This window comes from Staurois parvus, unplaced genomic scaffold, assembly GCF_062004578.1.
Source record: "Staurois parvus isolate SC_StPar_1 unplaced genomic scaffold, SC_StPar_1.0 ptg002421l, whole genome shotgun sequence".
In the NCBI taxonomy this organism is placed as follows: Eukaryota; Metazoa; Chordata; class Amphibia; order Anura; family Ranidae; genus Staurois; species Staurois parvus.
The window spans coordinates 51,060-123,148 of NW_028320217.1; the positions used below are offsets into that span (position 1 = coordinate 51,060).

Sequence of the window (72,089 nt, forward strand, 5' to 3'; positions counted from 1 at the left end):
GTTTGTGGGAAGAGTTTGGGGATGGCCCCTTCCTGTTCCAACATGACTGCGCACCAGTACACAAAGCAAGGTCCATAAAGACATGGAGGAGCGAGTTTGGGGTGGAGGAACTTGACTGTCCTGCACAGAGTCCTGACCTCAACCCCATAGAACACCTTTGGGGCACCATTGCATCCACTGACTCCAACAACAGTGCACTATTCCTCCCACTGATACCAATGATGGGGCACTATTCCTCCCACTGACACCAATGATGGGGCACAATTCCTCCCACTGATACCAATGATGGGGCAGTATTCCTCCCACTGACCATCAATCCTGAGGCGTTGTTAACTCCCACTGACCACTCCGGGCCCCCCTATAGTCTGAAGTACAGTAAACTGGCCCTTTTTTTTTAGGAAGTTTGGAGACCTCAGGTTTAGAACAACAGAGAAAAAAACTTCAATAAACAAAGCAACGAAATTCAAAGTAAACTCAAGCCCATCAGAGTCCTCTGAACATCAAAGTCCCCCTTACTTCAGGGTTTCCATTAGAGTCACTCCTATACTTCACAGTCTGCATCATTGTCTCCTCTTACAAAGGAGTCCTTCCTTACAACAGGGTCCCCATCAGAACCCCTTTTTACATCAGAGACCCCATCAGAGTCTCCGGTTACATCAGGGTCCCCATTAGAGTCCCCCCCTTCATTACTGTCCCCATCAGAGTCCCCATCGGAATCCTTCCTTACATTGGGGCCCTCATAAGAGTCCCCTCTTACATCAGAGTCCTCATCAGAGTCCCCACTTACATCAGGGTCCCCATCAGAGTCCTTCTAACATTAGAGTTCCCTTCACATTAGGGTCCCCATCAGCGTCTCCTATTACATCACAGTCCCCATCAGAGTTCCCTCTTATAACAGAGTCCTTCCTTACATCAGCGTCCCCATCAGCGTCCCTTCTTACATCAGAGTCCCTATCAGAATCCCCTTTTACATCAGGGTTGCCATTAGAGTTCCCCCTTACATCACAATCCCCATCAGACTCCCCATTGGAGACCTTCCTTATTTCAGTGTCCCCATCAGAGTCACCCCTTACATCAGGGTCCCAATCAGAGTCCTTTCTTATATCAGGGTCCTCTGCTGATGAGAAAAGGTATTTAACAGTTTATATTTACTAAAATAATTGCATTTCCATGTTCTGTGTACTGTGGGAGACCAGATATAGTGAATGCAGGGTCCGGGGAGAGCGGATATAGTGAATGCAGGGTCCGGGGAGAGCGGATATAGTGAATGCAGGGTCTGGGGAGAGCGGATATAGTGAATGCGGGGTCCGGGGAGAGCGGATATAGTGAATGCGGGGTCCGGGGAGAGCGGATATAGTGAATGCAGGGTCCGGGGAGACTGGATATAGTGAATGCAGGGTCCGGGGATACCGGATATAGTGAATGCAGGGTCCGGGGAGAGCGGATATAGTGAATGCAGGGTCCGGGGAGACCAGATATAGTGAATGCAGGGTCCGGGGAGACCAGATATAGTGAATGCAGGGTCCGGGGAGACAGATATAGTGAATGCAGGGTCCGGGGAGACCGGATATAGTGAATGCGGGGTCCCGGGAGAGCGGATATAGTGAATGCGGGGTCCGGGGAGAGCGGATATAGTGAATGCAGGGTCCGGGGAGAGCGGATATAGTGAATGCAGGGTCCAGGGAGAGCGGATATAGTGAATGCGGGGTCCGGGGAGAGCGGATATAGTGAATGCGGGGTCCGGGGAGAGCGGATATAGTGAATGCAGGGTCTGGGGAGAGCGGATATAGTGAATGCAGGGTCCGGGGAGACCGGATATAGTGAATGCAGGGTCCGGGGAGACCGGATATAGTGAATGCAGGGTCCGGGGAGAGCGGATATAGTGAATGCAGGGTCCGGGGAGACCGGATATAGTGAATGCAGGGTCCGGGGAGACCAGATATAGTGAATGCAGGGGCCGGGGAGACAGATATAGTGAATGCAGGGTCCGGGGAGACCAGATATAGTGAATGCAGGGTCCGGGGAGAGCGGATATAGTGAATGCGGGGTTCGGGGAGACCAGATATAGTGAATGCAGGGTCCGGGGAGAGCGGATATAGTGAATGCAGGGTCCGGGGAGACCGGATATAGTGAATGCAGGGTCCGGGGAGACCGGATATAGTGAATGCAGGGTCCGGGGAGACCAGATATAGTGAATGCAGGGTCCGGGGAGAGCGGATATAGTGAATGCGGGGTCCAGGGAGAGCGGATATAGTGAATTCGGGGTGCGGGGAGAGCGGATATAGTGAATGCAGGGCCCGGGGAGAGCGGATATAGTGAATGCAGGGTCCGGGGAGACCGGATATAGTGAATGCAGGGTCCGGGGAGACCGGATATAGTGAATGCAGGGTCCGGGGAGAGCGGATATAGTGACTGCAGGGTCCGGGGAGAGCGGATATAGTGAATGCGGGGTTCGGGGAGACCAGATATAGTGAATGCAGGGTCCGGGGAGACCGGATATAGTGAATGCAGGGTCCGGGGAGACCGGATATAGTGAATGCAGGGTCCGGGGAGAGCGGATATAGTGAATGCGTGGTCCGGGGAGACCGGATATAGTGAATGCAGGGTCCGGGGAGACCAGATATAGTGAATGCAGGGTCCGGGGAGAGCGGATATAGTGAATGCGGGGTCCAGGGAGAGCGGATATAGTGAATTCGGGGTGCGGGGAGAGCGGATATAGTGAATGCAGGGCCCGGGGAGAGCGGATATAGTGAATGCAGGGTCCGGGGAGAGCGGATATAGTGAATGCAGGGTCCGGGGAGACCAGATATAGTGAATTCGGGGTGCGGGGAGAGCGGATATAGTGAATTCAGGGCCCGGGGAGAGCGAATATAGTGAATGCGGGGTCCGGGGAGAGCGGATATAGTGAATGCGGGGTCCAGGGAGAGCGGATATAGTGAATGCGGGGTCCGGGGAGAGCGGATATAGTGAATGCGGGGTCCGGGGAGAGTGGATATAGTGAATGCGGGGTCCGGGGAGAGCGGATATAGTGAATGCGGGGTCCGGGGAGACCGGATATAGTGAATGCGGGGTCCGGGGAGACCGGATATAGTGAATGCGGGGTCCGGGGAGAGCGGATATAGTGAATGCGGGGTCCGGGGAGAGCGGATATAGTGAATGCGGGGTCCGGGGAGAGCGGATATAGTGAATGCGGGGTCCGGGGAGAGCGGATATAGTGAATGCGGGGTCCGGGGAGAGCGGATATAGTGAATGCGGGGTCCGGGGAGAGCGGATATAGTGAATGCGGGGTCCGGGGAGAGCGGATATAGTGAATGCGGGGTCCGGGGAGAGCGGATATAGTGAATGCGGGGTCCGGGGAGAGCGGATATAGTGAATGCGGGGTCCGGGGAGAGCGGATATAGTGAATGCGGGGTCCGGGGAGAGCGGATATAGTGAATTCGGGGACAGGGGAGACCGGATATAGTGAATGCGGGGTCCGGGGAGACCGGATATAGTGAATGCGGGGTCCGGGGAGAGCGGATATAGTGAATGCAGGGTCCGGGGAGACCGGATATAGTGAATGCAGGGTCCGGGGAGAGCGGATATAGTGAATGCAGGGTCCGGGGAGAGCGGATATAGGGAATGCAGGGTCCGGGGAGAGCGGATATAGGGAATGCAGAGTCCGGGGAGAGCGGATATAGTGAATGCGGGGTCCGGGGAGAGCTGATATAGTGAATGCAGGGTCCGGGGAGACCGGATATAGTGAATTCGGGGTGCGGGGAGAGCGGATATAGTGAATGCAGTGCCCGGGGAGAGCGGATATAGTGAATGCAGGGTCCGGGGAGAGCGGATATAGTGAATGCAGGGTCCGGGGAGAGCGGATATAGTGAATGCGGGGTCCGGGGAGAGCGGATATAGTGAATGCGGGGTCCGTGGAGACCGGATATAGTGAATTCGGGGCGCGGGGAGAGCGGATATAGTGAATGCAGGGCCCGGGGAGAGCGGATATAGTGAATGCAGGGGCCGGGGAGAGCGGATATAGTGAATGCAGGGTCCGGGGAGAGCGGATATAGTGAATGCGGGGTCCGGGGAGAGCGGATATAGTGAATGCGGGGTCCGGGGAGAGCGGATATAGTGAATGCAGGGTCCGGGGAGAGCGGATATAGTGAATGCAGGGTCCGGGGAGACCGGATATAGTGAATGCAGGGTTCGGGGAGACCAGATATAGTGAATGCAGGGTCCGGGGAGAGCGGATATAGTGAATGCGGGGTCCGGGGAGACCGGATATAGTGAATGCAGGGTCCGGGGAGAGCGGATATAGTGAATGCGGGGTCTGGGGAGACTGGATATAGTGAATGCGGGGTCCGGGGAGACCGGATATAGGGAATGCAGGGTCCAGGGAGACCGGATATAGGGAATGCAGGGTCCGGGGAGAGCGGATATAGTGAATGCAGGGTCCGGGGAGAGCGGATATAGTGAATGCAGGGTCCGGGGAGAGCGGATATAGTGAATGCGGGGTCCAGGGAGAGCGGATATAGTGAATGCGGGGTCCGGGGAGAGCGGATATAGTGAATGCAGGGTCCAGGGAGACCAGATATAGTGAATGCAGGGTCCGGGGAGACCAGATATAGGGAATGCAGGGTCCGGGGAGAGCAGATATAGGGAATGCAGGGTCCAGGGAGAGCGGATATAGTGAATGCAGGGTCCGGGGAGACCAGATATAGGGAATGCAGGGTTCGGGGAGAGCAGATATAGGGAATGCAGGGTCCGGGGAGAGCGGATATAGTGAATGCGTGGTCCGGGGAGACCGGATATAGTGAATGCAGGGTCCGGGGAGAGCGGATATAGTGAATGCGGGGTCCGGGGAGACCAGATATAGGGAATGCAGGGTCCGGGGAGAGCGGATATAGGGAATGCAGGGTCCGGGGAGACCAGATATAGGGAATGCAGGGTCCGGGGAGACAAGATATAGGGAATGCAGGGTCCGGGGAGAGCAGATATAGGGAATGCCGGGTCCGGGGAGAGCGGATATAGTGAATGCGGGGTCCGGGGAGAGCGGATATAGTGAATGCGGGGTCCGGGGAGAGCGGATATAGTGAATGCGGGGTCCGGGGAGAGCGGATATAGTGAATGCAGGGTCCGGGGAGAGCGGATATAGTGAATGCGGGGTCCGGGGAGACCGGATATAGTGAATGCAGGGTCCGGGGAGAGCGGATATAGTGAATGCAGGGTCCGGGGAGAGCGGATATAGTGAATGCAGGGTCCGGGGAGACCGGATATAGGGAATGCAGGGTCCGGGGAGAGCGGATATAGGGAATGCAGGGTCCGGGGAGAGCGGATATAGTGAATGCAGGGTCCGGGGAGAGCGGATATAGTGAATGCAGGGTCCGGGGAGACCAGATATAGGGAATGCAGGGTCCGGGGAGAGCAGATATAGGGAATGCCGGGTCCGGGGAGAGCGGATATAGTGAATGCGGGGTCCGGGGAGAGCGGATATAGTGAATGCGGGGTCCGGGGAGAGCGGATATAGTGAATGCGGGGTCCGGGGAGAGCGGATATAGTGAATGCAGGGTCCGGGGAGAGCGGATATAGTGAATGCGGGGTCCGGGGAGACCGGATATAGTGAATGCAGGGTCCGGGGAGAGCGGATATAGTGAATGCAGGGTCCGGGGAGAGCGGATATAGTGAATGCAGGGTCCGGGGAGACCGGATATAGGGAATGCAGGGTCCGGGGAGAGCGGATATAGGGAATGCAGGGTCCGGGGAGAGCGGATATAGTGAATGCAGGGTCCGGGGAGAGCGGATATAGTGAATGCAGGGTCCGGGGAGACCAGATATAGGGAATGCAGGGTCCAGGGAGAGCGGATATAGGGAATGCAGGGTCCGGGGAGATCGGATATAGTGAATGCAGGGTCCGGGGAGACAAGATATAGTGAATGCAGGGTCCGGGGAGAGCGGAAATAATGAATGCAGGGTCCGGCGAGACCAGATATAGTGAATGCAAGGTCTGGGGAGACCAGATATAATGAATGCAGGGTCCGTGTAGAGCGGATATAGTGAATGCAGGGTCCGGGGAGAGCAGATATAATGAATGCAGGGTCCGTGTAGAGCAGATATAGTGAATGTGGGGTCCGGGGAGAGCGGATATAGTGAATGCAGGGGCCAGGGAGACCAGATATAGTGAATGCAGGGTCCGGGGAGACAAGATATAGGGAATGCAGGGTCCGGGGAGACCAGATATAGGGAATGCAGGGTCTGGGGAGAGCGGATATAGTGAATGCAACACTTTAATGAATGACGTAATGCACATTAGCGCACCTCAAAAATGTACATTGGCCCTTAACGTTTCTGATAAAACTTTAGAGCGCTGTGATTTTATTATGCAGTAACATACGTGGGATGTATAGATCGCCTGTAACCAGCAACCTGTGACTCATTGATGATCCAATGATCAGATATCTGAGTCACTCATCAGTGATGGGGGGTATTAGGCTGTGGAGAGGTCTGAGATGTAATCCGCCTGACGCACAGTATATGGGTCAGTGTGTCTTCGTTAACAAAGAACATGTCACCCCCGTAGTGATGACCTCAATACAGAAGGACACAATAATTGAGAAGCGATTCCTCGCCGGCTCACATTGCTGCAGCTCCTTACACAACTGATGAGATGATATAAGATGACATTGTACTATACAGCTGGATGATTATATAATGGACTGACCAATCACATGGCTGCATCCCACAGGACCATTTTTTTTTCTCTTTTATTAAAGCAGAGCCGTAAGCACCTTTACAAGTTTGCAAGGATACATTCCTGACATGTCATGATATACAGCAACTGTATCCTCTCTCAGAGAAACTCTACTTTCTGAAATCTATCCTTAAGCTTCAGTCCAAGATGTCATCAGTCTATTGCAGGCAGAAGCAATCATTTCCCCAGTCCCCTCCCACCCCCACAGTGACCCCACAGACTGTACATTGTAACTTTGTAGCAAGTCATAAAGTGAGAGGCTGCAGCAGGGGCTGATTTGTGTCAAACATTTGTGAACAAGAACTGCACAGGGACCAGAAATCACATAGTTGTGTCATCTCTGAGCCGGCATCCCAGTCCAGGAAGTGTATGGCAATTCTGGATGATCTGGAAAGATGGCTCTGTACTTCTGGAGAGAAAAGCAGTAGAAGGCATTGTCAGGAATGTACTGTTTTCTCTGTGAGAGGTAATAACTAGAAATAGCATGCCCTGTATACCCCCATACACCCCCTGTATACTCTGATTCATCATCTGTATACCCCCATACACCCCTATATACCCCAATTAGTCCCCTGTATACCCCCATACACCCTCCATTCATCACCTGTATACCCCCATACACCCCCTGTATACTCCGATTCATCATCTGTATACCCCCATACACCCCCTGTATACACCCCCTATATACCCCAATTAGTCCCCTGTATACCCCCATACACCCCCATTCATCACCTGTATACCCCCAAACATCCCCTCTATACCCACATTTATCCCCTGTATACCCCCATACAATCTCCTGTATACCTCCGTACACCCTCTGTATACCCCCATACACCCCCTGTATACTCAGATTCCTCATCTGTATACCCCCATACACCCCAATTAATCCCCTGTATACCCCATACACCCCCCATTCATCACCTGTATACCCCCATACACCCCCCATTCATCACCTGTATACCCCCATACATCCCCTCTATACCCACATTTACCCCCTGTATACTCCCATACAATCCCTTTATACCCCCATACAATCTCCTGTATACCTCCGTACACCCCCTGTATACTCCGATTCCTCATCTGTATACCCCCATACGCCCCCTATATACCCCAATTAATCCCCTGTATACCCCATACACCCCCCATTCATCACCTGTATACCCCCATACACCCCCCATTCATCACATGTATACCCCCATGCATCCCCTCTATACCCACATTCATCCCCTGTGTACTCCCATACAATCCCTTTATACCCCCATACAATCTCCTGTATATCTCTATACACCCTCTGTATACCCCCATACACCCCCCGTACACTCCAATTCATCATCTGTATACCCCTGCACACCACCTGTATGCTCCCCCTATATACCCCAATTAATCCCCTGTATACCCCCATACACTCCCCCATTCATCACCTGTATACCCCCATGCATCCCCTCTATACTCACATTCATCCCTTGTATACTCCCAAACAAACCCTTTATACTTCCATACAATCCCTTTATACTCCCATACAATCTCCTGTATACTTCCGTACACCCCCTGTATACCACCATTTATCCCCTGTATGCCCCCATACCCCCCCCCCCCATTTATCCCCTGGAATTTGCCCCAATCTTTAACTGGCCTTTGCAGCAAGGAGCACATGGAAAGGCAACGCATGTCAAACAACAAAAAAGAAAAATTCAGTCAAGTGAATTGTCTTGTCTTAATCCTTTGCATTTTTTTGTTTTTCAATTTTTTATTTTTATTGTTATTATTATTATTTTGGTGGTTTCAATACAGCTTTATTTTGTTTTTGTGTTTTCATTGGGTGTTCCAATTACACTGCTCAAAAGAATTAGAGGAACACTTTGAAAATTGATCAGATCTCAATGGGGAAGAATCTCCTGCCGGTTCTCTATACTGACATGGACGGGGTAATGTGTTCGGAATGTAAGGATGTCCCATTGTTTGATGTAAATGAAAATGATCGACCTACAGAGGACTGAATTCAAAGACACCCCGAAAATCAAAGTGAAAAAATGATGCAGCAGGCGAGTCCATTTTGCTGAAATGCCATTGCAGCAACTCAGAATGGTCCTCAGTAGTTTGTATGGCCCCCACGTGCTTGTATGCATGCCTGACAACGTCAGGGGAGGCTCCTAATGAGACCACGGATGGTGTCCTGGGGGATTTCCTCCCAGATCTGGACCAGGGCATCACTGAGCTCCTGGACAGTCTGAGGTGCAACCTGGTGGCATCGGATGGACCGAAACATGAGATCCCAGAGGTGTTCTATTGGATTTAGGTCAGGTGAGCGTGGGGGCCATTCAATGCTATCAATTCCTTCATCCTCCAGGAACTGCCTGCATACTCTCCCCATATGAGGCCGGGCATGGTATTGCACCAGGAGGAACCCAGGACCCACTGCACCAGGAGGAACCCAGGACCCACTGCACCAGCGTAGGGTCTGACAATGGGTCCAAGGATTTCATCCCGATACCTAATGGTGGTCAGGGTGCCATTGTCTAGCCTGTAGAGATCTGTGCGTTCCTCCATGGATATGCCTCCCCAGACCATCACTGACCCACCACCATATCGGTCATGCTGAACCATGTTACAGGCAGCAGAACGTTCTCCACGGCTTCTCCAGACCCTTTCACGTCTGTCACATGTGCTCAGGGTGAACCTGCTCTCATCTGTGAAAAGCACGGGGCGCCAGTGGTGGACCTGCCAATTCTGGTGTTCAATGGCAAATGCCAATGGAGCTCTATGGTGCCGGGCAGTGAGCACAGGGCCCATTAGAGGATGTCGGGCCCTCAGGCCTCCCTCATGAAGTCTGTTTCTGATTGTTTGGTCAGAGACATTCACACCAGTGGCCTGCTGGAGGTAATTTTGTAGGGCTCTGGCAGTGCTCATCCTGTTCCTCCTTGCACAAAGGAGCAGATACCGGTCCTGCTGATGGGTTAAGGACCTTCTACGGCCCTGTCCAGCTCTCCTAGAGTAACTGCCTGTCTCCTGGAATCTCCTCCATGCTCTTGTCTCCTGTAATCTCCTCCATGCTCTTGAGACTGTGCTGGGAGACACAGCAAACCTTCTGGCAATGGCACGTATTGATGTGCCATCCTGGAGGAGTTGGACTGCCTGTGCAACCTCTGTAGGGTCCAGGTATGGCCTCATGCTACGAGTAGTGACACTGACCCGAGCCAAATGCAAAACTAGGGAAAAACAGTCAGAAAAGATGAGTAGGGAAAAAAATGTCACCTGTAAAACCATTCCTGTTTTGGGGGTCGTCTCATTGTTGACCATCTAGTGCACCTGTTGTTCATTTCATTAACACCAAAGCAGCTGAAACTGATTAACAACCCCCTCTGCTACTTACCTGACCAGATCAATATCCCAGGAGTTTCCTTGACTTGATGCTACACTCTGGTTAACCAGTTCTGTGCTGCCCTATACTGCTACAGGGTGGCACGGGTGCACAAAGTCATGTATATATACGTGATTTAGCAGTTCTGGGGTGGGGGCGTGCACCGTCATTCACTGCCATAGCAGAGCCATCCAAAGCAGTGTGCTTACGGTGAAGCACACACACAGCCGCCATAGTGAAACACACACATCACACAATGGCATGGCAAGTCGCAAGTGTGACCAGGATGTAAAGTCAGAGCCCACCCCTCTTTAAAGTATGGCAGATATACAACACAAGCAACCTCTGAGGATTTAGCAGTTGTACAACCAGAAAAAAAAAACAAAAACTTTTTTTAGTGGAGAGATGGCAATAACACTGCCCCAAACTACATCACTGATCTGGTACCCAAATACCACCCAAAACTTACTCTCCGCTCCTCACAAGACCTCCTTCTCTCTACTTCCCTGGTCTCCTTCTTCCATGCCCATCTCCAGGACTTCTCCAGGGCTTCCTCCATCCTCTGGAACTCCCTACCCCAATCCATCAGACTATCATCTACTCTCCTCACCTTTTGGCGCACTCTGAAAACCCATTTCTTCAGGGAAGCCTACCCCGCCCTCAGCTAATTACCGATCTCCTCCACTCTACCTACCACTCCATCCCCCACAGCTATTTCCTCCTGTACCACTATCCCCTCCCTCCTAGATTGTAAGCTCCAAGGAGCAGGGCCCTCAAACCCCTCGTGTATTGAATTGTATTGTTACTGTACTGTCTCGTGTATTGTCTCCCTTTATAATGTAAAGCGCTGAGCAAACTGTTGGCGCTATATAAATCCTGTATAATAATAATAATTTTTTTATTTCATTGCTGCACCTGGAATGGCAATGTATTCTACAGTGTGTCCATTAGGTGGCGCTGTATGCACATTGATTGTACAAGGCAGCAGAAGTTGCAGCTTCAGTAGCTCTGGTCATATTAGGAAAAAATATGTGAATGTAACAATTTGTCAACAATTTTGGAAAGCAGTCATTAGAGAGAACCTGTTGAGCAAAAAGAACCAACACTTGCTATTAAATATCATTGCTCAAGGCAAGCCCCTATTACCCCCCCGGAGTACTTCTAAAGGGTGCATAGAGCCTCACCGAACAAGTCCTCCCCTATGCAAGCTACGCAGGAAGGGGCACACAGAGTCTCACAGATTTGGCCCCGCGACACATGTATTTTTCAAAGGCTCCCCTGAGTAATGTCAAATTAATTGGTCAAATAAAATCGAAAGACAAAAACACGACTACTAAAAAAGCAAAAAAAAAAAAAAAGCAAAAAAACAAAAACGTAATCTCTTCTGATGCAAGTGATTGCCTATTCATGCTCATGTGCTGCAGTGGTCGCGTGACAGCAAGAAACATGCTGACAGGAGGAGAGAGCATAGTGACAGAGAGATCATGATGGACAGTAGAGGCGTATCAGTTTGTTGCTTCTCTTTTCACTGTCCAGTCCCAGGCTGGGGGGGGGACAAGTCCTGGAAGCCTTACTAACTGTAACAGACGAAGATCAGGTCTCCTGCCAGGCAGGGCCGTGCTGTACAGCTACACCTTTAATTGGTGTCTGTTTCCCCACTGGGGAGATATCCCTGCACTTCCTGTTCGCGTGACACCGTGTTGCTGAAACCATAAGTCTTCCTTGTGGGGGGCATAACATTTAAAGCAGGGGGTGTCAAACTCAGTTTCATCGCGGGCCGCATCGGCATTATGGTTGCCCTCAAGGGCCAGTTGTATCTGTAAGGCTAGATATCCTGAGCTTCCCCCCCCCACTTACATCAGATGTCAAGAGCCCCCCATTATCTGAAGAGTACTCCACCCTCCCTTACATCACAGTGCACCCCCTTACCTTGTGCTGCTGCAGGGAAGAAGCTGGGAGCGGAGCTGGGAAGAAAAAAGTGCAGGGTCTGGGGCAGTGCTGGGACAAGGTCATCAAGACAAGGACGAACATGCCCCCTCCCCCAAAGATATATGATCATTATGTGTCAACAAAAATCCCCCCCCCCAAAAAAAAAAAATCATCAAGCACTAATCTGCATGCTTACCCCTAAGCATTCCCCCTCCTCCCAATACAAATCTTATCCCCCCTCCCCAGCTCAAATCCTTTTCCTCCCCTCAAAAATAAAATTTCTCCCTTCCCTCTCATACGTCCCCAGCACAAATCCCCCCCCCCCAAAAAAAAAAAAAATTCCCCCTCCTAGCACAAATCCTCTGCCCCTCAAATTTCCCCGTCAAACATTAATCCCTCCCCCCACTCCAAATCCCCTCCTTCCAGCACAAATTCCGCTCCCCCAATCCCCCATTCTAGCACATATCCTCCCCCTTACACATACAAATATTCCCTCCTAGCACAAATACCCCTCAAAAATTCCTACTAGCTCAAATCCACCCCCCCAACCACCACCATATTACTTTTATAGCACAAACCCCCAAAATCCCCCCTCCTAGCATAAATCCTCATATCCCATCCCCTCTCCAAAACAAATCCCCACACCTAGCATAGATCCTCATATCCCCTCCTCTCTCAAAACACGAACCCCCCCTCCTAGCATAAATCCTCATATTCCATCCCCTCTCCAAACACGAATCCCCCCTCCTAGCATAAATTATCACATCCCATCCCCTCTCCAAACACAAATCTCCCCTCCTAGCATAAATCCTCATATTCCATCCTCTCTCCAAACACGAATCCCCCCTCCTAGCATAAATTATCACATCCCATCCCCTCTCCAAACATGAATCCCCCCACCTAGCATAAATCCTCACATCCCATCCCCTCTACAAACATGAATCCCCCCACCTAGCATAAATCCTCATATCCCATCCCCTCTCAAAACACAAATCCCCCCTCCTAGCATAAATCCTCATATCCCATCCCCTCTCCAAACATAAATCCCCCCTCCTAGCATAAATCCTCATATCCCATCCCCTCTCCAAACATAAATCCCCCCTCCTAGCATAAATCCTCATATCCCATCCCCTCTCCAAACAAAAATCCCCCCTCCTAGTATAAATCCTCATATCCCCCCTCCTAGCATACATCCTCATATCCCATCCCCTCCCCAAACATAAATCCCGCCTCCTAGTATAAATCCTCATATCCCATCCCCTCTCCAAACACAAATCCCCCCTCCTAGTATAAATCCTCATATCCCATCCCCTCTCCAAACACAGATCCCCCTCCTAGCATAAATCATCATATCCCATCCCCTCTCCAAACACAAATCTCCCCTCCTAGCATAAATCCTCATATCCCATCCCCTCTCCAAACATAAATCCCCCCTCCTAGTATACATCCTCATATCCCATCCCCTCTCTAAACACAAATCCCCCCACCTAGCATAAATCCTCATATTCCATCCCCTCTCCAAACACGAATCCCCCCACCTAGCATAAATCCTCATATCCCATCCCCTCTCCAAACACGAATCCCCCCTCCTAGCATAAATCCTCATATTCCATCCCCTCTCCAAACATGAATCCCCCCTCCTAATATAAATCCTCATATCCCATCCCCTCTCCAAACACAAATCCCCCCTCCTACCATAAATCCTCATATGCCATCCCCGCTCAAAACACAAATCCCCCCTCCTAGTATAAATCCTCATATCCCATCCCCTCTCCAAACATGAATCTCCCCTCCTAGCATAAATCCCCATATCCCATCCCCTCTCCAAACACGAATGCCCCCTCCTAGCATAAATCCTCATATCCCATCCCCTCTCCAAACACAAATCCCCCTTCTAGCATAAATCCTCATATCCCATCCCCTCTCCAAACACAGATCCCCCCTCCTAGCATAAATCCTCATATCCCACCCCCTCTCCAAACACAAATCCCCCTCCTAGTATAAATCCTCATATCCCATCCCCTCTCCAAACACAAATCCTGCCACCTAGCATAAATCCTCATATCCCATCCCCTCTCCAAACATGAACCCCCCTCCTAGCATAAATCCTCATATCCCATCCCCTCTCCAAACCCAAATCCCCCCTCCTAGCATAAATCCTCATATCCCATCCCCTCTCCAAACACAAATCCCCCCTCCTAGCATAAATCCTCATATCCCCTCCCCTCTCAAAACACAAATCCCCCTTCCTAGTATAAATCCTCATATCCCATCCCCTCTCCAAAACAAATTCCCCCACCTAGCATAAATTCTCATATCCCATCCCCTCTCCAAACACAAATCCCCCCTCCTAGCATAAATCGTCATATCCCATCCCCTCTCCAAACACGAACTTCCCCTCCTAGCATAGATCCTCATATCCCATCCCCTCTCCAAACACAAATCCCCCCTCCTAGCATAAATCCTCATATCCCATCCCCTCTCCAAACACAAATCCCCCCTCCAACCATAAATCCTCATATCCCATCCCCTCTCCAAACACAAATCCCCCCTCCTACCATAAATCCTCATATCCCATCCCCTCTCCAAACAGAAATCCCCCCTCCTAGTATAAATCCTCATATCCCATCCCCTCTCCAAACACGAATCCCCCCTTTTACCATAAATCCTCATATCCCATCCCCTCTCCAAACATGAATCTCCCCTCCTAGCATAGATCCTCATATCCCATCCCCTCTCCAAACATAAATCCCCCCTCCTAGTATAAATCCTCATATCCCATCCCCTCTCCAAACACAAATCCCCCCTCCTACCATAAATCCTCATATCCCATCCCCTCTCCAAACACAAATCCCCCCTCCTAGCATAAATCATCATATGCCATCCCCTCTCCAAACACAAATCCCCCCTCCTAGCATAAATCCTCATATCCCATCCCCTCTCCAAACACGAATCCCCCCTCCTAGTATAAATCCTCATATCCCATCCCCTCTCCAAACACAAATCCCCCCTCCTAGCATAGATCCTCATATCCCATCCCCTCTCCAAACACGAATCCCCCCTCCTAGCATAGATCCTCATATCCCATCCCCTCTCCAAACACAAATCCCCCCTCCTAGCATAAATCCTCATATCCCATCCCCTCTCCAAACACAAATCCCCCCTCCTAGCATAGATCCTCATATCCCATCCCCTCTCCAAACACAAATCCCCCCTCCTAGCATAAATCCTCATATCCCATCCCCTCTCAAAACACAAATCCCCCCTCCTAGTATAAATCCTCATATCTCATCCCCTCTCCAAAACAAATCCCCCCACCTAGCATAAATTCTCATATCCCATCCCCTCTCCAAACACAAATCCTCCCTCCTAGCATACATCCTCACATCCCATCCCCCCTTCTACCATAAATCCTCATATCTCATCCCCCCTCCTACCATAAATCATCATATCCCATCCCCTCTCCAAACACAAATCTCCCCTCCCAGCATAAATCCTCATATCCCATCCCCTCTCCAAACACAAATCCCCCCTCCTAGTATAAATCCTCATATCCCATCCCCGCTCCAAACACAAATCTCCCCTCCCAGTATAAATCCTCATATCCCACCCCCTCTCCAACACAAATCAAAGTAAAACTGCTATAGGGCGGTCCTCAAGTGGTTAATACGGCCCTGGTCAGGATCGGATTTTCTCCCTGACGTTTCTTTAACCTCCACAGCTGTTATATATCAAAGACCAGAAGATGCTGGAAGTGGCAGCAATAAACATCTCCGGTAAATTCAGCTTGATACATCTCAGCCTGCTACACTGTATCTGTTTGTTGTTCTGGAAGATGTTGACACCGACCCATAAATTTCCGTCTTGTGTTTCTCAGTAACTGAAAGAAGATGGATCAGAGGACTTGGCTCGGAGATTGCCAGCAGGCGAACAATAACGTCAGGAGGGGCGGTAATAATAATCCAGAGATCAAGAAAAACCGGGAAAGGTCAGAAAGTAAAAGGGAAGGCTTAATTCACAGCATGTGTGCGTTGATGCGTGCGAAATACACATAAAGTGTTACTAAACCCACAACAGCAAAATCAGTCTGTATACGCAGTAAAGCATGCTTGTTACAGTTGGGTCCATATATATTTGGACACCGGCACAATTTTAGATTTTTTTCAGGTATTTACCAAAACATATTCAAGCTATGGTTCTATAATGGATATGGGCTGAAAGTGCGCACTCTCCGGTTTAGTTTGAGGGTACGTACTTCCAAATTGGAGGAAGGGTTTAGGAATTACAGCTCTTAAGAGTAGCCATCTCCCCTTTTTTCAAAGGACCAAAGGTAATTGGAGAATTGAATCAAAAGCTGTTTCATGGCCAGGTGTGGGCTACTCCTTTGTTATTTATTATTATTATTACATCGAGTTTATATAGCGCCAAAGGGTTTGCTCAGCCCTGTACAATAGAGGGGGGACAATACATGAAACAGTACAGCAACTACAAACAGCACACGAGGGGTTAGAGGGCCCTATTCTTTCGAGCTTACAATCTAGGAGGGAGGGGGTAGTGGTACAGGAGGAAGTGGCTGTGGGGGATGGAGTGGTAGGAGGAATGAAGGAGAACGGCTTGTGAGGGTGGGGTAGGCTTCCCTGAAGAGGTGGGTTTTCAGGGAGCGCCTGAAGGTGAGGAGGGAAGGTGACAGTCTGATGGATTGGGGTAGTGAGTTCCAGAGGATGGGGGAGGACCTGGAGAAGTCTTGCAGACATGCGTGGGAGGAGGAGACCAGGGGGCAAGATAGAAAGAGGTCCTGCGAAGAGCAAAGGGTACGGGTAGGGTGGTACCTGGGAATCAGGTTGGTGAGGTAGTTAGGGGCAGTGTTGTGAATGGCTTTGTAGGTCAGAGTGAGTAGTTTGAATTTGATGCGTTGGGCGATAGGGAGCCAGTGGAGGGATTGGCAGAGGGGGGTGGCAGAGGTGGAGCGGGTGGTGAGGTGGATGAGTCTAGCCGCTGAGTTCAGGATGGTCTGAAGCGGGGAGAGCCTGCGCTGGGGTAGGCCGGTGAGGAGGGAGTTTCTTCATCAATTAAGCAGGTAAAGGGTCTGGAGTTGATTCTAAGTGCGGTATTTGTATTTGGAATCTATTGCTATGAACCTACATCATGCGCTCAAAGGAGCTGTCCATGCAAGTGAAAGCGGCCATTGTAAGGCTTCTAAAATGAAACAAATCCATCAGAGAGATCGCAGCAACATTAGGAGTGACCAAATCAATAGTATGGTACATTCTGAGGAAAGAAGAACGCATTGGTGAGCTCAGCAACATAGAAAGGCATGGATGTCCACGGAAGACAATAGGAAGAAGGGTCAGCCGCACACCGGAGGATAGATGAATATAGTGTGTATTTATTGATCCATAGGACACACAAAACACCTTATGATTAAGCATGAGATCGTGTGAAACGCGTTAACAAGTCCTGTATTCATGTCCTGGTGTTTTGTGTGTCCTATGGACAAATAAATACACACTATATACATCTAATCTCCGGTGTGCGGCTGACCCTTCTTCCTATCGCATTCTGTGTGGTGGCGAGCCAGAGCCTGCATCTGTTGTGGATTGATCTGGATTGTTTGCCTGAGCGGTATACCTTTTGTTCTTTCGTTTCGTTCATGGAAGACAACAGTGGTGGATGATGGCAGGATCCTCTCTATGGTAAGGTAAAAACCCATTCACAACATCCAGACAAGTGAAGGACACTCTCCAGGAGGTGGGCGTATCATTGTCAACGTCTACAATCATGAGAAGACTTCACGAGAGCAAATACAGAGGGTTCACCACAAGGGGCAAATACAGAGGGTTCACCACAAGGTGCAAACCATTCATAAGCCTGAAGAAAAGAAAAGCCAGATTAGACTTTGCAAAAAAACATCTAAAAAAGCCGGACCAGTTCTGGAAAAGCATTCTTTGGACGGATGAAACTAAGATGAATCTGTACCAGAACAATGGTAAGAAAAAAGTTTGGAGAAGGCTTGGATCAGCTCATGATCCAAAGCACACAATGTCATCTGTAAAACATGGTGGAGGCAGTGTGATGACATGGGCATGCATGGCTTCCAGTGGCACTGGGTCATTGGTGTTTATTGATGATGTGACAGAAGACAGAAGAAACCGGATGAATTCTGCAGTGTTTACAGATCTACTGTCAGCCCAGATTCAGCCAAATGCAGCAAAGTTGATTGGACAGCGCTTCACAGTACAGGTGGACAATGATCCAAAACACACTGCAAAAGCAACCCAGGAGCTTTTGAAGGAAAAGAAGTGGAATATTCTGCAATGGCCGAGTCAATCACCTGATCTCAACCCAATTGAGCATGCATTTCACTTGCTGAAGGCAAAACTACAAACAGGGCCAGCACCTGCTAGTGTGCAATGGAGGTGATACAGGTGGAGACCAGCTTTGAGCGGTGATTACTCTTCATTCATTAACACTTTAAGGTGGTTGTAAACCTCAGACATGAAATCTGAACAAAGCATATCCCTCTATAGCAGCGGTTCTCAACCTGGGGGTCGCGACGCCTTTGGGGGTCGAACGACCATTTCCCAGGGGTCGCCTAAGACCATCGGAAAACACATATTTCCGATGGTCTTAGGAACCGAGACACCGCTGCTCCGTCTCGCGATCTGTGGGCGGGATGATATGCTGCCCCTGTAACCTGGCCACACCTCCGGGATCACTCAACAGCTCCGCCTCCTCGCCGCTGATTGGCCACCGGAACTGTAGCTCAGGAGAGGCACACAGGCGGCCAATCACCGGCGAGGAGGTGGAGCTTGGAGAGGAGGAGCCGAGCGGCAGAGCGCGCAGATCGAAGAAGATCGAGGGAGCTGCAGGATCGAGTGAAGAGGAGAGCGGCCAGAGAAGGAAGACAGCTGACAGGTAAGTGCAAATTTTGCTTCTGCAGGCTGTAGATGGGAGAGGGAGAGAGCGAGCCCAGGCTGGAGCAGGGGTCAGCAAGGTAAGTATCATTGGTGTCAGTGGGAGGAATAGTGCCCCATCATTTGTGTCACTAATACCAACGATGGGGCACTATTCCTCCCCCCACTGACACCAACGATGGGGCACTATTCCTCCCCCCACTGACACCAATGATAGGCACTATTCCTCCCCCCACTGACACCAACGATGGGGCACTATTCCTCCCACTGACACCAACGATGGGGCACTATTCCTCCCACTGACACCAACGATGGGGCACTATTCCTCCCACTGACACCAACGATGGGGCACTATTCCTCCCCCCACTGACACCAACGATGGGGCACTATTCCTCCCCCCACTGACACCGACGATGGGGCACTATTCCTCCCCCCACTGACACCAATGATAGGCACTATTCCTCCCCCCACTGACACCGATGATGGGGCACTATTCCTCCCACTGACATCAGTGATGGGGCGCTAGTCCTCCCACTGATACCAATGATGGGGCACTATTCCTCCCACTGACACCAATGATGGGGCGCTAGTCCTCCCACTGATACCAATGATGGGGCACTATTCCTCCCACTGATACCAATGATGGGTCACTATTCCTCCCACTGACACCAACGATGGGGCACTATTCCTCCCCCCACTGACACCAACGATGGGGCACTATTCCTCCCCCCACTGACACCAACGATGGGGCACTATTCCTCCCCCCACTGACACCAACGATGGGGCACTATTCCTCCCCCCACTGACACCAACGATGGGGCACTATTCCTCCCCCCACTGACACCAACGATGGGCCACTATTCCTCCCCCCACTGACACCGACGATGGGGCACTATTCCTCCCCCCACTGACACCGACGATGGGGCACTATTCCTCCCCCCACTGACACCGACGATGGGGCACTATTCCTCCCCCCACTGACACCGACGATGGGGCACTATTCCTCCCCCCACTGACACCGACGATGGGGCACTATTCCTCCCCCCACTGACACCGACGATGGGGCACTATTCCTCCCCCCACTGACACCGACGATGGGGCACTATTCCTCCCCCCACTGACACCGACGATGGGGCACTATTCCTCCCCCCACTGACACCGACGATGGGGCACTATTCCTCCCCCCACTGACACCGACGATGGGGCACTATTCCTCCCCCCACTGACACCGACGATGGGGCACTATTCCTCCCCCCACTGACACCGACGATGGGGCACTATTCCTCCCCCCACTGACACCGACGATGGGGCACTATTCCTCCCCCCACTGACACCGACGATGGGGCACTATTCCTCCCACTGACACCGACGATGGGACACTATTCCTCCCACTGACACCGATGATGGAGCACTATTCCCCCCACTGACACCGATGATGGGGCACTATTCCTCCCACTGACATCAGTGATGGGGCGCTAGTCCTCCCACTGATACCAATGATGGGTCACTACTCCTCCCACTGCAAAATTACAGTTCTGAAGTAGCAACGAAAATAATTTTATGGTTGGGGGTCACCACAACATGAGGAACTGTATTAAGGGGTCGCGGCGTTAGAAAGGTTGAGAACCACTGGTCTATAGGGTGTACTTGTCTCAATCTAGAGCACTAAGGCTCCGTTAACACCAATGCATTTTTAGTGCTTTTTGCAGAAACGCACTACAGTCAATTTTACATGGTTTCCTATGGAACATGTTCACATTGATGCTTTTTTGAGCCACTGCGTTTCTGGAAAAGGGTCAGGGACTTTTTTAAAAGCAAAAAGCAGCATTTTTGCTACAATACAGTTCAATGGAGAAGCTGCCGAAATGGACGGTAGTACGTTTTTGCCGCGTTTTTACCGCATTTTGCATTTTTATTCTACCCAGCAACTAAAAAAATTCCACTTTAACAAAAAAAAAAGAGCATCTAACTTCAGCATATTCAATTATAGTGGTTGTAAAGGCTCGAAGTTTTTTGCCTCCATGTATTCAATGCACGGAGGTAATAAAACCTTCTTTGTGCAGCATCCCCTCCCAGCCCCCTCAATACTTACCTGAGCCTCATGGTGATCCAGCGATTTGCATGACAGCCTCGGCTGTCCCGGGTCTCTGCCTGCTCATTGGCTGAGACAGCAAGCAGGAGCCATTGGCTCCCACGTGCTGTCAATCACAGCCAATCAGCCAATGAGAAGGGGGGGAAAGCCACGGAGCAGCAGGTGCCCCCATAGCAAGCTGCTTGCTGTGGGGCCCCCAACAGACAGGAGGAGCCAGGAGAGCCTGCAGGGGGACCTGTGAAGAGGAGGATCCAGGCTGCTCTGTGCAAAATCACTGCACTCAACAGGTATGTAGACATGTTTGTTATTTTACACCAAAAAAAAAAAAACCTTTAGAATTCTTTTAAGCTTTGGCAATTAGGTCCCTTTCAGCCGGGGAGGATCTGTCAGTGGGATCCGCCTGCTCAGCGGGGGATCTCTCAGCCGATCCGCCTGCTCAGTGGGAGATCTCTCCGCTGATCCACCTGCTCAGTGGGGGATCTCTCCGCTGCCCCGCCTGCTCAATGGGGGATCTCTCCGCTCTCTGCCTGCTCAGTGGGGGAACTCTCCGCTGATCCGCCTGCTCAGAGGGGGATCTCTGCGCTGATCCGCCTGCTCAGCGGGGGACTCTCCGCTGATCCGCCTGCTCAGCGGGGGGACTCTCCGCTGATCCGCCTGCTCAGCGGGGGGACTCTCCGCTGATCCGCCTGCTCAGCGGGGGGACTCTCCGCTGATCCGCCTGCTCAGCGGGGGGACTCTCCGCTGATCCGCCTGCTCAGCGGGGGGACTCTCCGCTGATCCGCCTGCTCAGCGGGGGGACTCTCCGCTGATCGCCTGCTCAGCGGGGGGACTCTCCGCTGATCCGCCTGCTCAGCGGGGGGACTCTCCGCTGATCCGCCTGCTCAGCGGGGGGACTCTCCGCTGATCCGCCTGCTCAGCGGGGGGACTCTCCGCTGATCCGCCTGCTCAGCGGGGGGACTCTCCGCTGATCCGCCTGCTCAGCGGGGGATCTCTCCCCTGATCCGCCTGCTCAGCGGGGATCTCTCCCCTGATCCGCCTGCTCAGCGGGGGACTCTCCGCTGATCCGCCTGCTCAGCGGGGGAACTCTCCGCTGATCCGCCTGCTCAGCGGGGGGACTCTCCGCTGATCCGCCTGCTCAGCGGGGGGACTCTCCGCTGATCCGCCTGCTCAGCGGGGGGACTCTCCGCTGATCCGCCTGCTCAGCGGGGGGACTCTCCGCTGATCCGCCTGCTCAGCGGGGGGACTCTCCGCTGATCCGCCTGCTCAGCGGGGGGACTCTCCGCTGATCCGCCTGCTCAGCGGGGGGACTCTCCGCTGATCCGCCTGCTCAGCGGGGGGACTCTCCGCTGATCCGCCTGCTCAGCGGGGGATCTCTCCCCTGATACGCCTGCTCAGTGGGGGATCTCTCTGCTGATCCCCGCTGAGCAGGTGGATGACAGACTTCTGTCTGCTCTGCTGCTGCAGAGCGAACACAGACACTGCCTGATGATTTCAATGGGACGGTCAGATGGAAACGGACCGCCTATCCTTTCCCACCTGATTTTCATCCGATCCGCTGGAATGGATCCCCTTCCGTCTGTTTTTGGCGTACAGGATCGGATTGGATGCCGGTGGGTGTCAGAGGACTATTGTCCGCTGACACCCGACGGTCCATAGAAGTCTATGGATGGACCAATCGGGTTTGCCTGAAACACGACAAGGCGGACCCCATCAGTCTGCTCATGTGAAAGGGCCTAAAGCCTGGAAGATAATTGGTTGTATGCAGAGCTGCATCAGATTTGACACCATGAAGTTTTAGCAAATAACCCCCCTTACTCTTTAAAAGGCTGAGAAAACATTCTCTGCACTGCAATTGTCTGAAGTAAGATTGCATTGGATTCAACTTCTGTGTCCTATTGAAGAGTTAAGCTGCCTGTGGATGGTGTTAAGTAAGCAGTTGGCCATACTATCCAGATAGGCTAGGTCTATGGAGGTATGTCAGCGTATAAAGAGGCATTTGAAATAGAACAGCTACAATGATTTTCTGCTTCTGCATGGACGTTTGGATGGACGTTTGTCTTTTTTCAGCCAGACTATGGATGGAATACTTATATCAGTCCAAGTTGGACCCATGTAACTGCAATAAAACCATATGTAGAGTTCAGCTTTGAGGCAGCCCATTTATTTTGAATGGGCTGCCAACGCACCACAGAGGATGAAGAAAGGCACATGACCATTTTTGGCAATGAAGCACACCACAACGCATTGTGGTGTGCTGGGGTCTGCTGTTTAGTACAATGGGGTGCCATTCACCCCAACAACGCACCGTAGGTGAACTGCAATGCTACGGTGTGGATGAGCCCCATCGCTCTATAGGGTCACTCCACTGAGTCCATGTTTTTTATTTTATCTCCTGATAATGATCTTCCCATCTGACATCCAGATCTGTGGGATGCGTCTTTGTACAGAATTGTTATACAACGGATGGCTTATATGGTGATTCATTATTTGTTGTTTGACGACTCATTATTATACCTCCACCTGGAATGGCCTCTCTCAGATCTCCGCAGTACATACCTCACCGAGCCTGACAATACCAGGCAATCGTATATTAAAGGAGTGGTAACCCACGGGATAATCTGCCTCCAACAGCACCTAGGCGAAGGTGACATCAGCGATAGGGAATGGTCATCATCAGGACCACTCGGGATTCCCTGGGATATTATCTAAAGCAGTGGTCTCTAAACTGTGACCTGGGGCCAGATGTGGCCCTTTACGTGCTTTTATCCGGTCCTTGGGACAATATTTCATCCAATGAAACCAACAATGGGGCATAATTACCCTCACTGACACCAATGATGGGGCACAAATCCTCCCAATGACACCAAGGATGGGGCACAATTTCTCACAATAACACCAACAATGGGGACGCATGACAACAATGCTGGGGTACAATTCATCCTAGTGTCACCAACGATGAGTCACAATTCCTTTCAATGACACCAAAGATGGGGCACAATTCCTCTCACTGATACCAAAGATGAGGCACAATTCTGGCCAATGACACCAAGGATAGGACACAATTTCTCAAAAAGACAACAATGGGGTCCTCTGACACCAAAGTTGGGGTACAAATCATCCCAATGTCACCAACAATGAGGCATAATTCCTTCCAATGACACCAAAGATGGGGTACAATTCATAATGTCACCAACGATGAGGCACAATTCCTTCCAATGGCACCAAAGATGGGACACAATTTCTCCCAATGACACCAACAATAGGGCCCTATGACACCAATGATGGGGTACAATTCATCCCAATGTCACCAACGATGAGGCACAATTCCTTCCAATGACACCAAAAAGGGGGCACAATTCCACTCACTGATACCAAAGATGAGGCACAATTCCTTCCAATGACACCAAAGATGGGACACAATTTCTCCCAATGACACCAACAATAGGGCCCTATGACACCAATGATGGGGTACAATTCATCCCAATGTCACCAACGATGAGGCACAATTCCTTCCAATGACACCAAAAAGGGGGCACAATTCCTCTCACTGATACCAAAGATGAGGCACAATTCCTTCCAATGACACCAAAGATGGGACACAATTTCTCCCAATGACACCAATGATAGGGTACAATTCATCCCAATGTCACCGATGAGGCACAATTCCTTCCAATGACACCAAATATGGGGCACAGTTCTCACTGATACCAAAGATGAGGCACAATTTCTTCCAATGACACCAAAGATGGGGCACAATTCCTTTCACTGATACCAACAATGAGGCACAATTCCTTCCAATGACACCAAGGATAGGACACAATTTCTCTCAATGACACCAACAATGGGGCCCTATGACACCAATGTTGGGGTACAATTCATCCCAATGACACCAAAGATGAGGCACAATTCCTCTCAATTACACCAAAGATGGTGTCAATGGTTTTTCCTCCCACTAATGTAAGGCCTTTTTTTTCCTCCAAATGGCTACAGTCCGGCCCCTGGAAAGTCCGAAGGACAGTCAACTGGCCCTATGTTTAGAGAGTTTGGAGACCCCTGGTCTAAAGGATGATGATGATGTTGGGCTGAGAAACGACAAGTATTTAGACTTTTCTCCCTCCCCATTGGTGTGTTTTTAATACATTCTGCAGCAGATTTCCAAACTAAAGTGGACTTTTACCTCTCCCCAATCCAAAAACCCATAGTGCATGTAGCATTGCCCATCCAAACACATCAAAGAAATCAATTTGGAAAATCAAATTTACATTTTTATTCCCTCTTCCCTGTGTCCCTGAGGCACTGTGACATTATGCATCCCTGGGCACACAGGTGCCCCCTGGGAAGGCTACGTCACCAGTGCCTTCCAGAGAAATCCTGCAAAATCCCATGTATGAGTTGTATGAGATTCAGGGGCTTCGTATTATCCTTTAATAGCAATCTACCCCATATATTGGACTGAATATGCACAAGATCTGGCACAATGTCAACTTTGCCAACTTTGTGGGAAGAGTTTGGGGATGGCCCCTTCCTGTTCCAACATGACTGCGCACCAGTGCACAAAGCAAGGTCCATAAAGACATGGAGGAGCCAGTTTGGGGTGAAGGAACTTGACTGTCCTGCACAGAGTCCTGACCTCAACCCCATAGGGATGAATCCCATCCCATTGGGATGAATTAGAGCGGAGACTGTGAGCCAGACCTCCTCCCCCGACATCAGTGCCTGACCTGACAAATGTGCTTCTGGAAGAATGGTCCAACCTTCCCATAGACACCCTCCTAAACCTTGTGGACGGCCTTCCCAGAAGAGTTGAAGCTGTTGTAGCTGCAAAGGGCGGGGCCAACTCAATATTGAACCCTATGGACTAAGACTGGGGGGCCATTAAAGTTCATGTGCGTGGAAAGGCAGGAGATCCAATACTGGGGGCAATATAGTGTATGTGTTTTGCCATTCATTACCAAAGGCACCTCTACACACAATGACAGCCAAGACATCCCCCAGAGCACTACAACACATGCACTGCATTATACATTTTTTGACACGTCCAACTTTTGGAGCATTTTGATGCGTTGGCGATCCATTACTTTCAATGGGACGCATTAATGCACACAAATATAAAAAGGCCCTTAAAGTGTTACTAAACCCTGGACCCTGCATTCACTATATCTGGTCTCCCTGGACCCTGCATTCACTATATCCGGTCTCCCCGGACCCTGCATTCACTATATCCGGTCTCCCCGGACCCTGCATTCACTATATCCGCTCTCCCCAGACCCCGCATTTACTATATCTGCTCTCCCAGGACCCTGCATTCACTATATCCACTCTACCCGGACCCTGCATTCACTATATCCCCTCTCCCCGGACCCCACATTCACTATATCCGCTCTCCCCGGACCCTGCATTCACTATATCCGCTCTCCCCGGACCCTGCATTCACTATATCCACTCTCCCCGGACCCCGCATTCACTATATCCGCTCTCCCCGAACCCCGCATTCACTATATCTGGTCTCCCCGGACCCTGCATTCACTATATCTGGTCTCCCCGGACCCTGCATTCACTATATCTGGTCTCCCAGGACCCTGCATTCACTATATCCGGTCTCCCCGAACCCCGCATTCACTATATCCGGTCTCCCCGAACCCCGCATTCACTATATCCGGTCTCCCCGAACCCCGCATTCACTATATCCGGTCTCCCCGGACCCTGCATTCACTATATCTGGTCTCCCCGGACCCCGCATTCACTATATCCGGTCTCCCCGAACCCTGCATTCACTATATCCGGTCTCCCCGGACCCTGCATTCACTATATCTGGTCTCCCACAGCACACACAACATGGAAATGCAATTATTCTAGTAAATATAAACTGCTGTATACCTTTTCTCATCAGCAGTATATATCTTGTGCCTTCTGTCAGTGTCCAGCCGAGCACTGGTTAAAGTTTGTAAGAGGAGTTTGCATTTTGCTCCAGGTGTATGCAGAACCCATGACCTCTGTCTGAACAGTGCTAATTGGCCCTGTGCTGATCACATTCACACTCAAGAAGAAAAAAAACAAACCTCTCTAGCAATACACACCAAACTGAGCATGTGCAGTGTCTACACACAATATGTCTTATCAGGAGATAAGGGGGGGGGGGCCACTGGAAGAAGGGGAGGATCAGAGAAGACAGGATCAAACAGCCTTTTTACACAATGCGGAGGATTAACCCCTTCGGTCCCACAGTGAGTATAACAAGCATGCTTTACTGCATCTACAGACTGATTGTACAGTTGTGGGTTTAAGAACATGTGTTGACTTTTGGGGCTCTGGTTAAAAAAAATAAAAATAAGTATATGGTTTGGGCAGCTGACACACATTGAGCCCGGGTTCACATTGACGCGGTGCGGAATTTACACCAGTGGTTGTGCGATTTCCTCACCCCATCATGATTGCACCCCGTTCATGCGAACTGCTGCGGGTATGTATGTTAAGTTAATGACACCCCTAAAATTGGTTCGCAAAATGCAGTGCGATATGCAGAATCAGATCGCATGGGTGTGAATACCCATGTGATCAGATTCTGGTGCGGGGAAAAAAAAAAAAAAAATCGCACTGCACAGAAATCGCATGTGATTTTCGCAGTTATGCGGTGCGGTTCCTGTACGAACCGCATGCGATGTGCTGCACCGCATCAGTATGCACCCAGGCTCAGAGCTCATTGAACATGAACAGGTTGACTGACACACCTAAAGGTTTATTAAAGCAACAGTCAGCTCTGTGGTTAAAATTTCAAGCACAAGACGACCTCTCGGCCAATCGATGGAAACATGACCGGTTACACCTCTCGACTCTCCAGCGTGAACTGAAAACAGGAATAGGAGGTTCCTGCGGATTGGTTCTTGTGCCTATCATGTAATGCATATATGCGCCGGCTGGTGGGGCTTAGGGCCAGTTCACACTACATGCGTTTCAGCAGCTTTTTGTTCTGCATCCAAAACGCACAGAAAGTCGGTGATAGGGTTGTCAATGTCATAGTTCACATCAGTGCTTGCAGTTCCAGTGCGTTCCGGTTGCAGAATAAAAAGTAGAGCATGCTGCATGTCTTCTGCACAGAGCTGTACTGGTACACGATAAAACGCACACGCCATGCGTTTCAGTTGTTTTTTTCTACATCCAAAATGCACAGAAAGTCAGTTATATGGTTGTCAATGTCATAGTTTACATCACTGCTTGCAGTTCCAGTGCGTTCCGGTTGCAGAAAAAAAGTGGAACAGGCTGCATTTTTTTTCTGCACAGAACTGCACTGGAATGCAGTAAAAAAAAAAAAACGCATGTCCCTATTTAGGCATGGTTCACAGTACATGCTTTTCAGTTGCTTTTTTTTCTGCATCCAAAACGCACAGAAAGTCGGTTATATGGTTGTCAATGTCATAGTTCACATCAGTGCGTGAAGTTCTAGCGCCTTCCGGGTGCAGAAAAAAAAAAAAAAAGCAGAGCAGGCTGCATTTTTTCTGCGCAGAACTGCACTGGAATGGGGTAAAAACACATTAAAAATTGGGCAACACTGTGGCTAAATGGTTAGCACTTCTGCCTGGCAGTACTGGAGTCGTTGGTTTGAATCACAGCCACGGCACCTCCTGCCTGGAGTTTGCATGTTCTCCCTGTGCCTGCGTGGGTTTCCTCCGGGTACTCTGGTTTCCTCCCACACTCCAAAGACATGCTGGTAGGTGAATTGGCTCCTGTCTAAATTGTCCCTAGTATGTGTATGTATGTGAGTTAGGGACCTTAGATTGTACGATTGAAGTGCTGCGTAAATTGACGGCGCTATATAAGTACCTGAAATAAATAAAAATGCACTGGAATGCAGAACACATAAAAAAAACGCACTGGAATGTGTCAAAAACGCATAAAAAAATACACCGGAATGCGTCAAAAATGCGCATGCAGAAACGCATCCAGAATGTATTTCTATAGTGTTAACCGGCCCTTAATGTCCACATGCCAAACTTTTGTGTCCATGGTGGCTGACGTCGCTGTCGCACGCGCTCAGTTCTCGGGTCTCTATCAGGACAGGCTCCCGATCATGTGACCACTGTGACAGTCAATGATTAGGAAGTCGCCCCCCCCCCCCCCCCCCGCATGAGACCCAGTTATAGAGCAACAGCAGGCAGGAAGGGGTTAAAGAAAAACCGCTACTCGGGGGAAGGACATAGGCTGCCATTGGACGCTGATTCCCTAAAGGAGTAGAAAAGGTTCACTCAGTTGAGCTGAATACACAATTACATAGAATGGATCAATAACTATAATAATGATCATTTTATTACATTTTTGGTTGCACATAAATCAGATTATAATACAGCTTTTCCTTTTACCCAAACTAAGTGACCAATCCTTACTCTTTTACTAAACCAACCCCGCTGACTTACAAGTCTGCAGATCAGCTGTCCTGCCTTCACTGGCTGCATGCTTGCGTCAGGTGTGTTTAGAGGCTATAGAATCTGGAAAAAGCCAATCAAGTAGGTTTTTTTTTTTACCTTGGTTTCACACCAATGCATTTTTTTGTAGTGCTTTTTGCAGAAAATGCACTACAGTCATGGCACCACCTGCCTGGAGTTTCTCCCTGTGCCTGTGTGGGTTTCCTACAGGTACTCCGGTTTCCTCCCACACTCCAAAAATATGCTGGTAGGCAGGGGCGGACTGACCATTTGAAAACTCGGGCACTGTTTCCAATTTGGATACACTATCACCTTTTACCATATTACTGGGATCTTTGAGATCGTTTATGCACCTAACCCACTGGGATATTGTGGATGGTATATTCATACTCATCGTCAAGGGCGGACTGACCATTTGGAATCTCGGGCACTGCCAGAGGGCCCGGGGTCAGTAGGGGGCCCCATGAGATGCCCGTGGTACCTTTTTCATAGGCTTTTTTGAGTTTGGACAAGGACACGGGGCCCCATGATCCCCTATTGTCCGGGGGCCCCATGAGTTGTCAGTCCGCCCTGCTGGTAGGTTAATTTGGTCCTGTCTACATTGTCCCTAGTATGTGTGTGAATGTGAGTTAGGGACCTTAGATTGTACGCCCCTTGAGGGTTAGGGACCTTAGATTGTACGCCCCTTGAGGGTTAGGGACCTTAGATTGTACGCCCCTTGAGGGTTAGGGACCTTAGATTGTACACCCCTTGAGGATTAGGGACCTTAGATTGTACACCCCTTGAGGATTAGGGACCTTAGATTGTACACCCCTTGAGGATTAGGGACCTTAGATTGTACACCCCTTGAGGATTAGGGACCTTAGATTGTACACCCCTTGAGGATTAGGGACCTTAGATTGTACGCCCCTTGAGGGTTAGGGACCTTAGATTGTACGCCCCTTGAGGGTTAGGGACCTTAGATTGTACGCCCCTTGAGGGTTAGGGACTGATGTGAATGTACAATATATATGTAAAGTGCTGTATAAATTGATGGCGCTATATAAGTACCTGAAACAAATAAAATAAATACAGTCCATTTAACATGGTTTTTCTATGGGACATGTTCGCATCTATGCTATTATGAGCTGCTGTGTTTTTTGGAAAGGGTCGGAATTTTTTGAAAATGCAAAAAAGCAGCATTTTTGCTACAATAGAGTTCAATGGAGAAGCTGCTGAAACGCATTTAGTGTGTGTGCTTGAAGCATTTTTACTGCGTTTTGTCTCGTAAAAAAACAAATTCAAGAAAAAACAAAAAAAGAAATAAAATAAAAACTCCAAAAACTCCCCCCAAAAAAACCAAATATCCCCCCCCAAAAAACCCCAAAAATACAACTAAAAAATACAATAAAAAAAAAACAAAAAACCCCCCCAAAAAATACAACTAAGAAATACAATAAAAAAAAAAACAAAAAAAACAAAACAAACAGCACAAAAAAAAAATAAATAAAAATGCAACACACAATGCAAAAAGCATTATATAATTGGATCAAAAGCATAGGTGTGAACCAAACCTTAGGCAATCATCCCCCGAATTTCTTCATGGTACAGCTTTCCTAAAATGACAGCACACCCCCAACCCTACTGGAACTTCCAGAGCCCCCTGGACCCCCCCCACCCCAACTGGAACTTCCAGAGCCCCCTAGACCCCCCCCCCCCCATTACCCTTCTCCCCCATTTTAAAACCAAACTCCTCTCCAGACACTTTGCCATGGTGTTTATTTAAAATAAATTTCAATGTAAATCGATCTTTATACAAATATAACAAATGGAAAAAAGCGGTGCAGGTGCAAAAATAAATATTTATACATATGATTTCCTCGCAAATATATTTTTTTCTCAAAATTTTACAAAAATAAAAGTTTAGCCCGTTCCTATACACAGCTAAGGCGCACACCCCAGAGGAGGGGGAGTTGTTAAAAGTCAGATTTTGGATTCTCTTCCCCTCCCCCATCCTTCCCAACAAGTAACCTACTTGTCCATTCAGTCCAAAGTGGACACTTAACTCCTTCACAGCCAGAACTTACATTTTAGCCACCTAGAGTCCTGTAACTGGTTTAACTCCTTCAAGGCCAGGTGCCCCCACACAGTCCCATGTTTCACTGGGCCTCACAGGTTTAAATAGCCCAGTCCAGCTGTGTGGCTTCTTGCACCTGCGGCGCCCTCTAATGGTCCCCCAGTGGCAGCGCACAGGAAAGCTTTTTTTTTTCCTAGAAAGCTGGGGCATCTTGGAAGGGCAGTTAACCCTCTGCTTGCCATAGGGTTGGAAGGGGGGGTATCAGCTCACTGGGTGGAGTCTGAGTCGCTGGAATCCAGGCTGTGGCGGAGTTTGCAGCTGCTGAGTTTGTCCCTTTGGAGGTGCATGCTGTGTGAGCTCCTTCTCAGGTTCTCCAGGGACTGCAGGAAGGACTTTCTGGCTTTCTCCTCCTCAGTGGGGGACAAGCCTTCTTCCTCCACCTCCTGGATCTCATCGAAGGTGACCGGCTGGGTCTTGAACCGACTCTGCCGGGGTCGCCGCAGCTTGCCTTTGCCCCCCTGGGCCCGGGGTTGGATGGGCTGGGGGTACTCCTCGGTTGCTCCGCTGTAGTGGGGCATCACTGATTGGTAGCTGATGCCTAGGGGCTCCGCTGGCTTAGCTGGTAGGACCGCAGAGGACATGGCACTTGCTTTCCAGGAGTGGGGTGCTGGGTCTAAGCCGATGCCAGGCTAAGATCCTGCAGGAGGCTGCGCAATGTAAATGGTTAGCAATGCCCAGGTGTGGGGATGCCCAATTCAGCAGCCAAGCTGTATAATGTTAATGGTCTGCTGTGCTGGTACCAGTAGTGCTCTTGTGCTTGGTATTGGGCTGTGCTGGTACCAGTAGTGCTCTTGTGCTTGGTATTGGGCTGTGTTGGTACCAGTAGTGCTCTTGTGCTTGGTATTAGGCTGTGCTGGTACCAGTAGTTCTCCTGTGCTTGGTATTGGGCTGTGCTGGTACCAGTAGTGCTCTTGTGCTTAGTATTGGGCTGTACTGGTACCAGTAGTTCTCCTGTGCTTGGTATTGAGCTGTGCTGGTACCAGTAGTTCTCTTGCGCTTGGTATTGAGCTGTGCTGGTACCAGTAGTTCTCCTGTGCTTGTTATTGGGCTGTGCTAGTACCAGTAGTTCTCTTGTGCTTGGTATTGAGCTGTGCTGGTACCAGTAGTTCTCCTGTGCTTGTTATTGGGCTGTGCTAGTACCAGTAGTTCTCCTGTGCTTGTTATTGGGCTGTGCTAGTACCAGTAGTTCTCTTGTGCTTGGTATTGTGCTGTGCTGGAACCAGTAGTTCTCTTGTGCTTGGTATTGCGTTGTGCTGGAACCAGTAGTTCTCTTGTGCTTGGTATTGCGCTGTGCTGGAACCAGTAGTGCTCCTGTGCTTGGTATTGTGCTGTGCTGGAACCAGTAGTGCTCCTGTGCTTGGTATTGGGCTGTGTTGGCACCAGCAGTGCTTCTTCGTTGGGTGCTGTGCTGGCACCAGTAGTGCGCTTATGTTGGGTGCTGTGCTGGCACCAGTAGTGTTCCTGTGCTGGGTTGAGCTGTTTCTGCCCAGTAGTCCTGCTCCTATGCTTGGCTGAGCTGTTTATGACTGGTAGTAATGCTCTTGTACTGTGCTGGTAGCAGTACTGCTCCTGTGCTGGGTCTCAGTAGAAATGCTCCAGGTTCTGCTGCCTCCCAGCTTTATAGCTCTCCCTCCTCCCACTCACAGAGGCTCTGATGACAACACTCTCCTTGTAAAGGCTCGGAGCTTGCAGCTTGCATTTAATGACGTTTCAAGCTCATTTCTCCAGCTTTCTCAGCTTCCCTCAAACAGATTTCTTCCTTTCATAGGCTGTGGGGAATTCTGTGTCCTACATGGTTAGGTAAAGTGAACTACAAGTCCCAGTATCACCAACTGGTCCCCGGCCTACTCTTCTTATCATTCCAGTTCCCCCAGTGTGGGGAGGATGGTTGGACTTGCAGGAATGAATCAACCGCGAGGAGGCTTGCCCCCCGACTGAACTTTCCATAAACACGTACAATTGGCTGCCCAAGCACACCCGCTTATACTTAAAGCCCAACTCCAGGAAACATAAAAATTATCCCTCACCATGGAGGCTGTGCCTGAACTGCAAGGGTTAATTGCTCCTTTTTGTTTAGGGGACTCATTAAAGAAGATTTACTTACCCGATCCTCCATTCTTCTGCGCTGCTAGACCGTCTTCTCCACTATGTTCCAGCGTTGTAAGGTCCTGACATCATCAAGACCAATGCAGGGTCCATAGTCTGCATGGACTGTCCACCACCTAGGCAAGGGGGAGCGGAGGAACAGGTAAGTTAAAGCCTGTCTCCTCTCCCCTAAACTAAGCAAGCAGTTAACCCTACAGATGAAATTGCAATTTAGTCTTTGAAGTCCATTCTCCGGCTTCCGTGGAATTACTGTTCTCATGGCCACCACGCGTCATCCTATGCCCTTCTCTCTCAGATAAGTAACAACCAGGGGCAGACTGACAACTCATGGGGCCCCCGGGCAATAGGGGATCATGGGGCCCCTGTGTCCTTGCCCAAACTCAAAAAAGCCTATGAAAAAGGTACCAGGGGCATCTCATGGGGCCCCCTACTGACCCCGGGCCCTCGGGCAGTGCCCGAGTTTCCAAATGGTCAGTCCGCCCCTGGTAACAACTGAAACAAATGATCCTTTTAGCTTTCTCTATGGGTGGCATTTTTTCCCAATGACCACCAATATACAAAGCCATTCTTCTACCAGCTGGAAATTAACTCAAGGGAACCCAAAATTGATTTGGGTTGATCAAAACCATCACTGTCTGTCGCATGCCTTTTTTGTCTTGTATGATTGATGGATGCCCACTCTGATCGTTTTGTTGTACTGGTCTTCCATCGTTCAGTTTTTTTTGCACCATGCATGGCCAACAATAGACCAGTGGATCCTCAAATCTTCTGTCTCTGATAAGTAACAACTGAAACAAATGATCCCTTCAGCTCTCTCTAGAGGTGCTATTTTTCCCAAGTGACCACCAATGTTTGGGAGGCAGTCTTCCTTCTACCAGCTACAAATGCAAAGAAACCCAAAATTGACTTGGGTCAGTTGAAACCATCACTATCTGTTGCTTGGCCATGCCATTTTGTCTGGTTTGATCAATCGATGTCTGCTTTTTGTTGAATCAGACATTGATAGTTCCGTTTTATCACACCATGCAATGCCACCATTGGATCCGTGGATCCTGTGATCCTATCAGCTCTCTCTAAGGGTGGCATTTTTTCTAAAAGACCCCCCAATGTAAGGAGGCATTCTACTGCCAACTAATGCAAGGGAAAATGCTAAATCAGTTTGGGTTAATTGAAATCTTGATTAATTGTCACTCATCGCTCTGCTATGCCATTTTTTTCTTGCTTGATTAATCAGTGCTCACTTTGATAGTTTTCTTGAACTGGACTTTGATCGTTCAGTAATATCACACCATGCATGGCCACCATTAGACCATTGGATTCTCTGCTCTTCTCTCTCAGGTAAGTAACAACTGAAACAAATTAACCTTTTAGCTGTCTCTAAGCATGGGATTTTTTCTTCTTCTACTGCCCACCAATGCAAGGGGACCCAACAATGGACCACCTTGGGTATTGGATCCGCTAGGAATACCACATTCTTTACTCTTTTATTTATTATATCTACAACTGGTGATCCTTATGTACTGTAGATGTAATTTTTTTCAGCAGGGGTAACATAAAGTGTGACAATTATTTTAAGGGTTCCGCAGGGTAGAGAGGTTGACAAAAGCAAAAAGGCAAAAGATGGTGAACTTAAATCCCAGCCAAATAATTGTTCGAGTTCAGCCTGGTCACTGACATGTCAAGGAGCCAATTATCTAGCACTCCATGGGAAAAGTACAGGCTCGCACCAGGCCGCTATGCTGATTACATGTAGAGAAGTTCCTTCTTCCCATTTTCTTATACAAACATGAGGTTAGCAGAATGTTCCTAGACTGTTCCTTCTCCACAGGAACCTGTACTTAGGCATAGCCCAGGGGTGTCAAACTCCATTTCATCTCGGGCCATATCAGCATTATGGTTGCCCTCAAAGGGCCAGTTATATCTGTAAGACTAGATGTCCGGGGCACCCCACCTACCATTACATCAGATGTCAAGAATCCCACACCCTCCTTAACATCACTGTGTACCCCCTTTGGGGGCAGAGCTGGAAAGCAGAAAGTGCAGGGTCTGGAGGAGGACCAGAGGAGGAGTGGAGTCCGTTACCGGAGTCTACTGAATGCTGAGACCAGGGTAGGCAGAGATGAGGGGGTGCTGCAGATACACTGAGAGGTTCAGGTTTTGGCAGAGGAGTTCTATTCTCCTCTCTGCTGCCGACTGCTGAGACAAGGTGGGGGTGGAGACAAGGGGGTACCTACAGGAGAGGTGCAAGGGCCACATGAAATGGCCTGGATTCAGGCCGCGGGCCTTGTGTTTGACACCTGTGGCTTAGCCTATCTCTCCCTTTTTGTATATCCCTACCTACTCTCCCCAAACAGCAGGGCTTCCAGACTGACCCAGCAGGGGCTATATATCCCTTCTCTCACAAAGATGGACCCCAAAATCTTTTTTTATACTTTTTTTATTTGCACTAACATCCAGTTTTTCAGGACAAGCTTTTGGGGTGCGTCTCTTTTTTCAAAGCCCAAACAGTTCTTCACAAAAACTGCAGTCCATTCCTGCCCAAAAAATCAATCTTCCACTCAATCCCTCCCACCCTCCCTGCATTCCCAACATTCCCAACATTTTTAAAAAGGGAAAAAAAAATATTTTTTTCCAGAATCCCTTCTCCCACCCCAATACTCTATAGAACCTCCTATGCACCCTTTTGGAGTGCTCCAGTCAACCAAGACTTGCTTCCAACCACAAACCGTGTAGTTTTTTGCCACCTATCTTCATCCACTTAGGGGTCCAATGCTCTCACACAGCACACATCCACATCCAGTAAAAGAGGAAGGAAGAGAAAAAAGGGGTAGAGTGATGTAAGTTGTTTTTTTTTCTTTTTCAACCTTTGTGAATGGATGCAAGGAAGGTGGGTGGGGGGAAGTGAGAGGGGAGATTGGTTTTGTCCAGAGGTGGGTCTTAATATTTGGTGAATAGGAGGGATTGAGGGGAGAGATTGATTTTGCCTAGAGGTTGGTCTTAAGTTGAGGTGGGTAGGAGTGATTGAGGGGAAAGACTCATTTTGCCCAGAGGTGGGTCTAAATTCATTTGTGTTGGGGGATATGACGAGAGCAGGGGCGGACTGACAACTCATGGGGCCCCCGGGCAATAGAGGATCATGGGGCCCCTGTGTTCTTGCCCAAACTCAAAAAAGCCTATGAAAAAGGTACCAGGGGCATCTCATGGGGCCCCCTACTGACTCAGGCCCCTCGGGCAGTGCCCGAGTTTCCAAATGGTCAGTCCACCCCTGGACGAGAGAGATTGATTTTTTTTATTTGTGTGTTAAATTCACATGAGTAGGGAGCATTGAGAGGGGAGCTTGATTTTGAACAGAGATGAGTTTTAAATTCAAGTGGGTAGGAGAGATTGAAGAGAAAGATTAAATTTGCTCAGAGGTGGATTTTTCATTCAAGGTGGTAGGAGGGATTGAGGGGGAAGATCAATTTTGACCAGGGAAAGGGTCTTATAGTCCGGTAGGCAGGGGGATTTAAGGGGAGATAATTTTTGTCCAGAGGTGGAACTTCAATTCAAGTGGGTGGGTAGGAGAGATTGAAGGGGATAATTGAGTTTGCCCATGGGTGGGTCTTAGATTCAGGTTTGTATAAAGTATTGAGAAAGGAGATTGATTTTGCGCATAGGTGGGACCCAGGGGCGGACTGACAACTCATTGGGCCCCCGGGCAATAGGGGATCATGGGGCCCCTGTGTCCTTGCCCAAACTCAAAAAACCCTATGAAAAAGGTACCAGGGGCATCTCATGGGGCCCCCTACTGACTCCGGGCCCTCAGGCAGTGCCTGAGTTTCCAAATGGTCAGTCTGCCCCTGGTGGGCCCTAAATTCCTGTAGGTAGGAGGGGTTGAGGGGGGAGATTGATTTTTCCCTAGAGATGGATCTTAAATTCAGGTGGGTAGGAAGGATTGAGGGGGAAGATCAATTTTGACCAGGGAAAGGGTCTTATAGGCAGGGGGATTTAAGGGGAGATAATTTCTGTCCAGAGGTGGAACTTCAATTCAAGTGGGTGGGTAGGAGAGATTGAAGGGGATAATTGGATTGAGGTGGGTGATTGATTTTTGCTCAGAGGTGGGTTTAAAATTCATGTGGTAGGAGGGATTGAGGTTTTAGGTTGATTTTGATAGGGGATGGGTCTTAAATTCTCTTACTTCTGATTGACACCAATATAATTTGTTAATGAAAGTGAATCTTGGTTGCCATTTGATGCCTTCCTCTCTCCTGATTCCCGGGAGGAGCAGAATCTTGGACTCCTAGAGCCTCACTGTCAGCCTGTCTGATGGATAGGATCAATTTTTAAGAAGCACGGTTGGCTTTAACTCTCCAGGAAGCTTTGCCTTGTGATTGTGATCTATTATTTTGCTCCTGGCACCATTTCCTTGTTCCTCCTTGGAAAATAAGATCCTTTGTAGTCCGAAGCATGAAGAGCTGCCAAAGACGTCACCCACCTGACGTCAGAAGGTCTCGGCAGAATGCACAGCCATCAGCAGGACTTCTGACAGCTCTCCTGTTGTCTGTCTGTGTTGGAGCATGGATCAACACACATCGGTGTTATGACACTTCAGAGAGCACTGATAGCATTTTAAGTGTTGCTTTTTAAAAAAAATTCCCATAAATTACATACGATGCAAGGATTTTAGTAAATGTGTTGCTGCTTTTTTATTTCTTTCTCTGTTCTGATTTTTGCTGTGTCTTTTTTCTTTTTTAAACTCTTTGTTATAACCACCTGAGCAGTCTCTGTGCTGTGATAAGGAAAGGTGCAGTGTCTGCATCCCTTTAGACTAGTGGTTCTCAACCTGTGGGTCGCGACCCCTTTGGGGGTCGAACGACCTTTTCACAGGGGTCACCTAAGACCATCGAAAAACACATATTTCCGATGTGTAAAGAGCAGCTACTGTGTAGAAAGCAGCTGCTGTGTTGAAAGCAGCTACTCTGTTAAAAGCAGCTACTGTGCTGAAAGCAGCAGTATTGGAGGTAAAAATGACACTTCATGAATTATAATTACTGGGTAAATAATTTTATGGTTGGGGGGTCACCACAACATGAGGAACTGTATTAAAGGGTCACGGCATTAGGAAGGTTGAGAACCACTGCTTTAGACAAAGGTGAACCTCAAACAAAGAAACAACGAGTGCTCTAGGATCAGATTAGAATCCGCTGCGAATGCACTAAAAAAGGAACCCTAAACCTTACACATAATCCAAACAGAAAACAGTGCAGCGCTGAAAAATTACAAAACGTTGGAATAACCATAAATTATAAATAATAATATTAAAAAATTAGAAATAATAAATCATTATTCGTGATATAAGTATATGTGGATGAAGCGCTGTGAATGGCGCAGTAAAAAGAAAATAAGTGCGACTACAATTTTGGCCGTATTCAATATATTAAAAAATATATACGTATATATACTGCATGTTCAGATGTGTTTTTTATATATTACATAATATATGAAAAATATTTTTTTTCAATATATATTTTTAAATATATTCTTCAGATTTTTTTTTTAACATACAAAAAAGTCATTTTAACATACAGTATATTTATACATATATTTGTAAATACGTTCCAAAAATGTAGATTAAATGTATTTTTTAAGACATACAGTAAATTTAAAGTTGTTATTTTGAAAATATTTTTCAAATATTTTGTAATAACAACACATTTCAACATACAGTGTATATACTGTGTATATACTGTGTGTGTGTGTATATATATATATATATATATATATATATATATATATATATATATATTTATTGAAATATATTGAATACGGCCAAAATTGTAGTATTTTAAATATATGTCAATATATTTCGGAAGAATATTTTTAAAATTTATTTCAAATATATTTTTCTTCCATGTGGGCAGCTGGACCCTCCTCATTTCTATCCATGTTTCTTCGGTCAATGTTAGTTTTTTGCACCTCAACAGACTGGAAAAACATCCTTTGCACTGTTCTTATCTGAAATAATATTGTAATGGATTGGACTTCTCTGTCTTATGGAAGAGTTAAACTGTCTGTGGAAGGTGCCAAGTCAGCAGATGACCATACTGTCCAGGCAGACTGTATGTAAATTCATAAAGTGGCATTTGAAGCAGAACAATTTAATGATTAAAGGTGGCGCTTTGAAAAAAAAATGTTAGTTTCAGTATCTGTTGACATGTGAGGAATTTCTTTATGCAGACTTGTCGCTTTAAAATCAAGCGTGATTGGCCCTCTGTAAAATATGTACTGAGCAGAATGGAAACCTTGACTCTACACATTCCCCCAGAGTGCTCATTCTGAAATAAAGTCATATGTGTATAGATGTTGGTTGCCCAGAATTTTTTTCTGAAAAGGATATTAAAAATACTGGTGCCAAGCTTTGCAGGGTGTGAGTTCATCTGGTGTGATTGTACTGCAAACAGCAGGCATTGTTCATAAGTATGGAAGGTACACCTGTGCCCTGAGGGCACAATGACGGCACCATGGAGAAGGCGAGAGGCCGTAATCCTGTACTGAGCAATGGCAGAGCCTATAAAGGTAGCTGCAAATCCTGCAAGGAGGCTGGATGTACATCTGGCCACTGAATGATCTTTTCTTATGAAAGATGGTCCTACATACATACATACGTGTTCTCATCTGGTGAATGTACATGTCTGACCTATAGAGGAGAGAGGGAAGAACACTAGAGGGGTCTGTTTATCTTGGGAAAACACAATTGCCATTGACTTGGAAACTCCATCCCAACTGATGGTGCCATCTTGGTGGCCTACCGCTGTAGAGGCTATCCCCCAATTCCATCCATCATGAATGCCACTGCGAGGCACATTAACATTACCAACTGCTCAGGGTTCACCACCCTTCCCTGCCAATCCCTGCACTGGCTTCCGATTGCCCAACGAATAAAATTCATAATGCTGATAACAACATACCATGCCATCTATAATTCTACCCCGAGCTACATCACCATCCTTATCTCAAAATGTCACCCAAGCTGTCCTTTTCACTCCTCCCAAGACCTCCTGCTCTCTAGTTCTTTCATCATCTTCTAATATGCTTGGTAAAGGACTTCTCCATAGCCTCTCCCAGTCTTTGGAACTCCCTACCCCAGTTTATCCAGCTAGTTACCTACTCTGTCCATCCCTAAAAAAATCATAATTCCAAGGAAGCCTATCCGGGCTAGCTCTACTTTCTCCATCATGTCACCACCCCTCTAGTTATTACCTCTTTATGTCACTTGCCCCTCCCATTCATATTGTAAGCTCTTGTGAGCAGAGCCCTTCTAACCCTCTTGTCTTGTCTTGAGTTGAATTGTAACTGTACTTTATGTTGTAAAGTGCTTTGCAAATTGTAGGTGCTTTATAAATCCTGTATATTAACCGGGGCCATGCCATCCATGAGGCTAACTGATGTGGCTGCCTCTGGTGGCACTGATCGAGGCACCATGGGGGGCAGGACACTCTATCCTCAAAGTATGTTCATGAGGCTCAATAATGTTTACTTCATCTTAAATGAATGTTAATGAGTCCCAATACTGGACACTCCATCCTCAATGAATGTTAATGAGTCTCAATACCGGATACTCCATCCTGAATGAATGTTTGTGCGTCTCAATACTGGATACTCCATCCTCAATGCATGTTCACGAGTCCCAATAACGGATACTCCATCCTCAATGCATGTTCATGAGTCCCAATACTGGACACTCCATCCTCAATGTATGTTGGTGAGTCTTAATACTGGACACTCCATCCTCAAGATAAGTTCATGAATCTTAATACTCAATGAATGTTTGTGCATCTCAATACTGGATACTCCATCCTCAATGCATGTTCATGAGTCCCAATAACGGATACTCCATCCTCAATGCATGTTCATGAGTCCCAATACTGGACACTCCATCCTCAATGTATGTTCATGAGTCTCAATACTGGATACTCCATTCTCAATGTATGTTCATAAGTCACAATACTGGATACTCCATTCGCAATGTATGTTCATGAGTCTCAATACTGGACACTCCATCCTCAATGTATGTTCATGAGTCTCAATACTGGACACTCCATCCTCAATGTATGTTCATGAGTCTCAATACTGGATACTCCATTCTCAATGTATGTTCAGGAGTCTGAATACTGGATACTCCATTCTCAATGTATGTCCATGAGTCTCAATACTGGATACTCCATTCTCAATGTATGTTCATGAGTCTCAATACTGGATACTCCATTCTCAATGTATGTCCATGAGTCTCAATACTGGATACTCCATTCTCAATGTATGTTCATGAGTCTCAATACTGGACACTCCATCCTCAATGTATGTTCAGGAGTCTCAATACTGGATACTCCATTCTCAATGTATGTTCATGAGTCTCAATACTGGATACTCCATCCTCAATGTATGTTCAGGAGTCTCAATACTGGATACTCCATTCTCAATGTATGTTCATGAGTCTCAATACTGGACACTCCATCCTCAATGTATGTTCATGAGTCTCAATACTGGATACTCCATCCTCAATGTATGTTTATGAGTCTCAATACTGGATACTCCATCCTCAATGTATGTTCAGGAGTCTCAATACTGGATACCCCATCTTCAATGTATGTTCAGGAGTCTTAATACTTAATATGTCTGTAAAGTGGTCATCGCTCAAGAAGGATGAGAATGCTCTCTTTATTCAGATTTTCAGATCTCACGGAATGACAGAGATCTTCCATGGCTTGGTCTATAGCAGGCAGGTCAAACAAAGCTCCAAAGCTGGCCATACACTTTCCAGTAATTTCAACAACTTTTGAGCAAGCCAGAGTCAGAATCCTGAACAACTAAACAAGGAAATTGTTAGTTTCCACTGACTGCAAGGAAATGGCCAAAATTGCCCGGATGGAACCTGGGAGAAAAATCAGATCATTTTCAATTAAATTTCTGTTGTTTTTTCCTGTTTTCATTGATTATTTTCAGTTACGGATTTTGTATGTGGTCAATTGAACTCATAGGCAGTAGATCATTTTCAGACAACCACTTACAATTGTACATCCAATTTCAGTTGACCGGAGTTGATTGAAATTGCCTAAGGGCCCATCCATACTTAAGCGTTCGATATTCTTTGGGGTTTATTTCTCTTCTGAATGAATGCTCCTTTATTATGGGCAATAGTAAAATACTGCATTATGGCATCTAGATGACATGTGTCAAACACAAAGCCCCTGGACAGAATGTTGCCCACCAGGCCATTTTGATGTGGCCCTTGCACCTCTCCTGCAGCTGTGACACCCTCCGTCGTCTTCACCTCCACCTTGTCTCAGCAGTTGACAGCAGAAAAGAGGATAGAACCCCTCCTACAGATCCTGCACCACAGAACCCCTTTGTCTCCGGCTCCTGGTCTCAGCATTCAGCACACTCCTGCAGCTGATTCCAGTCCTCCTCCAGTCCTCCTCCAGACCCTGCATTTTCTGCTTCCTAGCTCCGCCCCCATATTTTTCCCAACAGCAGGACAAGGTAGGGGGGGTGCACTGTGATATAAGGAGAGGGTGGGGGACTCTTGACTTCTGATGGTGGGAGGACTCTTAACATCTGATGTAAACCGACCCTTTGAGGGCAAACCTAATGCTGAAGCTTTGATAACGTGTACTGGCATGAAACGCGTTAGGGGGGTTCCCAACTTGGTGACGTCACGCCGCTCGGTCCACGTGGAAGGCCGGCGGCCATTTTGGATTCAGTCATTGCCAGATGTGAGTGCTTATTTTCTTATCTCATGTATTGATCCATTCCATAATAAAAATACTGTATTATTGGAAGTCTCTTCTCTGGCTCGTTTGTTACAAGCCCCCCCCCCCCCCAAGGTGAATCCCTGATACTCTACACATACCTTCATGAGTGGTTCCCCCTGCTGGATGGATGTTTTGCTCCTGGAGCTTGGAGATGTATGCGGTGTGTTACCTGTCTTGCTGAGGTTTGCCAGATGACCCCCAGAGTCCCTTTTTCCAGATCCAGATGACCAGGAGTTGGTTTGAATTACTCAAATGCGCATGACATTGCACTTTCTGGTTAGTGCAATATACATTTATTTACAGCCACTGGAATCACGGATTTTCACCTTATGATTTATTATTGAACTTGGAATTATTATCTTTACATCACTTTGTGCACTTTAAGCGTCACGACTGGACGTTAATCACACTCAGGGGTGGACTGACAACTCATAAGGCCCCCGGGCAATTGGGGATCATGGGGCCCCTGTGTCCTTGCCCACACTCAAAACACACCCAAAAAAGCCTATAAAAAGGTACCAGGGGCATTTTATGGGGCCCCCTACTGACCCCGGGCCCTCGGGCAGTGCCCTAGTCCTCAAATGGTCAGTCCGCCCCTGATCACACTATTGTTTTTTTAGCGCTTTTTAGAGCTTTATGTTGCTTTTATAATATTAATACAGTTGATTTATTTATTCTCATTTTATACTGAGCTGAATATTATATGTATAGATTTATGAGAAGGATTCAGAGGTTTACCTTTATGCTAGCTGCTCTACCATTTTTACCTAGCGCTCGTTTGATACGATTTATTGTATTGCTGATGCTGCCCATGGTGAAATTGAGTTTGACACCCCCTGCTCTTCATGGAGGTGAGGAACATAGCGAATATCATAAGTCCTTATAACAAGGAATACAACCAGGGGCGGACTGACCATTTGGAAACTCGGGCACTGGGTCAGTAGGGGGCCCCAGGAGATGACCCTGGTACCTTTTTCATAGGCTTTTTTGAGTTTGGGCAAGGACACAGGGGCCCCATGATCCCCTATTACCCGGGGGCCCCATGAGTTGTCAGTCCACCCCTGAATACAATGTAACAATTTTAGAGAACACTAGAGGGAATGAGCAAATAGTAACAAGGGAAGACAGCAGGAGAGCATAGTCAGTGCACTACGAGGGACCTGCAGTGTGTAGAAAATATATATTTTTAGCTTGTTATAATAAAAATGTGGCGGCACAGTGGCTTAGTGGTTAGCACTTCTGCCTTGCAGTAATTGGGTCATGGGCAGGGGCGGACTGACCATTTGGAAACTTGGGCACTGCCTGAGGGCCCTGGGCCAGTAGGGGGCCCCATGAGATGCCCCTGGTACCTTTTTCATAGGCCTTTTTGAGTTTGGGCAAGGACACGGGGACCCATGATCGCCCGAACGCCCGATCGGTGTGTAACAAGCTTACCGCCATCCACGACCTCTTTGTTTCCCGCTCCCTCAACCTCCTGGCGATCACAGAAACCTGGATCCAGCCCACTGACTCTACCTCCCCTGCTGCACTCTCCTATGGAGGTCTCACCTGGACCCACTCACCCAGACCTAACGGTCGTAAAGGTGGTGGGGTTGGTCTGCTCCTGTCACCGCAGAGCACCTTCCGAGTCCTCCCAAACCCCCCCTCCCTATCCTTCTCCTCCTTCGAGGCCCACTGTGTCCGACTATTCTCCCCAACCCCCCTGAAGATTGCTGTGATATACCGGCCTCCTGGATCCATACCCCGCTTCCTGGAAGACTTCTCCTCCTGGCTACCCTTCTTCCTCTCCTCTGAGCTACCCACCATCATTCTTGGGGATTTCAACATCCCTGTCAACCTTGACAACCCAGACACAGCCCGTCTCCTCCACCTAACCTCCTCCTTTGCACTTGCACAGTGCATACAATCCACCACCCACTCCGACGGGAATATCCTTGATCTTGTCTTCTCCAACCGCTGCGCTCCCCACAACCTCACTAACACCCCCTTCCCTCTCTCTGACCACAACCTGATCACCTTCTCTATCTCCTCGTCCTCCAACGCCTACCCCTCCAAATGCCACACTACTACCAGCCGTAACCTCCGCAACCTTAACCCTGCCCCCCTCCACTCTGCAGCTGATCAACTCCACGACCGCATCCTCCCCCTGTCCTGCCCCGACTTGGCTATGACTGCCTACAACAACGCGCTGTCAGCAGCCCTTGACTCACTAGCGCCTTTAACCACACGCAACATCAGACTCCGACCACTCCAGCCCTGGCAGACTGATCACACCAAAACCCTCAAACGACACAGTCGTGCCCTGGAGCGACTATGGCGCAAAACAAAATCCCAACAAGCTTTCACCTGCTACAAATCTGCCTTCCGCACCTACACCTCCTCCCTCCACGCAGCCAAACAAGCCTACTTCCTGACCCTCATCAAGGCCCTCTCCTCCAATCCTCGCCGACTCTTCTCCACCTTCAACTCTCTACTCTCTCCACCCCCACCTCCACCCAGCACCTCACTCACCGCCCTTGAGATTGCCAATCACTTCAAAAACAAGATTGACACAATTCGCAAGGACATTGCCGCAACTCACACGCCCTCTCAACCCGTCCCCTCTCACACAGCTACCCCCTCATCCCCCCTCCCCCTCGACATTACCCGCAGGGACTTCGTCACTGCTCAAACTCCCTCCAACCCCGTTCCCCCTCACTCAGCTACCCCCTCATCACCCCTCTCCCACGGCCCCACCACTGCTCTGACCTCCACTCCCACCCCACCCTACATTCCTCATACTGAAGCTCCCCCAACACTCCACACCTTTGACCTTACTACCATCGAGGAAGTCTCCAAGATCCTCTCTGATGCCCGCCTCACCACCTGCCCCCTCGACCCTATCCCCTCACAATTCCTACGACCTTCCTCCTCCTCCATCCTACGCTCCCTCACCCACATCTTTAATCTTTCCCTCTCCTCCGGCACTTTCCCCTCCCCACTGAAGCATGCACACATCACCCCCATACTTAAAAAGCCCTCCCTGGACCCCAATGACCCGAACAACCTCAGACCCATCTCCCTGCTCCCACTTACATCTAAACTCCTCGAGCGTCTCGTCTACACCCGCCTATGCTCTCACCTCAACGACAACAACCTCCTTGATCCCCTACAGTCTGGCTTCCGCCCCCTACACTCCACCGAAACCGCCTTACTCAAACTCTCCAACGACCTTCTAACCGCCAAAGCTAATGGCCACTATTCAGTGCTCCTACTCCTTGACCTCTCTGCGGCCTTCGACACAGTTGACCACCCCCTCCTCCTCAAAATACTACACTCCCTCGGCCTCAGAGATTCTGCTCTCTCCTGGCTCTCATCCTACCTGTCACAACGCTCTTTCAGCGTTACCTATAATGCTACCACCTCCCCCTCACTCCCCCTCTCTGTTGGGGTCCCTCAAGGCTCTGTCCTTGGGCCCCTTCTCTTCTCCATCTACACCTCCTCCCTTGGCCAACTCATACACTCTCACGGCTTCAACTACCACCTCTATGCCGACGACACACAAATCTATCTCTCAACCCCCCACCTCACCCCCTCGGTCTCTGCCCAAATCACACACCTACTGAGTGACATATCAGATTGGATGTCGCTCCACTTCCTTAAACTGAATCTCTCCAAAACCGAGCTCCTTGTCTTCCCCCCAGCCCGAACCCCACCCCCCATTGACTTCTACATCACATCCAACAACGCTACCATCAAACCCGCTCTGCAGGCCAGAGTACTTGGTGTCATTCTGGACTCCAACCTATCCTTCCAGCCCCAAGTCCAATCTTTAACAAACTCGTGCAGACTCCACCTCCGCAACATCGCCAAAATCCGCACGTTCCTAACCCCAGAAACCACTAAACAGCTCATCCACTCCCTCATCATATCACGACTCGACTACTGCAACTCCCTCCTCACTGGCCTGCCTCGCCGCTGGCTATCCCCGCTTCAGTCGATCCTGAATACGGCTGCCAGACTCATTCACCTTTCCAACCTCTCCATTTCCGCCACCCCCCTCTGCCAATCCCTCCACTGGCTTCCGATTGCGCAACGGATCAAATTTAAAATCCTAACACTGACGTACACAGCTGTCCACCATACTGCCCCGAACTACATCACTGACCTAATATTCAAGTACCGCCCAGCACGCACACTCCGCTCCTCACAAGACCTCCTTCTCTATAGTTCCCTGGTCTCCTCCTCCCATGCCCGCCTCCAGGACTTCTCCAGGGTGTCACCCATCCTCTGGAACTCCCTGCCCCAACCCATCAGATTATCACCTACTCTCCTCTCCTTTAGGCGCACCCTGAAAACCCATCTCTTCAGGGAAGCCTACCTCACCCCCTGCTAACTTGCTGACCTCCTCCACTCTTCCTACCACTCCATCCCTCACAGCTATCTCCTCCTGTACCACCATCCCCTCCCTCCTAGATTGTAAGCTCCAAGGAGCAGGGCCCTCGATCCCCTCGTGTTTTGCATTGTATTGGTATTGTTCTGTCACATGTTCTGTCCCCCTTTGTAATGTACAGCGCTGAGTGAACTATTGGCGCTTTATAAATACTGTATAATAATAATAATAATATATGAGTTGTCAGTCCGCCCCTGGTCATGGGTTCAATTCCCGACCATGACGCCTCCTGCATGAAGTTTGCATGTTCTCCCTGTGTTCACATAGGTTTCCTCCAGGTGCTCCAGTTTCCTCCCACACTCCAAAGACATGCTGGTAGGTTAATCGGCTTCTGTATAAATTGTCCTAGTTACATCCCTGGCCATGCGGGATCTCCTGCATGGTGGGGGTTGGAGAATGACCTGGCAACCTACCCTGCATTACCCACATGGAAGAAAAATATATTTGAAGTATATTTTAAAAATATTCTTCCCAAATATATTGACATATATTTGAAATGCTACAATTTTGGCCGTAGTCAGGGGCGGACTGACCATTTGGAAACTCGGGCACTGCCCGAGGGCCTGGGGTCAGTAGGGGGCCCCATGAGATGCCCCTGGTACCTTTTTCATAGGCTTTTTTGAGTTTGGGCAAGGACACAGGGGCCCCATGATCCCCTATTGAGGGCCCAGGGACAGTAGGGGGCCCCATGAGATGCCCCTGGTACCTTTTTCATAGGCTTTTTGAGTTTGGGCAAGGATACAGGGGCCCCATGATCCCCTATTGCCCGGGGGCCCCATGAGTTGTGAGTCCGCCCCTGGCCATAGTCAATATATTTCAAAATGTATTTCAATACATACATATATATAAAGACTATAATATAATTGCTAAGATATCTCATGGAAAGAGTCGCTTACGAGTGACAGTCCATGCAATTGCCAAGGGTTGGATACGACTGAATAGATAGATAGATAGAGAGAGAGAGAGAGAGAGAGAGAGAGAGAGAGAGAGAGAGAGAGATACTGGAGAGAGAGAGAGACTGGAGAGAGAGAGAGATACTGAAGATAGATAGATAGATAGATATTGGAGGGATAGATAGATAGATAGATAGATAGATAGAGATACTGGAGAGAGAGAGAGAGAGAGAGAGAGAGAGAGAGAGAGAGAGAGAGAGAGACTGGAGAGAGAGAGATACTGAAGATAGATAGATAGATAGATAGATAGATAGATAAATATACTGAAGAGAGAGAGAGAGACAGAGAGAGAGAGAGAGAGAGAGATACTATAGATAGATAGATAGATATGGGAGGGATAGACAAATAGATAGATAGATAGATAGATAGATAGATAGATAGATAGATAGATAGATATACTGAAGAGAGAGAGAGAGAGAGAGAGAGAGAGAGAGAGAGAGAGAGAGAGAGAGGGAGAGAGAGAGAGAGAGAGAGATACTATAGATAGATAGATAGATAGATAGATAGATAGATAGATAGATAGATAGATAATAATGATAACTATATGATGGCAAAATGATAAATATTCTTTCATGCAGTTATTCTATAATACTAATACAAACTTCTTTCAACTTTTTTTGTACATCTACAAACCTCAGCTGTCCTATCAGGTTGTAGCAGAAGGGAAACTCTAGGATTTGTGACTGCATGAGGCATACAGGATTCGTTTCAGTCTGCAGCAGAAGTTCAGAGGGCAGTAAATCTACACTGCTAAGGCAGCTAAGCAAATGCACAGAGTGGGATCTGTGTCCTCCCGGGACGATCCCGGAGTCTGATTTCAACCCTTCTACGCTGGAAACATCACAGTTTTTCTTAACAGCTTCCCTATTGGGCCCCCACCTTTCCCAAGCCCAGGGGTGGACTGACTATATGGAAACTCGGGCACTGCCCGAGGGCCCGGGGTCAGTAGGGGGCCCCATGAGATGCCCCTGGTACCTTTTTCATAGGTTTTTGTGAGTTTGGGCAAGGACACAGCGGCCCCATGATCCCCTATTGCCCGGGGGGCCCCATGAGTTGTCAGTCCACCCCTGCCCAAGCCCCATAGATGCCAATGCTAATGGGACCCCCTCCTCTCCCAGGCCCCTTGGGAGCCATGTGGACTGCTATGGTTACACCACTGGTGGGGTGATAGAGAACTCAGATATAAAAGCGACCAGGGGTGACAGCAGCGTGTGTCATCGGTGGGTCATCTCAGGCATTGCACAGCGGCGTTGTAATGTAGTGACATAGTCCCGTTCGTTTAATACGGCAGTCACACAGCTTACAATCGTTCTCCCTGCTGAATAAAGTCACACACGGCTCACGATTCCCCCCGTATATAGACAGTGAGTCAGGGCTGGGGCATGCCTGCTGCCTGTGCGAGGTGATGTGCCATCTGCTGCTCACTTGTCTCTCGGGACACGTTGGCTGGTGCAGCTGTCCTGTCATAAGAAGAGATGGATTTGTCCGAGCGAATTAGCAGCTGCTGTCATATTCTGTAACTTCTCTATACAGCGAGGGGCGTTTCATCGCCCACACAAGAGCTTACAGTCTAATACTGTACAGAGCCCCCAAATGTCCCTGATTGGGAGAGACAGCAGTCCTCTGTCCCTCCACACCTGTCTCCCTATTAGGTTTGATGTGTAGATCTGGTACAATACAGGCGGACCTCGGTGTACGAACGCCTCGGTTATCGTCATTTTCGGTTTACGAATGAAAATCCATTGAAAATAATGCCTTGGTTTACGAATTTTTTTCACAAATACGAACAGATTAATTGGTTTTCAATGCATTTATGACTTGTTTTTTAATCATGTCCTTGTACAGTACTATGCCTTTATAAAGAGTTTTGAACAGATAAGACTTTTTTTTTTTACTTTTTTCTGACCTCCGGAACGGATTAATTGGTTTTCAATGCATTTACAATTTTTTTTTTTATCATGTCCCTGTACAGTATTTATGCCTTTAAAGTGAACTTTATAAAGAGTTTTGAACAGATAAGACTGTTTTTTTTACTTTTTTCTGACTTCCGGAATGGATTAATTGGTTTTCAATGCATTTACAAATTGTTTTTTAATCATGTCCCTGTACAGTATTTATAAAGCGCCAATAGTTCGCTCAGCGCTGTACATTACAATGTGGGACAGAACAATAACAATACAATACAATGCAAAACATGAGGGGATCGAGAGCCCTGCTCTTTCGAGCTTACAATCTAGGAGGGAGGGGCAACAGATAAGACTTTTTTTTACTTTTTTCTGACCTCCGGAACGGATTAATTGGTTTTCAATGCATTTACAATTTTTTTTTATCATGTCCATGTACGGTATTTATGCCTTTAAAGTGCACTTTATAAAGAGTTTTGAACAGATAAGACTTTTTTTTTTACTTTTTTCTGACCTCCAGAACGGATTAATTGGTTTTCAATGCATTTACTAATTCATTTTTAATCCTGTCCTTGTACGGTATTTATGCCTTTAAAGTGCACTTTATAAAGAGTTTTGAACAGATAAGACTTTTATTTTACTTCCTCCTCTCTAGCACCCTCATCACCTCCTCCCATGCTCACCTCCAGGACTTCTCCAGAGCCTCTCCCATCCTCTGGAACTCCCTACCACAGCATGTCCGGTCAGCCCCCACCCTGTCTGTCTTTAGGTGATCTTTGAAAATGCACTTCACGGAAGCCTACCCCACCTCCACCTAAGAACGGTACTTGAATCACCTCCACCAGATCATCCCCCGCAGCAATCACCTTTTGTATCACCTCCCCCTTCCTTTAGATTGTAAGCTCCACGAGCCGGGCCCTCCTATTCCTTCTGTACTGAAATGTATTGTAATTGTATTGTCTCCCTTATATTGTAAAGCGCTGAGCAAACTGTTGGCGCCATATAAATCCTGTATAATAATAATAATACTTTTTTATGACCTCCAGAAAGGATTAATTGATTTTCAATGTATTCCTATGAGAAACTGCATTTTGGTTTACGAATATTTCGAAATACAAAACGTCCCGCAGAACGAATTAAATTCGTAAACCGAGGTACGCCTGTATATAGTTGTAATACATTCAAACCCCAACTGGATGACATTTCACTTGCGAAGTATGCCGCAGGATTTATTATGTTTGCTGTTTGCTTTCTCTCTGCAGGCTGCTACTTGATCGTATTCTGCATTGGGGATTCCCTCCATTTGCAGGGCGGCTCCTAACCTGTGCAACTTCTCATGGAGCCACCCTTGCAAGAGCGCTCTGGCTTCTGATGAACATGCATGCTCCTTGCTGCTATCATGCTGGCAAAAGGGTTCCTCTTGTAACCATTGTATGATGCATTTTAGTATACGCACTTCAGTTCAGACTTGGGTGCGCATGCGCAGAATATATCCGGTCTCCCCGGACCCTGCATTCACTATATCTGGTCTCCCCGGACCCTAAATTCACTATATCCGCTCTCCCCGGACCCTGCCTTCACTATATCCGCTCCCCCCGGACCCCGCATTCACTATATCTGGTCTCCCCGGACCCTGCATTCACTATATCTGGTCTCCCCAGACCCTGCATTCACTATATCCGCTCTCCCTGGACCCTGCATTCACTATATCCGCTCTCCCTGGACCCCGCATTCACTATATCCGCTCTCCCCGGACCCTGCATTCACTATATTCGCTCTCCCCGGACCCTGCATTCACTATATCCAGTCTCCCAGGACCCTGCATTCACTATATTCGGTCTCCCCGGACCCTGCATTCACTATATCTGGTCTCCCCAGACCCTGCATTCACTATATCTGGTCTCCCCAGACCCTGCATTCACTATATCCGGTCTCCCCGGATCCCGCATTCACTATATCCGGTCTCCCCGGACCCTGCATTCACTATATCTGGTCTCCCCGGACCCCGCATTCACTATATCTGCTCTCTCCGGACCCTGCATTCACTATATCCGCTCTCCCCGGACCCTGCATTCACTATATCTGGTCTCCCAGGACCCTGCATTCACTATACCTGGTCTCCCAGGACCCTGCATTCACTATATCCGGTCTCCCCGGGCCCTGCATTCACTATATCCGGTCTCCCCGGACCCTGCATTTACTATATCTGGTCTCCCCGGACCCCGCATTCACTATATCCGCTCTCCCCGGACCCTGCATTCACTATATCTGGTCTCCCCGGACCCTGAATTCACTATATCTGCTCTCCCCGGACCCTGCATTCACTATACCTGGTCTCCCCGGACCCTGCATTCACTATATCTGGTCTCCCACAGTACACAGAACATGGAAATACAATTATTTTAGTAAATACAAACTGCTAAATATCTTTTCCCCTCAGCAGTTAGAGCAGTCTTGTGACTTCTATCAGTGTTCGGCTGAGCACTGGTAATCTTGTAGGAGGAGTTTTTATTCTCCTCTGACTGTCCTATGAGGGAGCATGACCCCTCACCCTCTGTCTGGACAGTGCTGATTGGCCCTGTGCTGATCACATGCACCCCCCAAAAAAAAGTTCTCTAGCAATACACACTAAACTGAGCATGTGCAGAGTGTCTACTAGAGCTCTGTACTATCAGCAGATGGACTGGGGACAGTAAAAGAAGGGGAGGATCAGAGAAGACAGGATCAAACATCCTTTTTACACAATGCAGAGGATTAACCCCTTAGGTTCCACAGTGAGTATAACAAGCATGCTTTACTGCATCTACAGACTGATTGTACTGTTGTGGGTTTAGTAACCCTTTTTAAAATGGAAAAAAATCCACAATATCTACAGTTGTAAAATGTGACACTTTAAAAGCCTTTACAGGTTATCAATGTAGAACTGACAGTGAATTATGGCGGTAGAATTATTTCTAGAATTATTTTTCTCCCAGTGATGTCTGCAGTGATGCCTCATGTGTGGCACAATTGCTGTTTACATGCAGTCGCTTTTACATTTTTTCGAATTATTTTTATTTATTTTATTGAAATGTTGATTTTTTTTACACTTTTTTATTTTATTTTTTTTCATTCAAGTTTATTGCTAGTGCATGGGGGCTACCAAGCCCCCAATGTGACAGCATTGGGCGAGTGACAGGTGGTGTGTTCAGGACTTTTTAAAACAGCCTAAGCATGTGAAGTGGTTAATCAAATGTGAAGGGACCCGCTGCAAAGTTGTCATTGGCCGGCCTGAGATGGAGGGTAGGCTGGAGGGGGGGGGGGGGGGATGTATCTGTGCTGTGTTCTCAGTGAGCTGGGGCCATCTGCAGTCATGCTGTAAGAGGGGCAGTCTGGTTGGAAAGTTTTGGCACCCAAGCACAAGGCCTTACCCCTGCTCCAGTCCCTCCTGATCAGGCTGACCCCTCCACCATCTTGTGCCCTGCTCCTCACCACAGGCCTCCTCATGATATTCCCAGACATAGACCTTAATATCCTGAAGAAAGAATGTCCAGTGAACTTTACTGGTGTTGACAGTCAAACAATCCAGAGTCACTTGACCTACAGAGTCAATAAAGTGGACGATCTGCAGCAGTCACAAGTGAAAGCATGTGCAGCACCTCACAACCATCATCTTACTGTCTCTCCTCTGCCCAGGGTCATCAGCATTCACAGGACTGTGCACTCTGTAGACACCTCCTACCTGGGTGCAGCTCCCCCAGGAGCCCCTCCCCCCCCAGGGAAGCCGCCTTATACAGGGATCTCCAGCCTGACCTAAAAGGCATTTTGACAATCCACTCCTGCCCCTTGAGGGACCGAATATCTACAGTTGGCTCCACTTGTGTACAAGTCCACTCTTTCCAGTCTCCTGCCCTGTCCAAGGGCTACACGCATTGGTTTCAATATCACAGATGTGGGGTACATGGCTTCCATGCCCCTTCCTACCTGGCTTATATATGGGTGCCGACTCACTCCTGACATCACTTTTGGGAGGGCCCTACCTAAAAGGGTCCTAACACCTGGTGTCACTACCTGCTGTACCAGACACTGCACTGGTATAAAGCCTCCTAGTGGCAAGGTGGATAACTGCACCTGCCTACATTGTGACCTCTGTAGTGCGCTCCTAGTCCTCCACCCAGGGGCGTATCTACCGTGAGGCAAATAAGGTATTTGCTTAGGGCGGCATTTTTTAGGGGGCGTCACCGCCCCCTGGAAGAAAGGAACTTTTGAGCAGTGGCAAACAGAGCCATGCAGGACCACCATCAGAGGGGTACCTTCAGTACTTTTGCAGTGGCCTGGACAGCAGGAGGATCAATGTGGTGGAGGGCATTTGCAGAACAATGCTCATGTACCTCTCCCTCCAGTAGCTGACAAGCCAGGACCATTCGATCAAAGTATGTGGAGCCTCATTCAACCCCAGGGGTGGTCTGCCTGAGGGCCTGTGGTCAGTAGGGGGCCCCATGAGATGCCCCTGGTACCTTTCATAGGCTTTTTTGGGTGTGGTTTGAGTGTGGGCAAGGACATATAACGGAGACAGTACAATTACAATACATTTCAGTACAGAAGGAATATGAGAGCCCGGATCCTGGAGCTTACAATCTAAAGGCAAAGGCCCCATGATCCCCTATTGCCCGGGGGCCCCATGAGTTGTCAGTCCACCCCTGTTTCAACTCAGAAGACTGGAGACATCTAGTGGCAGAATAGAGGTATAACTGGAACATCTCTGGATTCCGGGCGAGTATTGCGACTTTTTTATTTTCAGTATGCCTGGGGGAGCCCATAACCATAAAAAAAACAACAAAAGTTTGGATTTAGTTTTTTTTTTTCTCAACAGGAATTTGGTGAAAATGCAATACGAAGAGAACCCCATTATTGGAGAAAGTTCACCTGGATCATTAGGGTAGGTTCACATCTCTGCGTTCCTGCGGGTCGCGTTTTGCATGGGCACAAGAGCCCATTCGTTTGCCCCGTGACACACAGGGAAGAAGTCCCTGCACTTCTTTGGAAAATGCAGCTCGCATGGGAACCCCAGTTCCCAGTAGGGTTGTGATTTCCAGTGTGGGCGGCGTGCTATTAGAATGAATGGCACTCGCCCGCGGGTCCGCATTCCTCTGTGCGGGTGGTGCGGCTGCACGGATTTTCGTGCGGATCCACAGCGGCACCACCCACACAGATGTGAACCTATCCTAAATCTGGGCTATAATTACATTTTCCTAAGAAATATCATTTAAAGCTAAGGTTTAACCCCTCCCCCTCCAGAAGATCCCCCCCCCCCCTTCCTGACCAGGCCACTTTTCGCGTTACGGCGCTGCGGTACTTTAACTGACAATTGCACGGTCACGCAACAGCTGCACCCAAATGAAATTTACGTCCTTTTATTTCCCCACAAAGTGAGCTTTCTTTTGGTGGTATTTGATCACCTGTGCAGTTTTTATTTTTTGCAAGCAAAAAAAGACCGACAATTTTGAGAAAAAAACAATATTTTGGACTTTTTGCTGTTAAACATGTCCAGTAAAAAAATTAAAAAAATCAAATTTCGTCATAAATTTAGGCCAAAATGTAGCCGCACCACCCGCACAGATTTGAACCTAGCCTTAATCTGGACTGAAATTGAAGTGAGCTTTCTTTTGGTGGTATTTGATCACCTGTGCAGTTTTTATTTTTTGTAAGCAAAAAAAGACCGATAATTTTTGGACTTTTTGCTGTTAAACCCGTCCAGTAAAAAAATTAAAAAAATCAAATTTTGTCATAAATTTAGGCCAAAACGTAGCCGCACCACCCGCACAGATGCGAACCTAGCCTTAATCTGGACTATAATTACATTTTCCGAAGAAATATCACTTAAAGCCAAGGTTTAGGCCCTCCCCCTCCAGGGGATTTCCCCCCTTCCTGACTGGGCCATTTTTTGCGTTACGGCGCTGCGTTACTTTAACTGACAATTGCACGGTCATGCAACAGCTGCACCCAAATGAAATTGACGTCCTTTTATTTCCCCACAAAGTGAGCTTTCTTTTGGTGGTATTTGATCACCTGTGCAGTTTTTATTTTTTGTAAGCAAAAAAAGACCGATAATTTTTGGAATTTTTGCTGTTAAACACGTCCAGTAAAAAAATTTAAAAAATCAAATTTCGTCATAAATTTAGGCCAAAACGTAGCCGCACCACCCGCACAGATGCGAACCTAGCCTTAATCTGGACTATAATTACATTTTCCGAAGAAATATCACTTAAAGCCAAGGTTTAAGCCCTCCCCCTCCAGAGGATTTCCCCCCTTCCTGACCAGGCCATTTTTTGCGTTACGGCGCTGCGTTACTTTAACTGACAATTGCGCGGTCATGCAACGCTGCACCCAATTTAAACTTGCAGCAGCACCACCCGCACACATGTGAACCAGGGGTTATATAAAAGTCAGGTCCCCCATTCCTGAATAGAGTTCTCTTTTAACCTTACGTGCAGCACCCCCCCCCCCCCCCCCGAGCAGCCCCACAGTAATACAAGCCATGCATTGTGTCCAGGACCTCTGGCTTCTTGTTGGTGACAAAGCAAGCACTGTACCCTCTTCTCACTCACGTAAGCAAGCTCACATCTCAACGCCTGAGGGATAAAACACATCAACGCAAGGCAGGTGTGCGATTCCAGAAGGCCCCCCCCTCCCCCTCCCGCAATCGTTGGCGGCCATATTACACGAAACTCAGGGCCAAGGATGATGGTCATGTTTGGTTGTTGTCAACACACTCTTGATTAGCCTTGAGCAGCTGAAATCTTAATTAGTTTCTTCCTTCTACCGATCTCCGTTATCATTTTTCGGCCTTAATGAAGTCAACGTCTCCATCTACGTTTTGTCGTCTTCGCCGTCAGCGTTGTCATCTGTCTCTCGTCGGCCGTGTCTGACATCAGCTTATTATCATTGCAGCAGCACTTTAATGTCACCTTTGTAGGCGGAATGCTTAAGAACAAGGTAATAAACTGCCCCGCCTCAAAGCCAACCCGTCATTCCCCTCAACTGCCAAAAATAACCTTTGAAACGAAGATAAGGAGACGCCAAGTACTGACTGGTTTCATTAACAGGAATATGCAATGACGCAGGACGTGATGGGAGCCCCTTGAGACCGGGGGGTGCCTGCAGCTTACAACCTCATGGTTGTAGAAATGTCAGCAGGTTGCTGAAGCCCCATATTGCATTGTGAGGTGCACAGTGGGTGGTCCTTAGTGTTGACTTTTCCAAAAGTCGGTATTTGCATAACGGAAGCGCCCAAGTTTCAGGGGTCATGGGCAGGGGTGGACTGACCATTTGGAAACTCGGACACTGCCTGAGGGCCTGGGGTCAGTAGGGGGCCCTTGAGATGCCCCTGGTACCTTTATCATAGGCTTTTTTGAGTTTGGGCAAGGACACAGGGGCCCTGGCTGACAAGAAGCTGAAACCCACTGAGCCAGCCAGACCCGGCCTAGGCCAATCTATGCTACAGGGGAGAGCTGCATTCAGGGGCGGACTGACCATTTAAGCACTCGGGCACTGCCCGAGGGCCCGGGGTCAGTAGGGGGCCCCATGAGATGCCCCTGGTACCTTTCATAGGCTTTTTTGGGTGTGGTTTGAGTGTGGACGTAAACACAGGGGCCCCATGGTTTCCTATTGCCCGGGGGCCCCATGAGTTTCAGTCCGCCCTTGGCTGCATTACCAAGCAAAGGACAAATGGACGTGTTTAGAGGGGCACTGCATCCCGACCTAAACCATCAGATAAATATTTGGCATTCGTATTGTGCCGTCCATGTATGCAGCGCTTTACGTTCTTATCAGTCCCTGCCCTCAAGGAGCTAATCTAAGGTCCCTATCCTACACACACTAGGACTGATATACGATGTAGACAGGAGCCAAATAACCTCCCAGCAGGGGCGGACTGACCATTTGGAAACTTGGGCACTGCCCGAGGGCCCAGGGTCAGTAGGGGGCCCTGTGAGATGCCCCTGGTACCTTTTTCATAGGCTTTTTTTAGTTTGGGCAAGGACACAGGGGCCCCATGATCCCCTATTGCCCAGGGGCCCCATGAGTTGTCAGTCCGCCCCTGGTCATGGGGCACCCTGACGTGACAAATTCTTAAGTAAGCTCTTCTTGATGTGTGTATGATAGCGCTGAACTGATACACATGAAAATTCTGATGGATACAATGAAGGAAATGTGTATTTGCTCCCCTGCTGATGTTGAATGTTTGCCCCTCACAAAGAAATGATCGGTCTAAAAATCGAATGTTCGGTGTATTGTAACACTGAGAGACAGAATAGCAATAAACAATTCCGCAGAAATGCATGTCTAACAAATGATGACTGATTTGCATGTTCATGAGGGAAATAAGTATTTGATCCCCTTCACAGAACATGACTTAGTACTTGGTGGCAAATCCCTTGTTGGCAATCACAGAGGTCAGACGTTTCCTGTAGTTGGCCCCCAGGTTTGCACACATCTCAGGAGGGATTTTGGCCCACTCCTCTTGGCAGATCCTCTCCAAGTCATTAAGGTTTGGTGGCTGACGTTTGGCAACTCGAACTTTTAGCTCCCTCCACAGATTTTCAATCGGATTAAGGTCTGGACACTGGCTAGGCCACTCCAGGACCTTAATGTGCTTCTTCTTGAGCCTCTCCTGTGTTAGACATGCATTTCTTTAGAATTTTTTGTTGCTATTCTGTCTCTCAGTGTTACAATACACCTACCATTCGATCTTTAGACCGATCATTTCTTTGTGAGTGGGCAAACATTCAAAATCAGCAGGGGATCAAATACTTATTTCCTTCACTGTATAACATAATGTGCCCTTCAAAGAAGCACTATTAAAATATAGTGTGTGGACCCTGTTTCGGTTGTCAGCTGCTACCTCTGTGATAATGACATGAAAAGAAAGAAATGAGGGCTCTATCCTGCCTCTAATTGTCAGGACCTGGATCTGAACTTGCAACCTCTGCTGTGTCTGGAATGCTGGGCAGCTCCCTGAACAATTCTTTGAATGATCCTGCCTTGAACCTTGTTTATCGTAAACTTTGAAGGGGCGCAGAAATTAGTCCTATGCTGTCTCGAGGCCCCACACTGACTTACCGTCATCTGATTATAGCATCGGCTGCCGAGTGCCCGGCGCTGTGTTGCTGCTGCCGCGCTCTCCGTCCCAGGCCAAGCCCAGGCTCCCCGCAGTGCTTTCACCTGGGACAACACCAATCCAAGTTCCGGGTCCTCTGCAGCTCCCCACACTGTCCAGCCCATGTGCAGGTAGAGGAGCCAGCTACTTCTAGCAAAGGGGGGAGGAGGAGGCGGCACACAGCTCACACCGGACACCCCACCAGTCCGATCCCGGCCAGGTCCTCGGAGAACATTGGGCGGTGTGTGGGGGATGTGACCGGACTACGGCTTTCTCTTTTTCCATTTATCTTTTTCTCTTTCTCTCTGTTTCTCGTTCTTTTTCTCTTTCTTTCGCTCGTTCTCACTTACTTTCTATTTTTCTATGTCTCTTTCTCTCTTTTACTGTCTGTCTTTCTCTTTTTATCTTTCTCGTTTTCTCTTTTTCTCTCTCTCACTTTCTTTTCCTCTTTCTTTCTTTTTCTCTTTCTCTCTTCCTCTTTTCCTTTCTCTCTGCTTCTTTCTGTCTTTCTCTTTTTATCTTTCTTGTTTTCTCTTTTTCTTTTTTTTTCTCTCTCTCTCTCTCTCACTTTCTTTCTCTTTCTGTTTCTTTCTGTCTTTCTCTTTTTATCTTTCTTGTTTCTCTTTTTCTTTCTTTTTTTTCCCTCTCTCTTCCTTGTTTTCTTTCTCTTTTTCTCTTTTTTGTTTTCTTCTCTCTCTCTCTCTCTCTCTCTCTCTCTCTCATTTTCTTTCTCTCTGTTTCTTTCTCTTTTTATCTTTCTTGTTTTTCTTTTTCTCTTTCTCTCTTACTCTTTCTCTCCTCCCTCTTTCTCCTTTTCTCTTTGTCTCTCTTTTTCTATTTCTCTTTCTCTTTTTATCTTTTTCTTTCTCTCTCTCTATTTTTTTCTCTCTTTTTCTTATTAGGGGGCCCAAATTACTTGCCTCGCCCTGATCACTGATCAATGCTACAGCACTGGCTACTGGACCCCATCTTGCTCAGCTCTTGGTACGGCGATCCTAAGGACCGCATTCCGGTACTAACACGCACCAGTAGCTCTGGTGAATACCGCTTAGTACTTAGACTCCCCACCTCATTTGACCCTATGTCCTCCGCCAGGGTAACCTGCTTGTATACCTATCCTGCTGATCAGCGGGAACCTCTCTACTGGACTCCGAGCCTGACCTCCGACCGTGACACTATTATTCATTTTTATTACTATATATGTTACTGCTGAAGATATTCATTTCCCTTCTATCTGAGATTACTGATGTCACCTGGACGGGAAGGGAGGAGAATTTTCTATAACGGAGCTCCAGATAGCAGTTAAAATCCAACATGGACCTACACCACCATATCCAAAGTAGACTAAATAAACAATGGGTGCAGCGCTAAAATAGAAGAACATCTTAAATAATGCATATAAACATAAATACTGATAGTAAAGTGCTCAATTAATACTCCAATCAGTAATGTGACTCAGCGTGTTCAATAATAATCACTGAGACTATACATAACACACAATAGTGCATATAATAAAGTGCAAAGCTTATAGTCCACACATATAATTTCCGTGTCACTACGCCGTGACTAATCAACGATGAGCAGGGGCGGACTGACAACTCATGGGGCCACCGGGCAATAGGGGATCATGGGGCCCCTGTGTCCTTGCCCAAACTCAAAAAAGCCTATGAAAAAGGTACCAGGGGCATCTCATGGGGCTCCCTACTGACCCCGGGCCCTCGGGCAGTGCCCGAGTTTCCAAATGGTCAGTCCACCCCTGACGATAAGTGTGAATATACCGTTCACAATATCCCAGTGGGTTAGGTGCATAAACGATCTCAAAGATCCCAGTAATATGGTAAAAGGTGATAGTGTATCCAAATTGGTAAAAGACTGCGCACTCACCAGATGCGCAGACAGTATGCGCATGTATGAGATACCCCTCTTAAGGTTAACCGGGATTCCCTCTGGTGTGTGGTCTGGTCTGCTGCCACTCTCTGCTCATTCAGCTAACCGGCATGGCTCTAACCTTCTTCTGTGGGTAGTGGGAAGCTCACACAGAGCCCCAAAAAGAGGAGGCCAAAAAGCGTAATACTGTTTCCAATATTGAATTTTATTGTATCCAGCAAGCAGAAAATGTCAGGACAGGAACGCTGGAATGGACAGGCAGGCCTATTGACAATGTAACGCACTGGCTGACGACAACCACCACCCACAGATCGAAGTCCCTCAGGGCGCGGAGTCTAAGTCCCACGCTGCCCTTCACCAGGGCCCCTGATGGTGGGGATGGACTTGACGCAGCCAGGAACCAGGTCGCGGCCCCCGAGACACCCCAGTTGCAGTAATGGCCGCCGCCAATGGCGTGTAGCTGGTGGAAAGGACAATAGAGTAGTCGGGCAGGCTGGGTCGACAACAACGGGACAAAACGGTACAGGACAGCAGATGAAAATCACAGGTCACGGGCCGGGTTTAGCAACGGAGGGTCAGATCAAAGGAGAACACAAAGAATGGTCGAGTCACAAGCCGAGTCAGATTCCAGGAGAGTCACGAGAGTCAGAACAGAGCTGTAACAACACAAAGACACAAGACACAAGTGCAAAAGGCATGTGCGGACCACAGGCTTATATGTACTCAGCCACACCCCTCTGGGGGATGGACCTCAGAGACCTGAAGGCATAAATGATTCCCACCATGCTCAGCAGAAATCCAAGATGGATGCCAGCACATGGAGTAACATAACCTCTGGGAAAAGGTAGGACCTTGACAGAAATATAAGACAAAACAGCTACTGACCAGATTGTAGATTGGGGCCCACGTGGCGCCGGCGGCGTGACGCCACTGCACTGTACCTCCTCACTGACGCGTTTCGTGCAAACCGCACGTATTCTTAGGGGGTATGCTCACAAGACACAAGACACAAGTGCAAAGAGCATGTGCGGATCACAGGCTTATATGTACTCAGCCACACCCCTCTGGGGGATGGACCTCAGAGACCTGAAGGCATAAAAGATTCCCACCATGCTTTGCAGAAATCCAAGATGGATGCCAGCACATGGAGTAACATAACTTCTGGGAAAAGGTAGGACCTTGACAGAAATATAAGACAAAACATCTACTGACCAGATTGTAGATTGGGGCCCACGTGGCGCCGGCGGTGTGACGCCACTGCACTGTACCTCCTCCCTGACGCGTTTCGTGCAAACCGCATGTATTCTTAGGGGGTATGCTCACCTTTTAGCGCTCACTCAATACGTGCATATCCAAAGTAGAAAATACTTTTTTTGGTTGGGCATACGCTGTAAAGTTGGCCCTCCTTCATGCTTTACAAATGTCGCTCCGCTTGCATAAATGGGGTTTTTCAGTGACTAATTTGGGAGCTGCAGATAACTGGATATGCCTGTAATCCGGCGGGGTGGGAGGAATGACAGTAACTTGATGTCAGCAGGATATCCCGGGCATCACAGAGAAGAATGCTGAGGGCTTCTACCTGGGTCAGCCATTGGGAATATGTCTGATGTCATAATAACATTACTGGTCACTGAGCAGCCGAAATACATTAGACGGGTCATGCTGTACTCTGTAAACAGATCGCAATGATACCGCTCTGTAATTCCCCATTCATTCTGTCCCTGACTCTTCATTAGCAATCACACAGCTGCCTCTCTAAATATAGACCTTCAGGTGCTTTATACACCAGAAGACGCAACCAGAGGGGCAAAGGGACACTCGGAGCGTAAAAAAGAAACAACATATTCATCTCATGTTGCTTTAGGTCAAAAGTCGGCCCAACTGAAATTTTAGTTGAAATCTTTTCTCCAGGCGCATCAACGCAAAAGGTTGGACATTTTTACAGTTTATTTTCAGCCATTAAAATCGGCCACAGTAGAAAAGACCCTTGCCCTGTGTGTGGAAGCAGTGGTCTCTATGCAGAGGTCATGCAAACCACTTTCCTCACCTCATCTCTTACAGAGGGTGTTGGATACCCATGTCCCCTGCTGCATGCTATAGTTCTGTCCTCCAATCCCTATACCAGGGATCGCCAAACTTTCTAAACAAAGGGGCACTTTACTGTTCTTCAAATCTTAGGGGGTTCAAACTGTGGCCAGTGAGAGAAGAAAATTCCCTGGCGTTAGTGGAAGTAAACAATGTCCTATTTTTGGTATTAGGCAGAGTAAGAGTTCCCCATCATTGGTGACAGTAGGAGGAATAGTACCCCATCGTTGGTGTCAGTGGGATGAATGGTGTCCCATCATTTGTGTTGGACGGAGGAATAGTGCTCCATCATTGGTGTCAATGAGAGGAATAGTGCTCCATCATTGGTGTCAGTGGGAGGAATAGTGCCCCATCATTGGTGTCAGTGGGAGGAATAGTGCCCCATCATTGGTGTCAGTAGGAAGAAATAGTGCCCCATCATTGGTATCAGTGGGAGGAATAGTGCCCCATCATTGGTATCAGTGGGAGGAATAGTGCTCCATCATTGGTGTCAGTGGGAGGAATAGTGTCCCATCATTGGTGTCAGTGGGAGGAATAGTGCCCCATCATTGGTGTCAGTGAGAGGAATAGTGCTCCATCATTGGTGTCAGTGGGAGGAATAGTGTCCCATCATTGGTGTCAGTGGGAGGAATAGTGCTCCATAGTTGGTGTTAGTGGCAGGAATAGGGTCCCATCATTGTTGTCAGTGAAAGGTATATTGCCCCATCATTGATGTCAGTAGGAGGAATAACACCATATCATTGGTGTCAGTGAGAGGAATATCGCTCTATCCTTGGTGTCAGTGGGAGGAATAGCACTCTATTATTGCTGTCAATGGATGGAATAGTGCCCCATTATTGGTGTCAGTGGGAGGAATAGGGTCCCATCATTGGTGTCAGTGAAAGGTATATTGCCCCATCATTGATGTCAGTAGGAGGAATAACACCATATCATTGGTGTCAGTGAGAGGAATATCGCTCTATCCTTGGTGTCAGTGGGAGAAATAGCACTCTATCATTGCTGTCAATGGACGGAATAGTGCCCCATTATTGGTGTCAGTGGGAGAAATAGGTCCCCATTATTGGTGTCAGTGGATAGAATAGTGCCCCATCATTGGTGTTAATTGGAGAAATAGTGCCCTTTGTCAATGGCAGGAACTATGCCACTGTTTCTGACAGTGGGGGGAATAATGGCTAGACAAAGGCAAACAGTTTGGAGACCACTGTCCTACACCATTGATGAGACCTGTAGTGTATTGGATTTTCCCAACCTTCAACCTTCAATGATCAAACAGGATCCGCAGGGACTGGATGTGGAAAGATCTCTGGGGGCATAGCCTGTATCTCAACAATTAATATTTTCAGGTCATCTTGAAAAATCTTTCTTATCCCCAGTGGAGTGAACAACGGCAAAGAAGCCTGTAAGTGAACCTTCACAACACTGAATGACAAGCTGATCCACAGGGAATATAGGGCTAATGGGTGAGATTCTCCTCCAATGCTCCCTGCCCATTTGACCAGAGGACTGGCAGCATTGTGGGCAACCTTTGGTGGTGTTTCTCAGGAGGCCATCGGTTGAGGGTCAGACTGACAACTCATGGGGCGGACTGACAACTCAACTGCCCATAGGGGATCATGGGGCCACTGTGTCCTTGCCCAAACTCAAAAAAGCCTATCAAAAAGGTACCAGGGGCATCTCATGGGGCCCCCTACTGACCCCGGGCCCTTGGGCAGTGCCCGAGTTTCCAAATGGTCAGTCCGCCCCTGGGGTCTATTTGGTTGTCTTTCTATACATTCCTGGCACATTACATTGTGGCCCCCTGAATCCTGGGTGTCCGTAGACTTCAGCAGCACAGTTGAGGCTACTTTTACATTTTGTTTCTAATTAAATTCTGTTCATTATTCCCTCTCATGTAGATTGTCATTTATCACGTACATGCTGCCATGTTGGTCCCAGGAAAAAGGAAAAATGTTATCAATACTCCTGGTGTCTAAACATGGCAGCATACTATGTCCTACCCTCTAATGTTGATGGGAAACATTTATAAATTTCACTGGTCCTATGAGTAGTTGGGGCAGAGCCACAACCACATTTGCCACCATGTTTAGGGACCAGGAAATTAAAATTATGATGATGAAACAATTTTCCATTTTTACTACTTGAAGACTTTTCTCCAACGCTTTCTTTCCAAATGTAGCATGGACCCACGACTTGGCTGGCTGTTTGATCCCGGGTTCCATTCCCCGGTAGGCACACGGCAGCCAGGCACACAGCAGTTCACAGCCACTCAAGTCAGAAAACAGACCATGTATGTCTTTTTTGCACTTTAATTGCTCATTTAACTTGGATGGGGTGAGGGTAAGCCTTGGGATACCCCAGAAAGAGAAATGGAATAGAGGACACTAGAAACAGGTGTGCTCCCTCAAGGCATAAGCACCCTCTTGCATGTAGAGTTTAAGTAGACTTCAGGGCAGGAAAGCCTTCTGAGTCAAAGTGTATTGAGCTCTCCCAAGGGTGTCAAGGATAATCTAAAGCAGGGGTCTCAAACTGGCACCCCTCCAGCTGTTGCAGAACTACAAGTCCCATGAGGCATTGCAAGGCTGACAGTTACAAGCATGACTCCCTCAGGCAGAGGCATGATGGGACTTGTAGTTGCAGAACAGCTGGAGGGTCACCAGTTTGACATTGCTGGTCTAAAGGATCCCTGAGGCTAGTACTCACCGTGCCCTGGACACTGTAATGCCCCCTGTAGTACCAGTCAGTCCTCGTACTTGATGCCTCCAACCTGGATCCTCTGCACAACCTCCTGAACTGCTTCAAGATGCTCTGGACGGAGGTCCCCGAGCTCTGGCTGAAGCTAGGACCCCAAACGGATTTGCTCTGTGCTGTAGCTGCTTACCCAGGGGTGCCTCAGCTGGGTCTTTTTTCCTCAGGGACAAAATATTGCTGTCTATTTATACCCCTATCAGCCCCCTACTGGTCACTCACTCTCGACAAAGAATTGGTTGAGAGTGCATTCAAAATCAGCAGGGGATCAAATACGCATTTCCTTCACTGTTTTAATTATACAGGTTTTGAGGCTAATTTAATGCAGATAGGGCACTAAGGGTCCTTTTAAACGGGCGTTCCGTTTTTTTTTCTTCAGCTCAGTTTACATCCGTTTTTTCATCTGTTTACATCCGTTTTTTCATCTGTTTTTTCATCCGTTTTCATCCATTTACATTGGTTTACATCCATTTTTCATCCATTTAGATCTGTTTTTATCTGTTTTCATCCATCTACATCCGTTTTTTGGTCCGTTGACATCCGTTTTTCGTCCATTCCGGGTTTTTTGCAGAAGAAAAATAGGGTTTTCTTCCGTTAAAAAAAAAACAGATGTTAACGGATGTAGACATTAATGGATGTAAAAAGATGTTCATCCCTTTTTTCATCCGTTTTTCATCCATTTACATTGGTTTACATCCGTTTTTCATTTGTTTAGATCTGTTTTTATCCGTTTTCATACATCTACATACGTTTTTGGTCCGTTGACATCTATTTTTTGTCCATTCTATGTTTTTTGCAGAAGAAAAATAAGGTTTTCTTCTGTTAAAAAAAATGGATGTTAACGGATGTGGACATTAATGGATGCAAAATGATGTTCATCTGTTTTTTTCATCCGTTTTTAATCCATTTACAATGGTTTACATTCGTTTTTCATTAGTTTAGATCCATCTACATCCGTTTTTCATCCGCCTAGATCCGTTTTCATCCATCTACATCCGTTTTTGGTCTGTTGACATCCGTTTTTCGTCCATTCTGGGTTGTTTGCAGAAGAAAAATAGGGTTTTCTTCCGTTAAAAAAAACAGATGTTAACGGAGGTAGACATTAATGGATGTAAAAAGATGTTCATCCCTTTTTTTATCCGTTTTTCATCCATTTACATTGGTTTACATCCGTTTTTCATTTGTTTAGATCTGTTTTTATCCGTTTTCATCCATCTACATCCATTTTTGGTCCGTTGACATCTATTTTTCGTCCATTCTATGTTTTTTGCAGAAGAAAAATAAGGTTTTCTTCCGTTAAAAAAAAAACGGATGTTAACGGATGTGGACATTGATTGATGTAAAAAAATGTTCATCCGTTTTTTTCATCCGTTTTTCATCCATTTACATTGGTTTACATCCGTTTTTCATCCGTTTAGATCCGTCCTTATCTGTTTTCATCCGTCTACATCCGTTTTTTCATCCGTTTTTCATCCATTTACATTGGTTTACATCTGTTTTTCATTCCTTTAGATTCGTCTACATCCGTTTTTCATTCGTTTAGATCTGTCTTTATCCGTTTTCATCCGTCTACATCCGTTTTTGGTCTGTTGACATCCATTTTTCGCCCATTCCAGGTTTTTTTGCGGAAGAAAAATAGGGTTTTCTTCCGTTAACAAAAATGGATGTTAATGGATGTGGACATTAACCACTTGCCTACCAGGCACTTATACCCCCTTATTTACCAGGCCAATTTTCAGCTTTCAGTGCTGCCGCACTTTGATTGACAATTGCACGGTCATGCAACATTGTACCCATATGAAATTTTGATCATTTTTTTCTCACAAATAGAGCTTTCTTTTGGTGGTATTTAATCGCCACTGGGCGCTTTACTTTTTGCGCTATAAATAAAAAAGTGCAAAAAATTTGAAAAAAAAAAAGTTTCTTTGTTTCTATTATAAAATTTTTCAAACAGGCATTTTTTCTCCTTCACTGATGTGCGTTGATGAGGCAGCACTGATGGGCACTGATAGGCGGCACTGATAGGCACTGATAGGCAGCACTAAAGGGCACTGATAGGCAGTACTAATGAGGTGGCACGGATAGGCGGCACTGATAGACAGCACTAATGAGGTGTCACGGATAGGCGGCACTAATATGCAGCACTGATAGGCGGCACTGATAGGTGACACTGATGATGGGTACTGATAGATGGCACTGACTGGCATCACTGCTGGGCACTGACTTGCGGCACTGACTGGCACAACCCCTGGGCACTGACTGGTGGCACTGACTGGCAGCACTGCTGGGCTGCACTGGTGGGTGGCACTGGTGGGCAGCACTTGTAAGTGGGCACAGGTGGGTGGCACAGGTGGGTGGCACTGGTGGGCACAGGTGGGTGGGCACAGGTGGGTGGCACTGCTGGGCACATGTAGGTGGCACTTCTGGGCACAGGTAGGTGGCACTGCAGAGTGGCACAGGTGGGTGCATTGCTGGGCACAGGTGGGTGATCTGCTGGGCACAGGTGGGCGGAGCTAGTGGGCGCACTGCTGGGCACAGGTGGGCGGAACTTGCGGGTGGCACTGCTGGGCACCGATCATCAGGGCACTGATCATCGGTGCCAATCCCCGCTCTGACAACTGCCGGTTCTCGGCAGTACTTTCCTCACGATCTGACAGCGTGAGGAAAGTGCAGCCGAGAACCGGCACTTGCATTTCCCTGTAATCAGCGTGTCATTGGACACCGCTGATCAGGTGGTAAAAGGCCGCTGTGATTGGCCTTTTACCACATCACGTGATCAGCTGTGTCCGTAGGACACAGCGATCACGGAGATCGCTGGGTGCGCGCCCCCTGGGGCGCGCAGGAGAGCGCGTTCTGGGGGGACGTCATATGACGTCCACTCAGAACTGGCTGGCCGCAGTGAAGCCGTCATTCGGCTATCTGCGGTCGGCAGGTAGTTAATGGATGCAAAAAGATGTTCATCCATTTTTTCATCCGTTTTTATCCATTTACAATGGTTTACATCCGTTTTTCATTAGTTTAGATCCATCTACATCCGTTTTTATTCCGCTTAGATCCGTTTTCATCTGTCTACATCCGTTTTTCGTCCGTTGACATCCGTTTTTTGTCCATTCTGGGTTTTTTTGCGGAAGAAAAATAGGGTTTTTTTCCGTAAAAAAAAAACGGATGTTAACGGATGTGGACATTAATGGATGTAAAAATATGTTCATCCGTTTTTTCATCCGTTTTTTTATGCATTTACATTGGTTTACATCCGTTTTTCATTTGTTTAGATCCGTCTACATCCGTTTTTCATCCGTTTAGATCAATCTTTATCTGTTTTCATCCGTCTACATCAGTTTTTTCATCTGTTTTTTTCATCCGTTTTTCATCCATTTACATTGGTTTACATCTGTTTTTCATTCCTTTAGATTCATCTACATCCGTTTTTCATTCGCTTAGATCTGTCTTTATCCGTTTTCATCCGTCTATCTACATCCGTTTTTGGTCTGTTGACATCCATTTTTCGTCCATTCCAGGTTTTTTTGCGGAAGAAAAATAGGGTTTTCTTCCGTTAACAAAAACGGATGTTACCGGATGTGGACATTAATGGATGCAAAAAGATGTTCATCCATTTTTTCATCCATTTACAATGGTTTACATCTGATTTTCATTAGTTTAGATCCATCTACATCCATTTTTCATCCGCTTAGATCTTTTTTCATCCATCTACATCCGTTTTTGGTCCGTTGACATCTATTTTTCGTCCATTCTATGTTTTTTGCAGAAGAAAAATAAGGTTTTCTTCCGTTAAAAAAAACGGATGTTAACGGATGTGTACATTAATGGATGTAAAAAGACGTTCATCTGTTTTTTCATCCGTTTTTCATCCATTTACATTGGTTTACATCCGTTTTTCATTTGTTTAGATCCGTCTACATCCGTTTTTCATCCGTTTAGATCCGTCTTTATCTGTTTTCAGCCGTCTACATCCGTTTTTTCATCTGTTTTTTCATCCGTTTTTCATCCATTTACATTGGTTTACATCTGTTTTTCATTCCTTTAGATTCGTCTACATCCGTTTTGCATCCATTTAGATCTGTCTTTTTCCGTTCTCATCCGTCTACATCTGTTTTTGGTCTGTTGACATCCGTTTTTCATCCATTCCAGGTTTTTTTGCGGAAGAAAAATAGGGTTTTCTTCCATTAACAAAAACGGATGTTAACGGATATGGACATTAATGGATGCAAAAAGATGTTAATCCGTTTTTTTCATCCATTTACAATGGTTTACATCCGTTTTTCATTAGTTTAGATCCATCTACATCCATTTTTCATCCGCTTAGATCTGTTTTCATCCGTCTTCATCCGTTTTTGGTCCGTTGACATCTATTTTTCGTCTATTCTGGGTTTTTTTGCGGAAGAAAAATAAGGTTTTCTTCCGCTAAAAAAAACGGATGTTAACGGATGTGGACATTAATGGATGTAAAAAGACGTTCATCCGTTTTTTCATCCGTTTTTCATCCATTTACATTGGTGTACATCCGTTTTTCATTTGTTTAGATCTGTCTACATCCGTTTTTCATCCGTTTAGATCCGTCTTTATCTGTTTTCAGCCGTCTACATCCGTTTTTTTATCTGTTTTTTCATCCGTTTTTCATCCATTTACATTGGTTTACATCTGTTTTTCATTCCTTTAGATTCGTCTACATCCGTTTTGCATCCATTTAGATCTGTCTTTATCCGTTCTCATCCGTCTACATCCGTTTTTGGTCTGTTGACATCCATTTTTCGTCCATTCCAGGTTTTTTTGCGGAAGAAAAATAGGGTTTTCTTCCATTAACAAAAACGGATGTTAACGGATATGGACATTAATGGATGCAAAAAGATGTTAATCCGTTTTTTCATTCATTTACAATGGTTTACATCCGTTTTTCATTAGTTTAGATCCATCTACATCCGTTTTCATCCATCTACATCCGTTTTTGGTCCGTTGACATCTATTTTTCGTCCATTCTATGTTTTTTGCAGAAGAAAATTAAGGTTTTCTTCCGTTAAAAAAAACGGATGTAAACGGATGTGGACATTAATGGATGCAAAAAGATGTTCATCCGTTTTTTCATCCGTTTTTCATCCATTTACAATGGTTTACATCCGTTTTTCATCCGCTTAGATCCGTTTTCATCTGTCTACATCCGTTTTTCGTCCATTCTGGATGTAAAAAGATGTTCATTTGTTTACATCTACAAGTCCATAGAAATTCTTAGGTGTCCATTTTTAAGTGAGTTTAATCGTCACCTTAATCCGCCACAGAACTCGTGTAATTAGTATGCATTAAGTTTTAAAGGGATGAGAAGGGTGCTACACAAAGTATGGGAAAATCTTTTTCAAGGTAAATAAAAGGCTGACCAACGTTCCAGCCCTTCCCTACTCTGTCTGGAATTCAAAAAAGATTTGGTTGAAATGTTCCATTTTTGAATTTTGCTGATATGTGTTGACCTGAACAGGTTAACAAAGGA

General features: G+C 47.7%; 1 protein-coding gene and 1 long non-coding RNA gene across 2 annotated transcripts; both read right to left on the reverse strand.

Moving 5' to 3' along the window:
• Window positions 1–6,951: 6,951 nt before the first annotated feature.
• On the reverse strand, window positions 6,952–49,555 carry LOC149430898 (uncharacterized). Its single transcript, XR_016309380.1, has 3 exons — window positions 49,469–49,555; window positions 33,661–33,778; window positions 6,952–7,139 (listed from the first exon to the last, which is right to left on the reverse strand). It is a non-coding gene; the product is annotated as an uncharacterized LOC149430898 (long non-coding RNA).
• CUNH11orf96 (chromosome unknown C11orf96 homolog) lies at window positions 31,182–33,174 on the reverse strand. The gene has a single exon (XM_089665938.1). It carries the CDS (start codon window positions 32,135–32,137, stop codon window positions 31,763–31,765), a length of 375 nt encoding a protein of 124 aa, XP_089522064.1. The 5' UTR covers window positions 32,138–33,174; the 3' UTR covers window positions 31,182–31,762.
• Window positions 49,556–72,089: the final 22,534 nt, after the last annotated feature.

Coding starts and splice junctions, on each gene's coding strand:
- CUNH11orf96 (XM_089665938.1), bottom strand. CDS start 32,137: ATGTCCTCTGCGGTCCTACCAGCTAAGCCAGCGGAGCCCCTAGGCATC.